Raw genomic sequence first — 72,089 nt, forward strand, 5'->3', positions numbered from 1 at the left:
CTTTAGATGAAAATTTATTCTTTTTTTATTGTTGTTTTAAAACTAAAGAAGGAATCAAGCAGGCGAATACAAAATTAAGTACAAACATGGAATTAGTTTTGGTAATTACTGAAAATAATTTTGTTATTTATAGTTAAGGGAGTATGAAAAAACAACTTGTCATAGTTGTTGAATATGCTAAGAAGTATGGCGCTGCTTTTATGGCATTTGACCTTGAGACTCAGAATTTTCTGAGGTAGCATAAGGTCTCCAATGTGTAAAGAAGACAGCATATTCTTCTTCATGGCTTTTTCTGATGTTAGGGAGTTAGATCCTATGAAGAATGAAGTCATATCCCTGCTTAAGCTGATGAAGAATTTGTCACACAAGTTCAACAAAGGTTTCTTGTGTACCCACTGTGTGCTTGGAAGACGTCTATGAACAAAACAGACTCTTGCCTTGCTAGTAGAGGGAGACAGCAAACATGAAAACTACACAGTAGATTAGAAATAATGGGGGAGGAAGGAGAGCCAGGTGCACTGGGGTAAAGTGGAGTGGGGCAGGTTATAGGATTGTGCTGGTAGTTGGGGACGGTCTCACTGAGAAGAGAGATGGGAGCAGAGACTTGGAGGAAGGGAGGAAGTTTGCCATGTAGGTAGCTGGAGAACATTCCCACAAAGGGACCAGCTAAGACAAGGCCCTGCGTGGATATGTCCCTAGCCTGTTGCAGTGGAGACATGGAGACTGTAGGAGGAGAAGGAGAAGGGAGCAGAGGCTGCCCTTGGCGTGGGGTGTACCTTGAGTGAGGCTGCTATCTTCCGAAGGAGAAAGCCTGAACTGCCAATATGCCAGCACTGGGGAACGAGAACTTCAGACCTGCAGGGGCCCTGGGCAGGACTCCCGGCAGCCCCCACAGAGCGGGATTTGTGGGGCTTGAGTGATTTCATGTAGACAGGGAATTAATGGGGAATCCTAGGTTAGCATATTGGGAGCTGTCCATGTAATTCCAAGGCTCTTGGTTGACCAATAGCAACAGAACACAAAGACACAAAATTGACATACAGCAGTATTGCATAGATCGGTCCAAGACAGGGACTAAAGATGATATTAAAGAAGGTGAAAGTCATGCACCAAGAAAGCTACAAAAGGCCCAGAGTATTTCCTGGCTACCTTTTCTTTTCTTTTTTTTTTTTCCCTGTGTCTGAAAACCATGAGTGGATGGTAACCAATTAGAAAGAAGTGGATCTTACACTTGTCTGCTCGGGCTGCCATAACAAAATACTACAGACTGGGAGGATCACGCGGCAGACGTTCATTTTCCCGCAGTTCTGAAGGCTGCAAGTCCAAGATCAAGGTGTCGGTGGGTTTAGTTTCTGCTAAGACCCTTCTCCGTGGCTTGTAGATACCATCTCCTCATTGTGTCCTCATGTGGTCTTTCCTCTGAGTGGTAGCATCGTTAGTGTCTCTTCCTCTTCTTACAAGGACACCAGTCATACGGATTAGGGCCCCATCCTCATGACTTTGCTTAACCATAATTATCCCTTAAAGGCCCTATCCCCCAGTAGTCACATTTGGGGTTAGGGCTTCACAGTATAAATTTGGGGGGTACACAATTCAGTCCCTAACTGTCATATTTCCTTGTGTTCTTTTAGGCATTTAATGCCATAACATTTTGGAGTTAAATGGGTTATTAGAAGTACGCAAATTTAATTTTCTCTTAAAGTCAAAATCCCTGGCAAACAGTTATTAATTGACTGGGGAACTGAATTTTTCTGGTTGGCAAGTCTGAAACATAGGATTAATAATGAACATCAGATCAAAGTACAGGAAGAGGAGCCGGGGGGCTGTTTAGGCAAGAATATTAAAATTCCAAGACAAAATTTACCTGTAGTAATGAAGGGATGAAGCAACAATAGAAGCAGAAATGACAACACGTTAAAAGCAGGGCCCAGAAAGGTAAGCATAGCCCCGAGTTTGGGGCCAGGATCTCGGGGGCTGTCTAAAGCCTATACCCTGGCTTCCCACCCGTAGGAAGTGTGTGGGGTAATTCAGTAGTTGAGGGGTGGGTCAGGAACTGAATGAGCAGAGTCATAGGATATGGACAATTTCATGACTCTGGGGAAGGCGACCACATATTTTTCTCTTCCAGACATGGACATTTCTTAGAGTGACAAGGTTGCTCATAGTAACTGCGCCAAGACAACAGGTGCATACCAGGAAACCAGGATGTAGGGTCACTCTGATATTTATGGCGTTATTGCCAGGGACAGCTCAGTGAATAAGCCTGGTTGTGGGCCCTGGGGACGTATCATCCTCCTGACCTCTGAGAAGTAAGATTCTTCGCGGAATTCCACCATCCTTCTCCTGGGCCAAGCTGGGGCTCAGAGGGGGCGGAAGTTAATGAGACACACCCTTGAAAGGTCAGTCTCTGTATTACTCTGGCAGCCCCAGACAGGCCATCAGTACCCATTCCCCTCCTCCAAGTTCCACACACTGAGTTTTAATTCTTCCCAAGCTTTCAGGTGTATATTTGAACCGTTCAGTAATCAAAATTCAGTCTTACTATCGATTCATGTAGAACTGAAACTTGTCAGCAAATTCTGTGCCTTGAAAGTAGATTATACAAAGTGTCATTCCTCACAAGCCATAAAAGAGAACCCGGAAAACAGAACTGGAAGACTATCATATTAAATGTTTAACTTTTATAGTTTTAATTTTTATTAAAATTTTATTTTTAATTTTTTAAAAATAATCTCTGCACCCAACAGGGGGCTCGAATTCATGACCCAGAGATCAAGAGTCACACGCTCGGCTGACTGAGACCCCCTAGGCACCCCTCCTGTTAACTATTAATAATCAGCACAAGAGTAACAAAAGCCACAGGCTCATCCCACAGGTGTTGAAATAGCTTCCTTGGCAGGGGATAACAGAGGTAAAACTCAACCGGGAGCAACTGTCAGAGGAAGGGAGGCCAAAGGTCATAGTGTTAGAAAATGTTATCAGCAACTGAAAACCTGGGAAAAGGGAGGCTGCTTCAGAGGAGTTCCTTCTGTCCCCATCCCTCCCCATCATGTATACATTTTTTCTTCTAACCTTGCTGTTACAGCTTGAGTTTTGTTTATATATTTATCCTCTTCCACAAATGCCCTAGGGTAGGAGCACCTTCCGAGTCCCAGCAGCTGAATCGTTATTGATCTCATTCAAACATTTCCCTCCTCTGTAGATAACTCAGCCATGGCCATGGGGTATAATCCTGGCCCATGAAGTATTCCCAGTCAGCTAGGATGCTTCACTAACTATTAAAAGAGGCTTTGTGGAAACATATCCTCTCTTTTATTGTCTCTGGAAGTTCTGTGATTGTGAAACCTGGAGCAGCTGCATCCATCTTGTGACCATGAGGAGAGCTAGTGGAGGAAAAACAAGTGGCTGAGGATGGCAGCCAATGTAGAAAGGTAAGAAGTAGACACCTGAATGAATTATTGAGTTGCTGAGCTGTGCAACAGTGGTACAACCTTTCCTGTGGACTTTATTTCTTGAAACACAGCAATATAGTTGCTTTACAATTTGTGTCTGATACACTTCTAAAAGTTTGTGTAGGTCTATTTCTGCTCGTTTTTGTTTTTGAAGATTTTATTTATTCATCTGATACAGAGATAGGGAAAGAGAAAGAGCACCAGCTGTAGGAGAGAGGCAGAGGGAGAAACAGGCTCCCTGTTGAGCAGGGAGCCCAGTGAAGGGCTCCATCCCAGGACCCAGAGATCATGACCTGAGCCAAAGGCAGACGCTTAACCATTTGAGCCACCCAGGCACCCCTGCTCTTTCTTTTTTTGCTGGCTTTTTCTCATGGAGCCTTGTTTCCTGATTTGCCATTTATCTTTATGCAGAGGCCATGGCCCTAGAAAAATATCTAGGGCTTCTGGGAGGCCAGGATAGAGGTGCTTCCTCCACAAAGGATTTGCTTTTGCCTCTGCCAGATGTCCAGGGGGGTCTACCAGTCAGTATTTAAACCAAATACCTGGCTTGAAATTACAGAAAGAAACTAGGCCTGCAAATCTGCTCAAGGCAATGAGGGTGGGCTGCAGTCCAGATCCCTCTAGGCAGGACCATTCTTTTTCTCTTTCTTCTTTTTCTTCTAGTTGTAATCAGTGGCCAGCAACTTTCTGCGAGATCCCCCAAGGATCTTGGGGGAAAGGGAAGGTTTGTTTCTGGTTCACACTTACCTTGACAGGGGACCTTTCGGAGTATCAGCCTATAGGAGGCACTTCAATCAGACTCCTGCCTGGGCATTGATTTCTCCCTCAGAGAAGGAAGGCCTCAAAACACAAATCTGAGAAGTCCGTGTTGTGCTTAATGCAGCAAAGGTCCTGGGGCAGAGTGACTGAGGATTCCCTTCCCTTTCTGGATTCAGACTTTCTCTCCACTTTGGTCTGAGCATTTGCTGCCAACTTACGAGTTCTCTCCTTTTTCAGCCAATGTCCTTCATATTACATCCAGCAAAATGCTGTTTTCACCGAGAGGGTTACTCTCCTTCGGCAGGTATTTTTATGTGAGAAAATACATTCATTACTGTTGAAGTCACTTGTGTCTGGAGTTTTTGCAACTTTCAGGCAACTGAGTCAGCTGTTGATACCCTGTCCCATTCTGGAGAGAATTCTGTCAGGGCGTCTGAAAGAAGTCCGAAGCCTTTAATAGTAGGATCTGCAATGCACTGATTCAGTAAGGACTTCATAGTTATTCTGGGAAAATCTATATAAGAGGAAAAAAAATGATTTATAAAGCAGATGTTGCACAAATATTACAGCAAAAAAGAAAATTAACATTTACTGAGGGCTGGTAGCTATTCGGCTCTGTAGCTTTTAATCTCCTCTGAACTGAAACTCTGTCCGCTTGTATTAAACAATGAGATTCTGTTACCTAAGATGTCCGGATAATGTGACAGAATAGAGAGGGACAGCAAAGGGACAGGGGAGGGAAGGAGGAGTAGGGGGACGGGAAAGGGAGAGGAAACAAGGTGAGAGAAGGCAGAGAGAGAGAGAGATCTGTTCTATCTTGTTTCCACCTGGAACAAATTCACAAAAAATAGCTCGCTCCACGTTTTCTGCTGTTTTGGGCCAGTCAACGCATGTTGTGAAATGAATACTGAGCTCTTGCGAATTTTCCTCACCGGGACAGAGTCATATGACTAACTCCGCCAAATTTACACAGAGTGCAGTTTATATTTGGCTTTGTTTTTAAGCCGGAAACTTTAAATTGTATTTACAGCCAGTGTGGTGTGGTGACTGCCAAATCAGGTTTAGCTAGACAGGGTGTCTTGGAGAGAATTTTGGGAAGCCGGAATCTTGGGTCCACCTTGATTTTCATGTTCCTTCTGGGTCGTGAGAGAATCTCAACTTCTCTGAGCCTCTTTGCCCCCAGCTTTTAAATAAGGGTTTTGCTGAGATGGTCTTTAAGATTCCTCCAGATTCTGACATGCTGCTTTGTGAATGCAGATCTATTTAAGATTGTGAAGCCTGGCTTTGATGGCAAATCACTGAATTGATTCCTATAATGCTCTCCTCATCCTTGTTGTATTTTCCTTATAACCATCTCAGTCCTCCTGGCTCATCGCCCTCTTGGGGCGCCTTGCTGCAGAGGGTGCCGTGGGGTACAGCCCAGACCCCGCAGGACCCAGCCTTGTTCTCTCAGCAGCTGATCCAGACCTTGCCTGGGAAATCAGTGCCTCAGATGAGGGGAACTGCCTCACCCGTCAGGATGTCCCTATCCCCGAGGACAACTCACAACTGACATATCCAAAAAATGGCCTGGAGGGTGTGTATAGTTTGTTCAGTGGCCCTAACAAAATACTACAAGCTGGGAGGCTTAAACAACAGACATTTATTTTCTCACAGTTTTGAGGCTGGAAATCCAAGATCAAGGTGCCAGTGGGGTTGGTTTCTTCTGAGACCTATGTTTATGGCTTGTAGATGGATGTCTTCTCCCCGTGTCCTCACATGGCCTTTTCTCTAATTGCCCATCCCTGGAGTCTCTTTCTCTGCCCCCCCCTTTTTTTAAGTATTTATTGAGCCCCTACTTTGTGCTGAGAACTGTGCCAGGCCTTAGGGATGCAACAGTGTGGGAAATGGAGAGATGAGGGCCAGGCTCTCACATAGCTTCTGTTCTAGTTGTTGTTTTATAACAGGCAAGAGCCCCTGGCTCTGGGGAGGGCTAAACAGGCCAGGTTCAGCCAGGCACTGCTGACAAAATACAAGGGCAGAGGCTAGTGGTGGTGACACAAGGAGGGAATTTAGTTCAGTGAGGCCAACACTGGGAAGACAGTGGACTAGCATCTCAAAGACTGTCTCCAAAGTGCTGAAAATGCTTCCAGGTTTCTGTAAAGAAAGGGTGGTACAAAAGTCAGTGGGTGTGCGCAGGCGGCCAGTAAAGTTGGGTCAGTCGTTGTCCTGGAGTTAATCACACAGGGTCTTGCTGGCTCAGGGCAGCCCTTACTGCTTGAGGGGGCGCTTCAGTTCCCGTCACAAGATGCTTTACCCGTTGTGTCTTTTGCCTGAGTTGAGATAAACTGGAAAGGAGAACTTAGTTAGAAAATACAGATTGGTCAGAATGGAGAGAGTTAAAGTCCTCCTTTCAGTTTTGTGAGGAATTTCTTTTATTAATCGGAGTATAATTTTTTATTTTAATTAAGTAGGCCCACCCACGTGATGCCTGAACTCATGACCCGGAGCCAGCCAGGCATCCTACAGAGTATAACTGACATACAGTATCCTATTAATTTCAGGTGAATATCATAGTGATTTGATATTTTTATACATTATAATATGAATCCCCACAATAAGTCTAGCTACCATATATCACCATACAAAGTATCACAATGTTATTGTTCTCTATGCTGTACGTTATATCCCCATGACTTATTTATTTTAAAACTGGAAGTTTGTACCTCTTAATCTGCTTCACCTATTTTGCCTGCCTCCAACCACTACCCCTTCTGTAGTCAATAGTCTGTTACTTGTATCTACAAATCGGCTTCTATTTTGTTTTGTTTATTCATTTGTTTTGTTTTTTAGACTCCATATATAAGCAAAACCATATGGTATTTGTCTTTCTCTGTCTGGCTTTTTTGACTTAGCATAATACCCTCTGGGTCCATCCATGTTGTTGCAAATAGAAAGATTTCATTTATTTTAATGGGTAAGATATATATCTATATATCTATATCTATATCTATCTGTCTGTCTATATATATCACATCTTCTTTTTCCATTTACCTGTTGATAGACACTTAGGTTGCTTCCAAATCTTGGCTACAAGTCTTGTAAATAATGCTGCAGTGGGGATAGGTGTGCATAGATCTCTTCAAACTGGTGTTTTTGGCTTTTTTAGATGAATACCCAGAAGTGAAATTGCTGGCAGTTCTATATTTAATTTTTTGAGGAATCTCCATACTGTTTTCCACAGCGGCTGTACCAGTTTGAACTCCCACCAATAGTGCACAACAGTTTCCTTTTCTCCTCATGCTCACCAACACTTGTTATTTTTTGTCTTTTTGATATTAGCTCACCTGACAAATATAAGGCAATACCTCATTGTGGTTTTATATAAATATATTTATATATATAAATATATATATGTGTATTTTTTTAAAGATTTCATTTATTTATTTGACAGACAGAGATCACAAGCAGGCAGAGAGGCAGGCAGAAGCAGGTTCCCTGCTGGGTAGAGAGCCCGATGCGGGGCTCAATCCCAGGACCCTGAGATCATGACCTGAGCAGAAGGCAGAGACTCAACCCACTGAGCCACCCAGGCACCCCCTCATTGTGGTTTTGATGTGCATTTCCCTGATAATTAGTAATGTTGAACATCTTTTCATGTGCCTGTTGGTGATCTGTATGTTTTCTTTGGAAAAAAGGTCTATTCAAATTTGCTGCCCATTTTATAATCAGGTTTTTTGCTTTTTTGATATTAAGTTGTTGTATCTGGTTTTTTTTTTGGTCAGAATTATTTAATTTATGGCAATTTTGAAAATTCAAATCCAAAGATGTTTGCCTTAGTTTTATTTGATTTTAAAATTGATAGTATTTTTAATTGGTTGCCATAATTTAATTCTTTTTTTTTCTAAGATTTTATTTATTTATTTGACAGACAGAGATCACAAGTAGGCAGAGAGACAGGCAGAGAAAGGGGGAGGGAAGGAGGCTCCCTGCTGAGCAGAGAGCCCGATGCGGGGCTTGATCCCAGGACCCTGAGATCATGACCTGAGCCAAAGGCAGAGGCTTTAACCCACTGAGCCACCCAGTTGCCCCAATAATTTAATTCTAATACGGCAGAGTGGCTTGTTAGTTATTAGACATCTTTTCACCTAGGTGCTTGTTCAGTCTCTTATTAGTTACTCGGTTACTTGGCTGAAGAGAAATGTCACAATAATTGGCCATAAATTTCTCAGCTTAGTGTTTTTGTTTTTTTTTATTTTAATTCTGATATGGTTAACATACAGTGTTATGTTAGTTTCAGGTGTTCAATATAGTGATTCAACAACTCAACATTACTCAGTGCTCATCATGGTAAGAGTTATATAAGTTTTTAAAATATATTCTGAACATTAACCTTTTATCAGATGTGTGCCTTTTCAATTTGTTGATGGTTTCCTTTGTTGTGCAAAACTTTTTAGTTTGATGGAATGTTATTCATTTATTTTAGCTTTTGTTGCTCTTGTCTGAGGAGACTGGTCCAAGAAAATATTGCTAAGATGGATGTCAAAGAACTTATTTTTCTTCTGGAGTTTTATGGTTTCAGGTCTTACGTCAAGTTTTTAATCCACTTTGAATTTATTTTTGCATATTGTGCAAGATACTGGTCCAGTTTCATTATTTTGCATGTCCAGTTTTCCCCATAACATTCATCGAAAAGACTGCCTTTCTCCACTGTGTATTTTTGCCTCTTGTTATAGATTAATTGATTATATATATATATATATATATATATATATATATATATATATATTTATATCTGGGCACTCTGTTCTATTTCACTGACCTGTATGTCTGTTTTCATGCCAGAACCATATAGTTTTGATTGTTACAGCTTTGTAGTATAGTTTGAAATCAGGGAGAATGATACCTCCAGCTTTGTTCTTTTTCAAGATTGTTTTGGCTCACTTGGGGTCTTTTGTGTTTCTGTACAAATTTTAGGATTCTTTGTTCTAGTTCTGTGAAAAATGCCATTGGAATTTTGATTGAGGATTGCATGGAATCTGTAGATTTCTTTGGGTAGTATGGACATGTTAACAATACTAATTCTTTCAATCCATGAGTGTGGAATATCTTTCCATTTATTTGTGTCATTCTCAATTTCTTTCATCAGTGTCTTATAGTTTTCATAGTACAGGTCTTTCATCTTGGTTACGTTTATTCCTAGGTATTTTGTTCTTTTTGATGCAATAGTAAATGGGATTATTGCCTTGATTTTTCTTTCTGATAGCTCATTATAAGTATATAGAAAAACGACTATTTCTCTATGTTAATTTTGCATCTTGTGATTTTATTGAATTCATTTATTAGTTCTAACAGCTTTTTGGTGAGGTCCTTAGGGTTTTCTGTGGATAATATTATGCATCTGCAAATAATGACAGTTTTACTACTTCTTTTCTGATTTGAATGATTTCTATTTCTTCTTCTTGCCTAATTGGTGTGGCTAGAACTTCCGGTACTATGTTAAATAAAAGTGGTGAGAGTGGAAACCCTTGTTTGTTCCTGATTTTAGAGGAAAAGATTTCAGTTTTTTACTGTTGAGTATGATGTTAGCTGTGGGCTTGTCACATAAAGCCTTCATTATGTTGAGGTATGTTCCTTCTGTGTATACTTTGTTGAGAGTTTTTATCATAAATGGATGTTGAATTTTGTCAAATGCTTTTTCTGCATCTATTGAGGTGATCATATTGTTTTTATCTTTCATTTTGTTAATGTATCATGTTGATTGATTTGCAGATGTTGAACCATTCTTGCTTCCCTGGGACAAATCCTAATTGATCATGGTGTATGATTCTCTTAATGTATTGTTAAATTTGGTTAATATTTTGTTGAGGATTTTTGCATCTCTGTTTATCAACAGTTTGGCCTTTAATTTTTTTTTTTTTCTGTGTGCTGTCTGTCTGCTCTTGATATGAGGGTAATGCTGGCCTTATAAAATGAGTTTCAAAATGTCCGTTCCTCTTCAATTTTTTTGGAATAATTTGAGAAAGATAGGTGTTAACTCTTCTTTAAATGTTTGGTAGAATTAATCTGTGAAGCTGTGTGGTCCTGGACTGTTGTTTTAGGGGAATTTAAAAATTAAAATGAATTCAATTTTATTACTTACAACCGGTCTCTTTAAATTTTCTATTTCTTCATGACTCAGTCTTGGAAGGTTGTATTTTCCAGGAATTTATCCCTTCTAGGTCTTCTAATTTTTTGGTATGCATTATTCATAATAGTCTCTTATGATCCTTTGTATTTCTGTGGTTTCAGTTATAACTTCTTCTAACTTCTGGTTTTATTTGGCCTCTCTCTCTTTTTATGAGTCTGGGCAGAGGTTTATCAATTTTGTTTATCTTTTTAAGAACCAGTTTTTAGATTCATTGATCTTGTCTATTGTTGGGCTTTCTTTTTTTGTTTTTGGTTTCTATTTCATTTATTTCCATTCTTATCTTTATTATTTCCTTCCTTCTACTAACTCTGGGCTTTATTTGTTCTTCTTGTAGTTCCTTTAGGTGCAAAGTTAAATTGTTTATTTGGATTTTTCTTGTTTTTTTGAGGTAGGCCTGTACCACTTTGAACTTTACTCTTAGAACTGCTTTTGTCATGTCCCATAGATTTTGGAAAATTGTGTTTCCATTTTAATTTGTCTCAAGTTATTTTTTGATTTCCTGTTTGATTTCTTTATTTACCCATTGATTGTTTAGTAGCATGTTGCTCAGTTTCCACATATTTGTGTTTTTCCACAAAATTAATTTCTTCTTAAAATTAATTTCTGGTTCCATGCCACTATGGTCAGGAAAGATGCTTGATATGATTTTAATCTTCCTGAATTTGTTGAGATTGTTTTGTGGCCTAACAAGTGATCTTTAAGTAAAGCTTTCTCAAAATGCATAGAGTTCTAGATTTAACAGAACTTACTGCTGGAGGGGCTTCAGTGGAGGTAAATAGTTTCACTAGGTGGTCTCTGAGGTCCCTTTTATAGGACTTGCCTGGACTAATACATTGTTACCTGACATAGTCAAAGGGTGCAGGGGCTCAAATAAAAGTGAAAGTTACACATCATGTGCTTGATTTTGCTGTTCTTAGGCCACAGTTAGCTCCTTGCCACAGCTCCCAGAGATCCAATACAGTTTCACTTTCTCTCTGCCTACCCTTGTACAAACCAAGAAAGGATTTCAGGTCATCAAAATCATAGCAATGAAAAATTACCAGGGAGTGAATTTAATCGAGACTGTACTCTTTATTGAACATCTGTTCTAAGTAGAGCACTCTACCATGGGGAATAGGAAAGAAGTAAAGGAAAAAAAAAAATCTGGCTCTAAAGTTGCTACGAAGCAGATGGAGAAGTGATATGCAGAAGTTATATTCAGATTGAAACTTACCATGGGAGAGTGTCCGGGAAGGAGGCCATTGATCACATTAGGGAGGACCTGGTGATGGAGGCCTTGCTCCCAGAAATCAGGGAAAATCTAGGTCCTGCTACCAAGGGTCACCCCAGCCATGGGAATCTATTTATCTCTGTTTATCTGGTCATTAAATGCAGCATACCTTTCAACAGGCACCAGTTAAAGATTTATGCTTAATTGTCCTTACTCTGCAAAATAGTGACCTTGGAGGCAGATGCAGGGGACTAAATCTTCAGTTGCCCAGGACCACGGTTTCCCAGACTGATCTTGGTACAACCAGCAGTTTGAGAACCTCTTGCAAATTATCTGAAGAGTCTTTTGAACTCTTTGGAAACAGCTATGGAGTAAACATAACCATTATGTTTGTAATATTAATACAAAAAGAGTAACTAACATTTCTCAGTTGTTCTGTTCATACTGGCAGCTGCTATTGTTCACAGAACCTATAGCCTCAACAAGAAGTTAGTATATTTATGTCTGTCCTGTTTCCTCTAGGAGTCCTATATATGTACCTAAGAAAAAAATCACATTGAGCCAAATACGTAACCTACGTAATAGGCACAGGAAACTCAAAGATTTAGAGGAAAACCTTTTCAGAATGCGGGCGAATGCAGCAGAATTTCACTATTAGAGGCATCCCCTGTCTTCTGTCACCTCACACTGGAGCCCCAGCAGAACAGTGTGCATTTTCCTCCACTTTTGCTGGGATTATCTGCAGGAAGATGTCACGAAGAATGAAGGATCCTACAGACCTTGGTACTAAGTCCAGTGAAAGACTGCAGGGAGCCTTGACATGAATTCTGAGATTGCTCTGAAGCCAGTGCTCTGGAACTCTCTCAGGACCAGGCTGCCAGGACCCACTACCATATTCTCTGATTTTGGTGAAGGTTCAAGGCTTTGGGACATGGGGAGGTTCTAGATGTCCACTGGGGGCTTCTAATGGGGACCAGGGCAGATTTGGGCAGAGTTGGGATATATGCTTAGAAATCAATATAAAAACATAAGGAGATTCCACAGAAATTAAATTGCCTTCTCTCAAGGATTTTCTGAAGCAACTCCAATCCTGATTCAAAGTCTGGGGATTCAAAGTCTGAACTAGATTTGTCCTGAAACTCCAAGACTGGCTGGTGGGTCAGGTATTACCAGGTTCAGGGCCCTCCTTGGGCATGCAGTACTTATTTAGAGCCTTTTAATCCATGTGCACTACTAGAGCACTCCCTAGGGGTAGTATTTGGATCTTTGCTTAACTGTACTTACCTCAGACCCTTGACAGTTTAATACTCAGTTGAAGATAATTTCATACAGTTCTTTTTCATGATTTACATTCATCTGTAAGTCTTCTTTTATTAGGAATTATTTTCTTTTAATTTTTTGTGGGGGAGAAGTAAACTTTTTTTTTTTAAACTTCTAGAGGAAACTGAACCCTTTTCTGCATTTTGCAGTAAGTTCTATGAGGAAGAATGCATACAATCTATTCATCTAATGATGTGTCTTGAAAATACATTGCATTCCTATGTCAGATTTTCTTCCAAATACTACTCCCAACCAGCATCTGCTTGATTTTTGTAGACGTAAATAGACATGTATGTAGATACACATGAGACCAGACTAATATGCACATAGAAAGATATAGTTATTGAGGTGCCTGGGTGGCTCAGTCGGTTAAGCATCTGCCTTGGTTCAGGTCATGATCCCAGGGTCTTGGGCTCAAGTACCATGTCAGGCTCTCTGCCCGGCAAGAGCCTGGTTCTTCCTCTCTCTGCTTGTGCTCTATCTCACTATCTCCGTTTGTCTCTCTCTTTCAAATAAATAAAATCTTAAAAAAGAAAGATAGAGTTATTAAATACATGTTTATATATGTGAATGTTGTAGTATTAATTTTATTTATGTGGATGTATATATGTACATGAGTGAGGATACATAAAAGTTTGCGAGCTATACGTAATCATAAAACTTGAGTATGGGAACACACATGTCAATTTTGTCCAAGACCAAAAAAAAAATGTGTTTGTGACAGAATATGGAAATCTTTTAATGATGAATTTAAAATGCTTAGCTTGCTCAATTTCTATTTTAAGCTACATTTGAGGAAATGGACTGCTCTTTGTGTGAGCTCCCTGGGACAAATGCTTTCCTGGGATGCACTTCTTCCCCTAGACCTTGAGATTATTTTTAACCATTCTAGAATATGGAGCTCTAGCCTGTTTGAGAGAAGCTGTTTTGCACTTCCCAAAGCCTTCTGCACTCTGTTCTTCAGGTAAAGGGGGAGAGGTGACAGAGAAAATCCTGATATGCCACGGCAGAAGCCTGGGAGCTCTGGCAGCTGGAGGCTCTCCTTGCTGGGGGCGGGGTGTCTTTGCAGGCCAAATAGAGGAGCAGATGGAAAAGGGCTGGAACCTGGCAGTGGCCCCCACCTCTTTGTGCAGCCAGGCATCCCCCTGACCCTTCTCAAGGTGTGGATACAGGTCCTGGGCAGCAGGAGGCTGGGGAGGGTGGGAAGGTGATCCAAATTTAGTAAGCTAGTTTAGATATGAACTAAAATCTGCATGTATCAGACAAAAATATTGCACTTTGCCACACGGTATCACTCTTACATTTCAAACACACAAAAGAATTTTGTGCATGGTTATGTAAAACAACATCCTAGTAAGTAAGTTGTTTTTTCATTTGTATCATCACAATCCTGTCATTGCTTATTTTGAATCTGCGGTTGGAACACAGTAGTATGCTGTATTACAGGGTTGGAGACCAGAAATGAGTCCAAAGTGAACTTGAGTGAGGCCATACCCTTTTCAAGGTATCGTCCAAAGGGCTGCTTGTAGATGAATCCATGTAAGTCAGAATAATTAGGGATTCTCCACATTAACTTCCTTATAGAATACATTGTTACGGAAGGCTTAGTAATTGAGGTGTGCTTGTGGGAAGCTTCTTTATATCAGTAAAATTCACCGATAACCACAGCAGTTGTTTGTGCTCTCCCACGGAAAGATTTTTTACAGAGGTGAACCGTGTGTAGAAATGTCAGTGCGTGTTGATGTAAAAAGCAGACTGATCTATAGTTTGTTTTATTGATTAACATTTTTGTCCCTACAGTGATGCATCGCCTTATGACCAGGAGCTGGCTGTGGCTCCTGTGCCCCCTTGGTAATGGAAAAGAAAGGGCGTCTGAACGTGAAAGATTCGGAATCCAGGACCCACAGAGCATGAAGTAACTTGTTCCAGGTCAGCCAGCTAGTACTGGCAGAGCCAGGATCTGAATCCTCTGTGCCCATCTGGAAGTCTCCACGCCCATGCCCTTGAGAAACTGGCCAATACTGTTGTGGTTCACTTTGCTTGTCTATAAAATGAGCACAATGGCATCCTCTACTTGACCTCACAGAGCTCTCATGAAGATTTCCTATGGGCGGAGCCTGGGGTATCTGTACAAATATTAATTTGCACGACTAACCCCTGAGTTGTGGTTTGCTGTCGAAGAGCCTGGCTGTGAAGCTCCCCCTACCTTTTTTCTCTCCCCATCACTGTACCCTGCTTCCTAGTCTGCTCCCTAAACACAGAATGGGCATTTCCACAGGTTCTAGCTCTGATTCTTGGCTTCTCTCACTCTCTCCATTTCTGCTTTTTTTTTTTTTTTTTTTAAAGATTTCATTTATTTATTTGACAGAGAGAGATCACAAGTAGGTAGAGAGGCAGGCAGGGGGAGGGGGGAAGCAGGCTCCCTGCTGAGCAGAGAACCCAATGCAGCACTTGATCCCAGGGCCCTGAGACCATGACCTGAGCTGAAGGCAGAGACTTAACCCACTGAGCCACCCAGGTGCCCCCTGCCTTTTTCCTTCTTCTCTCTCTTATCTACTTTCTGTTTTGCACTTTTACTAATTAGCCCAACAACAGTTTCCAAATCCACCCTCTCCAATGCCGTGCCAACATTTCCAACATTTCCAACAACCCTCTGCCCCATAACATCCTCTTCCCTGTATCCACTTTTACAGCTAATGCCTTGTCTTCCAGTAGCCCCAACACAGGCCTCAGCCATAGGCCCCAAAGATGACTCTTATCTTATCCTCCTTGATACCCAAACAGAAATGAGCCAGAGAGGGCAGAGGGCATGGGCGTGGAGACTTCCAGATGGGCACAGAGGATTCAGATCCTGGCTCTGCCAGTACTAGCTGGCTGACCTGGAACAAGTTACTTCATGCTCTGTGGATCCTGGATTCCTTAAGGGCACTTTGACCGACCTGAAATGCAAATGCAAGAGCCCATCATTTGTTATTTGCATAATGTTCTTTCCCTTTCAGGGGCTTGGAATATTTTTAATTACAGTATTTAATTATGGTAAAACACATACCCCATTAAGTTTATCATCTTAACCACGACAGGTATACAGTTGAGTGGTAATAAGTCCATCCACATTGTTGTCCAAGCATTACCACCACCCATTTGGCAAAACTGAAACTCTGTACCCAGTTAAACAATAATTCCTAATTTCTCCTGTCCTCCCCCAGTCCCTGGAAACCCCCATTCTACTTTCTGTCTCTGAATTTGACTACTCCAGGGACCTATATGAGCAGAATCCTATAGTATCTGTCCTCTTGTGTCTGGCTTATTTCATTGAGCAGAATGCCCTTAAGGTTCCTCTGTGGTGCCACACGGATCAGAATTGCCTAACTCTTACAAGCTGAATAAAAATTCCAGTCTGCCTGTGTGTATGTGATATTTTGTTTATTCATTCGTCTGCCCATGGGTACTTGGGTAGCTTCCTCCTCTTGGCTGTTGCAAATAATGCTATGAACATGGGTGTACAGATATCTCTTAAGAGACCCTGCTTTCAGTTCCTCAGGTCTGTACCCAGAAGTGGGATTGCTGGATCATATGGTGATTTTATGTTCCACTTTTTGAGGAACCGTCATACTGTTTTCCGTAGCACTTGTGCTATTTGACGTGTTCCAATTTCTCTGCATTCTCGTCAACACTTACTTTCTCAGTTTTGGTGTAAAGTTTTTTAAAAGATAAGGAATTAACTAGGTAGTAGCCCATGTTTCTCTAAACTTATAGGAGGATCACCTCCTCAGAACCATCTGGAATGTCTGTAAAAATGGAGACTCCTCACCCCACTCAGACAGAATGGGCCCTCTGAATGCGACCTTTTTAAGCGAGCTGCTGTGTAAGCTGCCACCTACATTCATAGGAATGTCTCCTGCAGGCGAGGTGGTGGGCTAGCTGACGAGACTTTGAGGAGATCTGAGAGGGAGAGCACCGTCCAGCCCCCTGAAAAACCCCAGCATGTGGGACAACTCAAGCTAGACCCGGCAAGATCATCTCCTCAAGAGGATTCAAATGACCACCCAAGTTAAAGAATTACAGTCATTCATACTGTTTCCGCACCCCCCCCCCCCCGCAATGTTTTGGTCTGCTCAGTCATCATCCACTAAAAAAATCAAATTAAGGTCTGGAAACGGGACATTTTTAGCTAAGGAAATGCTCTTGATCAAAAACCAGATTTCAACTGGGGATCCTCGATGAAGTACCTATTATCAGCTTCCTACAGATCTCCTCAGAGCCATTCTCAGGCATTAGGGAAGCAATCTTCACGAGGGCCACTTCCCTGGCTGTAATGCCTACTGTGATATGAGTCATGCCTTTTGTCTTGTGCCTGGAATTTGGGGATGTTTACGAAAAGTTGTTGTAAATACGAGTCATAATTCCTCTTTTCACAAGATTCTTTATTTCAGAAAAATGAGTAGCTCATCACGTACAAACGTCATATCGCTTCCAGTCCTATTGTCACCTGGAAGTAGTCTCTCAGTTTTACTAGGGATTATTTAAAGGCTTTTGAGAACAGTATGTCATGGAAATCTTCCAGAGAACACAGTTTCTGGGTTGCCACCTACTGAAATACACATGTGCACCAACGGTACCAACTTCAGCTTCTGAAGGCAGAAAATGGAGTCTTGCATTTAGAAGCAAATGACAGTGAAACAAAAATATCTTTTTAAACTGAGGCTCCTTGAGTTTGAGTATAACATCTACTTCTCTTGCCTCATTTAAATTCCCAAAGCAGGGGGCACCTGGGTGGCTCAGTGGGTTAAAGCCTCTGCCTTCAGCTCAGGTCACGATCTCAGAGTCCTGGGATTGAGCCCCGAATCAGGCTCTCTGCTTAAGCAGGGAGCCTGCTTCCTCCTCTCTCTCTGCCTGCCTCTCTGCCTACTTGTGATCTCAGTCTGTCAAATAAATAAATAAAAATCTTAAAAAAAAAAAATCCCAAAGCAGGTGGAGGTGTAATGGATATGGACATTATGATAGCATTTTCCATAGCACAACAAAACCTTATTTTCAAACGAAACTGCTCTGACACCAAGTATTAATATTTTAAAGTAAAATGTGACAGCTCATAACTGTTTTAAAAAGGAGACTAGGTCACTTGAGCTTTCTTCCCCAGTGGCGTCTCTCGGCATTCAGACATGGACACAAGACCAGACCAGATGGGTACAGTGAAGCAGGACACAGTCCAGACTGCCCAGCTAGTCGCAAGCAAAACAAACAAAGCAATTAAAAAAAAAAAAAAGACAACATTCCATTGAATCCCTGTAAATAGAAATACATGTTAGGTATGTACTCTGTCACTGATCCTTGTTTGTACTTGGCAAATGGTGGTGGATGGAAGAATAAAGTTAGACATAAGACGGTCAGATGTGTGTGCCTAATGAATCGTCTGGGAGAGGTAATTTTATGTATATGGAGCCAAGCGTTGGGAAAAAAGTTATACTTTTAGTTTCTACAGGGACATCCTGAAATGGAACTGTCTGTGGTAGGTATAGTTCCATTCATGCAAGTAGAAGCCTTTTTTTTTTTTTTTTTAATTTGATTACAGTTCACACGTAACCTTACATTGGTTTCAGGCATACAACATAGAGATTCATCCACTGTATACATTATACTATGTTGGTAAGTATCTTCACCCTCACCCCACCATATAATGCTCTTACAATATCATTAACTAGATTCCTTGTGCTGAACCTTTTATCCTGGTGACTTACTCCTTCCATACTGGAAGCCTTCATCTGCACTCTCCCCATCACCCATTTTGCCCCTCTCCCTCTGGCAACTGTTTGTTTTCTGTATTTATAGGTCTGCTTCTGCTTTTCATTTGTTTATTTGTTTTTTTAGATTCCACATATAAGGGAAATCATATGGCATTTGTCTTTCACTGTTTTTTAAAAGGCTCTGAGGCAGGAGAATTATTAGCTGGGTGTTTGGTGTTAATTTGACTGTTTGACAGCAAGATGGGAAGGGAGGCAGGGCTAGAAAAAGTTGACCCCTCTTCCTTCTTCTGTTCGATAGAGAGCTTCTTTCAGGAGTGGCTTAAAACTCTGGAGAACAAAGCTTCACAAACCTCAGAGCGCTTACATATCACCTGGGGAATTGTTAAAAGGCAGGTTGCCATTTAGCATGTCTGGGGCGGAGCCTGGGACTCTATTTGGATGAAATTCAGAGGTGAGGCTGATTCCGCACGGGGCGGGGCAGAGGGGGGCGGAGCGGCGTGTAGTCCGAGTTAGAGCAGGAGAGGCAAACTGGTGCTTTGCGTTCCCTCCTAGCCTGAGAGCAGAAAGCCCTACGCTGGGGCAGGACGAGGGCCCTACCTAATAACCTCACCCTCTCAGCCGTCCACCTGTTTGCTCTGTTATCAGTCAAGCTGAATCCTTGTTTTGAGATTTAAAAATGTGCTTTATGCTTTCTAGTGGGATTATAGAAAGCAGTGGGACGGGCATAGATGGTGGGTAACTCAACAGCTTCGTCTAAGACAACAGTGTTCCCAACAGAGAAATCCAGGCCTTACAGGTAACAACCTCCTCTGGGGGGTGGGAGGGGGGGGGGTCGGCAGCACAATGAACACGCCCCTCTCATGATGAGCTCTCATTTTTCTTCCCATATTCGTGGCCTGCCAGGAATTTTGTATTTCACAAAAGGTGTTAGTTACATTTTTTAAAAAAAAAGATTTTATTTATTTATTTGATAGACAGAGATGACAAGTAGGCAGAGAGGCAGGCAGAGAGACAGGAGGAAGCAGGCTCTCCACAGAGCCGAGAGCCCAATGCGGGGCTCTATCCCAGGACCCTGGGATCATGACCTGAGCCGAAGGCAGAGGCTTTAACCCACTGAGCCACCCAGGCGCCCCAGGTGTTAGTTACATTTTATCAGGAATGAAAGTTCATTTTGCCCTCGTATTCTGGCATCGATATCACCAGGGATTTTGGAAATTCAGTGAGTCAAAGATCAAGGTCAAAGTCATAAAGTCCTGGGTGGAGAGGTTGCTGCCACGTGCCAAATTCTGCCAGAGTAGAGTTTTTTTTTTTTTTTTTTTTTTTAAAGATTTTATTTATTTATTTGACAGAGAGAAATCACAAGTAGATGGAGAGGCAGGCAGAGAGAGAGAGAGGGAAGCAGGCTCTCTGCTGAGCAGAGAGCCCGATGCGGGACTCGATCCCAGGACTCTGAGATCATGACCTGAGCCGAAGGCAGCGGCTTAACCCACTGAGCCACCCAGGCGCCCCAGAGTAGAGTTTTTGCCCTTTACCTGATTGCTTTCATTAAGACTCCTGTTTTTGCGGTTTTTTTTTTAATTTTTAATTTTTTAAAGAATCATATTTTATTCAGTGTCAGAGGATTGCTTGCAAAATAGATTCAGATGTCTCCTCTACCTAACATCCGTATATGCCCCTCCCTCTGAGACCGCCGGTCCACGGGCATCTGGCAACTTCAGGATTCAGTTGCAAGTTCTTCAGCAATGGGTTTCTGTTGTTCTTGTCTCTCTATTCACTGACAACTACCAGCTCCACTGGGTTTATTCCCTGTATAGAAACCACTCTATGGAAACATTACCTATTATCCTCTCAAATTACTCTTTACACGGGCCTTTAGTTTGAGATCCACAAAGGGGGCCGGCCCTTTCTGATAATCAAAAGGTCCTGATTCTGACATCAAATTGCCCTTACTCAACCTCATAATCATTTGGGCTGTGCCTAATTAAACAGTCCAGTTCTCTCCTTTTCTGGGCACCTGCTAACTTTGTAATTTGTCATCTCTTTTAAAGTTAGGTATCTCATGTGACTTCTGTTGGCCACTCATGTGGGTGGGTCTTGTATGCTATTCCAGGAGGCAACCTTAAGAGCTCATCCACAGTTCTCTTCCCATCCCTCTAGTATCATGGAAGCATTTCCCTGGGGTGGGGTGGGGTGGGGGGGTTTCCCAGCAGCCAGCAGCCGGGCACCCTGGATGGTGCCAATAAGAAGAATGCCCTCATCACCACATCTTGTAATCCACACTGCACATGTAGTATGAACTACAATAAACCTTTGTTGTGTTAAGCCATTGAGAGTTGTGTGTGTGTGTGTGTGTGTGTGTGTGTGTGTGTGTGTGTTGTGGTTGGGGGGATTGCTCCTACAGCCTAACCTATTTTCTGCTGACTGGTCCACTGGCATTCAGCTGATGGTGTAATCCATCATCCACAAGCCCAAAACTGCTAGGAAAACAACTTTTGGGTCTGTTTGGTATGGTCTTCATTTTCTGTTGTGAGGTAGGGGGTGGGAAGGAGGGGCAAGTTCTTTCAAGTAGAAGGAAACTGTTGTTATAACCACCACTAGGAATCACTTCCTCATCGCAAACGGCTGGCTCCTAGTTCAGTTAAGAGCTGAAATTAGTTCTCGTACATTGTAAGGACTTCAAACATATTTATTAACAAAATTAACTTTAAATGTCTATAATGCATTCCTGTTCATGCTTCCATCACCTCTCTCAAGGTCACACCTGTACTGGGTGCAGCGGTTAAACAGATGCGGTAAACCATAGGGTCACATACAGTCTTCTTTAGAAGGAGGATTAACTCAAGTGCACTGAAGTAAGCATTTTTTTTCTTTCTTCTTCTTCTTCTTCTTTTTTTTTTTTTTTTTTTTGGTGGGGGAGGAATTAAGTAGTACAACTTGGTTATTTTATTGTTTCTGTCCCATTTAGTAATTAATTTTGGATCCTTGTGGTCGGCACAGAATCTCAGGTCCTGCTTTGCTGCCTCCTTGTCGTGGCCTTCCGCATCTTCGACTCCGTGATCAACCAATCCCGCTCCAAAATCTTCCACTCACCATGTCCCATCTGCTGACATCATCAGTAGCTGATAATGTAAAATCTAGTCATCTTGTGGCCCTTCCCTACCACATTTTTCTCTAGTCCTTCCTGGGTTTGAAATGAATGTGCATAAAGAAAACTTTCTTCCTCTTGCTTTCAATTGTTGACTTACTTCTGTAGGGTGCCGTTCAGAAACCAAATCGCGGACACTGAAACCGATTTCTTGTTCTACATGAGCAGTAGTGTTAGGAAGTGACTGAGATTTTGGCTTTGGAGCTCAGATCTCCTGGGTCTGAATTCCAGTGCGGCACTTAACTCGCTATGAGGTCCTGGGTCTCTCTGGGCCCCCATGTCCCATCTGTAATATGGGCTTACAACAGTGTATCTTTCCTTGGCTACTGTGAGTATCCAGTGAGTTATTACCTGGAAAATACTTGGAAGAGTGCTTCTTACTTAGCAAATACTTAGAAGTGTCAGCATCCTCAGCAGCCCAAAAAGGAGGCAACGTAGCCCAGCCGAGTGTCAGACCGTGGAGCAGACTGCCTCTGTGGCCTTCCGACTTCTCTGTGTGTCCACTTCCTCAGCTATCAAGTGCAGCTAATGTTAGTACCTGCCTTACAGGAGGACTTCTGTGAGGCAAAAATGAGATAGTATGTGTGAAGGTTGTAGCTGCTAGTGCTGGGACCTCCAAAATGCTCAGTAAAGACTAGTTTACTACTATTATTGTGATTATTTAAAAAAATTTCTTTTTAAGGGGTGTCTGGATGGCTCAGGTGTTAAGCATCTGCCTTCAGCTCAGATCATAATCCCAGGGTCCTGGGGTTGACCCCTGCATTGGGCTCCCTGCTCAGCGGGAAGCCTGCTTCTTCCTCTCCCACACCCTCTGCCTGTGTTCCCTCGGGGTCTCTCCCTCTCTCAAAAACAGAACAAAACAAGCAAACAAAAAAACTTAAAAAATGTGTTTTGAATTCTCAGCTTTAGAAACAAATTTACCACCTCCTTCCCAGAATCCTATGCTTGCCTCTCCTTTCTGTGGCATTTACCTAATCACTTGAAAGATTGAATTCCTGGTGTTGCCTAATTTTTCTTTGATGGGGTCGTTGCTTTGATCCAGGGGGATGCAGTGTTTATGCTGGCTGTCAACAAGGCAACGCCCAGGGATTATTTTTTAGAATGATCTAATGTCATTTCCCAGAAATTCTCCAAGAAACAAACATTTTTTCTGGGGGCCAAATAAATTTGAGGCTTGCCTTAGTTCTTTAATACATGTTATAACCCATCTTTCAGATACCCACATTTTCCTGCATGCCCTGACCCTCTGCCAGAAGGGGCATGCCTCTGATACCTAAGATGAGAATTTTTTGGGTTAAATTCAGTACTTTTTTTTTGGTCTGAGATGTATTTTACAGTGGAAGTTTAAAAGAATTACCTTGTTTCTTAAATTTACAGTGACTAGTTTTTCCTATCTTATATATATTTATTCAGTTCTATTTCCTACTTGCTTTTCTAATTATCAAAAGAATAGTACAAGGCTTGGGGTGCCTGGGTGGCTCAGTGAGTTAAGCCTCTGCCTTGGGCTCAGGTCATGGTCTCAGGGTCCTGAGATCAAGCCTCATATCGGGCTCTCTGCTCAGCAGGGAGCCTGCTTCCCCCACTCTGCCTGCTGCTCTGCCTACTTGTGATCTCTCTCTCTCTATTCAATAAATAAATAAAATCTGCTTCTTAAAAAAAAAAAAGAATAGTACAAGTCTTCTTTTGTGAGACCTCCAAATGTTTCAGGATTCAGCAGACATTATTAACTGTTCTTCACACTTCTGAGAAACTCCACATTTATCTCAGTTCTCTATGGAAAAGGTCCCTAAAAATAACTATAGGTATGGAAATAGACTTACTACAAGGAAAATAGCGTCTCTTTTTATCTCTTAACTATTACAAATGTAAAATCAGATTTCTTGGTTTAAGGCAAGTACTAACATTGCTTCTCTAAAAATACCGTCTATTCAGTTTATTCAGAAATGATGCTGAATCTCATATATTCAGAAACAAACACCCTGCATGGAAACGTGTTTGCTCCCTTGTTCTCATCGGCTTTTCCACTTTTGGGACGTCTGAGCCATTGCCTGGCTGTCCTCATATGCCCTGAGTTTATAAGAGAGTCATATCAGTTTGTAAGTTTATAAGCCATGCAGATGGACCCTCTGAGCATTCACGGCCTCACCTGTGACTAAAGAGGGCCCTTTGGCCATACCAGCAATGTATCTGAAGCTTTGGGCAAATATAAACAACACTAAGAAATCCCTGATGTGTTCCCTGCATGACATTGCCTCTGTCCCAGGCCTGGCAGGATTGACCAGAAGGGGCCTGGGAAGAGGAGGTATCAGCCAAGCTGGGTTTATACCCGATAAGAATAGGAGAAGCATGCTGGGGCTTCAGGGGACAGACAAAGCTGGAGAAGCTGGAGAAGGGGTATCTAAGGAGCATGAAGGGTAAAATATGGAGAAAGAGAGACCTCCGAGTGATCTACAACCAGGGGAAGAGTGGAACTGGTTAATTGCCATGGGAAGTCTGCTTTAGCGGAACATGAGTGGGGGAAGTAATCTTTAAAAGGGAAGCAGAGTGTGTGTACATATATATATGTACACATATATATGTGTACACTCATGTGTGTGTATATGTGTGTGTATATATATATATATATATATATATGCAGCTAGCATATTTTAACTAAGTAAGCTGATATTTGGGAAGATGGACTAAGACTACGTGTAAAACAAGTCGCATCCTATCTTGGAGGCATACTCCCCCCCCCCCCCCCCCCGCCCTCCCCGCCACGCCCGGCTTGCCCAGCCCCCCGCCCAAAGGGTTGCTGTTCAAGCAGCCTCCACCAGGGGACACCTGTGGTCCACGCAAAATCGCTGCCCTCTGGCCGGGGTGCTTCGGTGCGTCTAGGAGCCAGTTGGAGTCCTATGAGAATGGCTTAATTTCCAGGGCTCAGTCCCCCAGTGTGTGTCTTTTTTTTTTTTTTTTAAGATTTTATTTATTTATTTGACAGAGAGAGATCACAAGTAGGCAGAGAGGCAGGCAGAGAGAGGGGAGGAAGCAGGCTCCCCGCCGAACAGAGAGCCCGATGCGGGACTCGATCCCAGGACCCTGGGACCAGGACCCCAGCCGAGAACAGAGGCTTTAACCCACTGAGCCACCCAGGCGCCCCTCCCCCAGTGCGTGTCTTAACTGGATGTCCCGCCCCAGGCCCCGAGGGAGGCATCCCTGCGGAGTGCGTAGGGCCCAGTTCGGCTGTCGGCGGGAGCGTGGAGCCCGGCCCCGAGCGGCGCACGTGCTGCAGTGAGTGCCTTCAGCTACCGGCCCGCTTTCGGGCATCTGCGGCCGGCTCTCCCACCTCCTTCAGGCCGCCCTTCTCTCCCCTCGCCCTTCCTTCAAAGTTGCCCCTCCCCTTCCTTTGTGCCGATAACATCTAGAAGGGGGCCAGCTCTCCTTCAGCTTTTCGCTGACTAGCTGATCCTCCACACGGTGGCAAGGAGAGGTTATTTACTTTTTCTCAGGAAACCTCAGCATCTAGGTGGGAAAGGACCGGTTTCCTGGAAGAGCGCTTCCAGAAAGATCGCCCCCCCCCCTCTAGGAAATGTCACAAACTTTTTAATCTAGGTACTTCCTGTTTCCTCAGTTTAAAGGACTCCTTCCCCGGGCCACAGCCTTGTAAAAGAACTTCAAAGGCTCGGCCTTCCAGGTTTAGGCTCCTCGGCTTTTTTCTTTGAACTCTTCTTGGTTTAGTTTGGGCATTTAGCTATCCTACAGAATGCTCTGTGGCGATGAAAGGAACGTGTTTGTTAAATTCTCTTCGACCAGTTTCTGTCAATGCTCTCGCAGGTATCCCACCCAACTTACATACTGTGTTATTCTTGGGGGTTGGAGCCTCTGAGGAGGACACATGCCTCCTTCAGATGTCATCGCGAGGCAGAAGGTAGGCAGTGGATGATATTGGCCCCTTTAAGTGTAAATATTTAGATTTCTTTATTTAAATTTGCAAAAATGTATAGTCATGAAAGCGTTACTTGCAAATTTATGATCATTTGTATTTCTCCGTGGTTCAGCCTCAGATGTCCGTGTAGTTATTCTCCTGGAGAGGCATAAATGATAAGGTTAGGCAAGACTCTGAAGATTGGAAACTTATTTCATAGACACAAATGTTTTGTTTGTTTGTTTGTTTGTTTGTTTAAGCCTCTCTTTTGTAGAGCTAATACACGTTCTCGGAAGGAACATGTCAAGGAGTTATCCATCCTTGAAACCTTTAGTCTATTAGAGATTGGAACGATCTTAAGGAACCCTTTCCTTAGACCCTAGAAAGATGAGCTATAAGAACTTGGGCAAATGACCCCCTCAGAGTACCTTTTCCCTTGTGGGAGGTTGGAATGGGAAACTGTTTCACAAGTAGTTTGAAGATCAAAATCCAGAGGAGATGAAAAAAAAAAAAAAAGTTAATGCCCCTGGAATTTAAATAAAAGACTTAATACCATTTAAAAAAATTCAAAGGAGATGATAAATGAGGACATGTTTTATCAAACTCACATGCATGGAACAAATGTCGCTATTGAGGGAGGCAGAGGAAAGAAGGCTTCAGGAGAGGAGAATGAAGACGGGTGGAGGGATGGGACAAACGTCTGGAAGCAGGAGCACGTCCCGTCTCAAGAAAGGGGAAAGAGAACTGAAGAGGCCCTGAGACACACGACCTTCCTTCACAACGTTGTACCGTGTGTGGCTCTGAGGGGCCACGTCATGGGATAAGAGGTGTTGTTCCCTAGTGAAAATATGGTGGGATTTTATGTCAGAAGAGCTGGCTCTGCCAGTTGATAGCCTTGAAGACTTGGAGGGAAATTTCTCAAGCTCTGGATCCCTGATCCGTTAAGGATGAATGATGATAAGTGTTATGGTCAGTATTAAATGGGAGTCATAGAAAAATTGACTTTGTAAATTCTAAAGGGCTATGGTGATTGCCATAGCTGTTGTGGTACAGTGATGATTACCTCTGAAATGAGGCAGTGGCCCCAAGCCATACCAGTAGCCACTGTATTCTTCACTACCGTGGACTCCTGGTTCAAAAAAATGCATTTCACTTAAGAACATCCTCGATGAAGCAGTAAAAATTGAATTTATTAAACATCAACCCTTGACTACATGTCTTTTTAGTATTTTTTGTGCTGAAATGGAAATGCACTGAAAGCACTTCTGCTGTACACTGACATATGATGGATGAGTGCTTCGGTTGTTTGCCATGTGAACTCCACTAGCTGCTTTGTTTTTCCTGTGGGGCACCAGTTTTATTTAAAGAATGCTTAGCAGTCAAATTGAATACCTGAGTATTTCGTATTCTTGAGAAGGAATGACATGACCCTGTCATTTCAAAGCACACAAGTGACAGGACTTGCAGTATGAATGGTGTTGCGATGAACACCTATCTTTCAAAAATCTTATTTTCAATTTTTTTGGATATATACTTAGAAATGAAGTGCTGGATCCCATGGTAATTCTATTTTTAATTTCTTGAGGAGCCACAGAACAGTGGCACCATTTACATTCCTGCCAGAGTACATGAGTGTCCTAGTGTCTTCACATTCTTGCCAACACTTGTCTTCCATTTATTCTTTTGATAGTAGCCATCCTAATGGGTATGAGATAATATCTCATTGTGGTTTTGATTTGCATTTCCCTGATGATTAGTGATGTTCAATATTTTTTTCATATGCTTGTTGGGCACTTGTATATCATCTTTGGAGAAATATCTACTCAAGTCCTTTGCACATTTTAAAATTTTGATTTTTTGTTTTTCTACTGTTGAGTTGTAGGAGTTCTTTATGTATTCTAGTTGTTAACCTCTTATCAGGCATATGGTTTGCAAATATTTTCTCCCACTCTACAGGTTGTCTTTCCACTCTATTGATTATTAATTGTTACCTTGGACACACAGAAGTTTTAAAGTTTGATGTAGTCTTATTTACCTATTTTTTGCTTTTATTGCCTATGCTTTTGGTTTCATATCCAAGTCCAATGTCATGAGGTTTTCCTTCTATGTTTTCTTCTAGGTATTTTATAGTTTCAGGGCTTACATTTAGCTCTTTAATCAATCTTGAGTTAATTTTTGCAGATGGTATAAGATAAGGATTCAACAACTTCTTTTCTTTCTTTCTTTCTTTTTTTCTTTTTTTTTTTTGCATGAGAGTGTCCAGTTTTCTCAATACATTTAGCTGAAGATACTATCCTTTCCCCATCATTTAAGATCAGATATGTGAGGGTTTGTTTCTGGGCTCTCTCTATTCTATTCCATTGGTCTATAGGTCTGTCTTTATGTCAATACCATACTCTCTTGATTACCATATCTTTGTAATATTTTGAAATCAGGAAGTGTGAGGCCTCCTGCTCTTTTTCTCCCTCAAGATTGTTTTTGCTATTTGAGGTCCTTTGAGATTCCATATGAATTTTAGGAAATTTTTTTCTGCTTCTGCAAAAAATACCATTTAGATTTTGATGAGGATTGCAGTGAGATATATATTGTTTTGGGTAGCACAGACATTATAACAATAAGAAGTTGTCCAATCCATGAACATGGAATGTCCTTCCATTTATTTGTGTCTTTAAAATTTTCTTTTTACATTGAAATTTTCATTATTTTGTTTTTAGTTTTTAGTGTACAAGTCTTTTACCTCCTTGGTTAAATTACTCCTAAATAATGAATGGATAAGGAAGATGTGGTCCATATATACTATGGAGTATTATGTCTCCATCAGAAAGGATGAACACACAACTTTTGTGTCAACATGGACGGGACTGGAAGAGATTATGCTGAGTGAAATAAGTCAAGCAGAGAGACTCAAGTATCATATGGTTTTGCTTATTTGTGGAGCATATGAAATAACATGGAGGGCATGGGGAGATGGAGAGGAGAAGGGAGTTGGGGGAAATTGGAGGGGAAGACAAACCATGAGAGACTGTGGACTCTGAAAAACAATCTGAGGGTTTTGGAGAGGTAGGGGGTGGGAGGTTGGGTGAGCCTGGTGGCTGGTATTATGGAGGGCATGTATTGCATGGAGCACTGGTTGTGGGGCATAAACAATGAATTCTGGAACACTGAAAAGAAATTTAAAAAATAAATAAAAATTTTTTAAAAATAAAAAAAATAATAAAATCCTAAAAAAATTACTCCTAAATATTTAATTTTTGATGCTATTGTAAATGGGATGTTTTCTTAATTTCCTTTTCACTTGTTCATTAGTGTATACAAATTAATAGAAATGCAACTGATTTATGAATATTGATTTGGTATCCTACAACTGTGCTGAATCTGTTTATTAGTTTTACAGGTGTGTGTGTGTGTGTGTGAGTGTGTGTGTGCATGTGTGTAATCTTTAGGGTTTCCTAAGGTCATATTATCTGCAAACACAGATGATTCACTTCTTTCTTTCTAATTTAGGTGATTTTACTTCTTTTTCTTGTCTAATTGCTCTGGCAAGGACATCTAGTATTGTGTTGTATAGAAGTGGCAAGAATGCACATCCTTGCTTTTTTCCTTATCTTAGAGAGAAAGCTTTCAGTTTTTCACCATTGAGTATGACATTATCTATGGGATTTTTATAGAGTGGCCTTTATTATGTTGGGGTAATTTCCTCTTTTCCTAGTTTATTGAGTGTTTTTATGATGAAAGGCTATTGAATTTTGCTATATGATTTTTCTGCACTGATTAAGGTGATTGTGTGGTTTTTGTCCTTCATTCTGTTAATGTGTGTTACAGTGATTGATTTTACTATCCTTGATTCCAGGAATAAATACCATTTGGTCATAGTATATGATCTTTTGAATGTGTGTTGAATATGCTTTTTGAGTATTTTGTTGAGGATTTTTGCATCAATATCTATCATAGATATTGATCCATAGTTTACTTTTATAGTAATATCTTTGTCAGATCTTGTTATGATTGTAATTCTGGCCTCATAAAATTAGTTTTGAAAGTGTCCTCTCCTTTTCCATTTTTTTGGAAGAGTTTGAAAAGGATTGGTTTTAACTTTTCTTTAAATGTTTGACAGAATTCTCCAGTGAAGCCATCTTGTCCTGGGCCAATGTGATTTTTTAATTATAGAAAAAATATGTTTACATTTGAAGGATCTCTTATTACTAGTGAATCCAAATTTTTCCAATTGACCTATTTATGATGTTTCAAAATCAAGTAAAAGTATCATTCAAAGTGCAAGACAGATCAATTAATTTTAACACAACAGAGAATGAAAATTTTACTGATATAGATTCAAACTCTACACTGCAACTAATCATTTGTCATAATTTCTTGTAGTATCACCAAAAGTTATATGAAAAGATGGTTAAAATACTTATATTTTTATAATTATATATTTGTGTGTTTAGATTTTCTTCATATACTTCAACCTAAACTACATATCACAACAGATTGTGACAACATAAAATTGTGATGAAGAAGGCATCTTTTTGAATTCTTGGGGGAGCCGGTATACATGACCTCTTAAAAGTCTTCCATTCCAATCCTTAAATTCTAATATCTCAATTTTTAAAAAATAATCTTCATGTCCAGCATAGAGCTCAGTGCAGGGCTTGAACCCACAACCTTGAGATCAAGACCTCAACTGAGATTAAGAGTTGGATGCTCAACCAACTGAGCCAACCAGGCACCCTAAAGACCTCAACTTTTTAATTATTAAATTAAAAAATTTTATTTAAATTCAATTTAGTTAACATACAGTATATTATTAGTTTCAGGGATAGAATTTAGTTATTCATCAACTGCACATAACACCCAGTGCTCATTACATCAAGTGCCCTTAATGCCCATCACCCAGTAACCCTATCTCCCACTCACCTCCCTTCTAGTAACTCTCAATTTGTTTCCTATAGTTAAGAGTATCTTATGGTGTTTGCCTCTCTGTTTTTATATTTTTCCTCCCCTCCCTCTATGTTCATCTGTTTTGTTTCTTAAATTCTACATATGAGTGAAATCATATGGTATTTCTTTCTCTGACTGACTTATTTTGCTTAGCATCATACTCTCTAGTTCCAACCACCTCATTGCAATTAGCAAGATTTTATTCTTTTTTATGGCTGAGTAATATTACAGTGTGTGTGTGTGTGTGTGTGTGTGTGCGCGCGCGCACGCCCCACATCCTCTTTATCCATTTATCTGTTGATGGACATCTGGGCTCTTTCCATAGTTTGGCTATTGTGGACCTCGCTGCTATAGACATTGGGGTGCATGTGCCCCCTTGAATCACTATTTTTGTATCCTTTGGATAGATAAATAGTACAATTGACGTGTCATAGGGTAGCTCTATTTTTAACTTTTTGAGGAATCTCCATGACCTCAACTTTTTTAAAGTAAGATTTTTAGAAGTCTTGCCTTGGGACATCTGGGTGGTTCAATGGGTTAAGCCTCTGCCTTTGGCTCAGGTCATGATCTCAGAGTCCCGGGATCAAGTCCTGCACTGGGCTCTCTGCTTGGCAGGGAGCCTGCTTCTTCCTCTCTCTCTCTCTGCCTGCCTCTCTGCCTACTTGGTCTCTCTCTTCAAATAAATAAATAAAATCTTTGAAAAAAAAAAAAAAAGTCTTGCCTTAAAAAAGGTGCCAAATACAAACCAAAAATTTGTTCTCAACCTCTGTAAAACAACATGGCTATATGTATGTGTGTGCCTGCCCTTTCATTTCTTGGCCCTGTTAATGTTATTACTAGGAATATAGTCTGCAGAAATAAATCTAAGGAAAACTAAAATACAAAGAAGACAGTTTACACAAATATGTTTATCATAGCTTAATTTATGCCAGTGAAATTTGGAGCAGCCTAAGTAAGCAGTGCGTAGCAAATGTTAAGCAAACAATGATACATCAATATAATAAAGTTCTGTGTAACCATTAATGTCACAAGTATATAGATTACAGTCAGTAAAAAATGAACCCATTCATAATGTATAGTATAAATCATTGATTATAGCTGTATAAAAATTCAGGTTTCAATATTGACCAGAAATAGAAGCATTTTAGATACATAGATTGTTTTTCTGTAAGATGGTTGTATGCACCTTGATACTTATAAATGATAGACGGTCACTGAAGAATATTCAGTTCTGGATACCAGAAAGCCAGTTCTGGATACAAATAGGCCAGGATGAGCCATTTTAAGTGCAAGGAAGTCTCTTTGGGTATTTTCATCCCTTCTCTGGCCTCCTATCTTCTCATAGTCTGGTCAGGGAAAGAGAGAAGTATATAGGGCAGTGCAGTTGCACGAGTACCATAGGCAAAGGAATTGACTGGGAGTCCATGAGAAGAACCAACCAGCCAGGGATGTTTGGTTGACTTAGCGATATGTCATACCACATCTGGTCTCCTTGGTTATTGCTGCATTGGCAGGACTTAGAATTTTGCAATCCAATCCAATCAGATTTACCACACATTTATTGAGTAGCCACGTACTTCACTAGATCTTGTGGGACCAAAGGCTGACTGAGCCATGGACTTTACTCATAAATTTGCTCTCAATCTAGAAGAATGTAATCATGTAGATTAAATTCTACATATGAGTGAAATCCTATGGTATTTGTCTTTCTCTGACTGACTTATTTTGCTTAGCATCATACCCTAATCTACATGAGCCATGGGATTCTACATGAGCCATGAAGTGGATGGGCAGTGATCTTTGAGATAATTGAAGATAAAACATATTGTTAACCCTTACTAATCAATAAGTTTCCTGACTTGGGGGGCAGTTGTTAACTACAACTGCTCACTGGTGGCCTGACACCTTTATGTCACTGATCCATTCTGTCCCAGAGTACTGTGGATTGCAGGGTTGGGAGACTCAGAAGGAAGGAAAAGAGACCAAAGCAAAACAAAGTAGCAACAACACAAACAGGGTAACTTAGTCATAAATTAAATGCCTTTTTGGAAAAAGACATGAATGCAAATAATTCTCCTTCTGAAGGTTAATGTGTTGATTTGTCTCAAAATTGTTTTCTCTTCCTGTAACAAAATAAAGTTAGGGCCAGATGAAACTATCGTCAGGGTCATTTCCAGGAGCCTAAGAATAGATATAAAAGAGTGGAAGTACGTGGGGCAAGCAGAGAGGTCTAAATTTAAGGCTCTTTTTCATTTGTTCTCTTTCTTGTCTGCCTCACTGGATAACCGTGAGGTTACGTAAAATGGGTTTGTGAATTGTAGAGTTAAACAAAAATGTAAGATGGCTGTTGCTTTATTGTTAGTACAGAATATTCTATAGACCTGGATTTTGCAATAAATGAGAATTACATGTCCTATGTAATTTATGATTTCAGTGGTGATTTCATATAGAAAAAACTCTCTGGTTCTAATAATAAAATGCAAAGGTTTAAGTTATTTTTTTTTCTTCAGTCACTGGCAGAAGCACAAAATTTTCCATATGGTTTGGTCTCATAATTGGCAAAATTAATACTTGTCCAAGATGTAAATTAATTTTCGGAGACAAAAAACTTCCTTTCCTCTTAGCACACAATTAATTCTATCCTTTGGGGTCAGGGAGAGACCAAGCTCAGCCTATAGCTCATCTCATAGCCACTGTTTTTTTTTTTTTCTTTCTTTCTTTCTTTCTTTCTTTCTTTCTTTCTTTCTTTCTTTCTTTCTTTCTTTCTTAATTTGAGAGAGAGTGGGCAAGAGAGAGAGCACAAACAGGAGGAGGGGCAGAGGGAGAGGAAGAAGCAGACCCCGGGCTGAGCAGGGAGCCCCACAGGGGCTCAATCCCCAGGATCCTGGGATTGTGACCTGAGCCTGAAGGCAGATGTGTAACCAACAGAGCCACCCAGGTGCCCCTCACCGCCACTGTTTTCAAACATCATTTTCCCTGAGACTCTACATATATTATTACACAAAGTAGCTCAAACCAAGGGAAAAAAGTCTTTCAGTGAGATGTTTGGACTCTCCCCAAAATGCTGATTAATCCCAGGTCATGATATTTGGAGGAAGCAGTTTCAAGTTTTCTGGGTGAAAAGCAGAACAAACTTGTGAGCAAGTGCCTACACAATTTTCAGCCCAGGCTGGTTCAATTTGCCAGAGGGCGTTGATAGCATTTCTCGTATTTAGTTTGAAACACAAGGGACAGCTGCCCTTTGGAAGTCCTTCAGCTTCACTGGTCAGACATCTGAAATCCACGTACAGCAGGGAAGGTGAGGGCAAGAGGAGGTGGAGTGTGGATGGAGTGAATCAGCAACACTCCTCTGAAGTCCTTGGCAGCCAGAAAACCTGGCAGTAAGTCCCGACCGGGGACGTCGTAGAGCGAGAAGCAGCTCCCATATGAGCTCTGAGACAGAGTAGGGAGGGTAGCTTTCTCCTCAAGACAGTTCAAATAAATTACCTTTCCTAGAGGGGCGCCTGGGTGACTCAGTCAGCTGAACATCCAGCTTTTGATTTCGGCTCAGGCCATGATCTTAGGGACCTGGGATGGAGCCTGGAGTTGGGCTCTGTGCTCAATGTGGTTCTGCTTGAGATTCTCTCCTTTCCTCTCCCTCTGGCCCGACCCTCCCCCAACCTGTGTTCTCTCTTACTCTCTCAAATAAATAAATAAAATCTTTTAAAAAACTACATGTCCAAGAGACTGACCATATCATTCCAATTGCAATGTGCATGTCTCCTAAAGGTGTATAAGGCAGTGTTCCTCAAAGGATAGCTCCTAGATGCAAATATTAGGGGTACCATCAGCCATCAGCTGATACGCTTGGTTAAAAATGTAGACTTAGATTTGGAAGTGGGCTGGGGCTCAGGCTTGTGCTTTTTTTTTTTTTTTTTTTTTAGATTTTATTTACTTATTTGACAGAGAGAGAGATATCACAAGTAGGCAGAAAGAGAGGGAGAGGCAGGTTCCCTGCTGAACAGAGAGCCCAATGTGGGGCTCGATCCCAGGACCCTGAGATCATGGCCTGAGCCGAAGGCAGAGGCCTAACCCACTGAGCCAACCAGGCACCCAGGCTTGTGCATTTTAAACAAGGATTCAGAATGCTTCTTATTGCATAAAGATTTCGTTGCCTTGCAGATGGATATCTTAGAAGTCAGGACAGGTAGGTGGGGGCAAAAATTTAGGGGCTGATAGCTTGTTAGTGTTCCCCAAATTATATTATACTGGTTAGTTACCCATCGAACCTTGAGAAGAAAACATATTTTGGGGTGGTAGAGAGTTGCACTATATTTCTCATTCTCCTTTCTCCTCTTGGTCTCGATGTGATTCTTGAGTTTCCAGTGAAACATTCCTAGCATGGAGTCATATGGATACCACCAGCTCCCCATCTCCCCTACCAGGAAATGGTAGGGAAAATTTTCATTTTCTTTGCTGCATAACAAATTACCACAAACTTAGCCACTTATTTATTTATTTTTAAAGATTTATTTATTTATTTGAGAGAGATTGAGAGAGCTCATGAGCAGAGGGAGAGGGAGAGAGAGAATCTCTAGCAGACTCCCCACTGATTGCTGAACCTGAGGCTGGGCTCGATCTCACGACCCTGAGATGACCTGAACTGAAATAAAAAATTGGATGCCTAACCACCTGAACCACCCAGGTGCCCCATAATTAATACTCATTTATTATCTCACCTTCTTCATGGGTCAGGAGTCCACACATGTTTTAGTGGGGTCTTCTTTCCCCCAAGGTTGTAATCAAGGAATCAACCAGGCATTGTTCTCATTGGGAGCTCAAAATTGTATTCCAGGCTTTCATGGCCATTGGTAGAATTCACTTCCTCTTGGTTATAGAGTTGAGGGCCCTGGTTTCTTACTCGCATTTGGTTGGAGGCCACCTTCAGTTGCTAGATGTCCTTGTAGTTCCTTGTCATCTGGTTTTCTCCATAGATGGTCCACAACATGGCTGTTTGTGTCTTAGAGGCCAGGAGACTCTCTGCAGCTCTGATGGAGTCTTACATAACATAGTCAAATCAAGGCAGTGATGTCCCATCAACTTGGCCATATTGGCCAGTCTATTATTAGTTTACTAGGGTTTCCATAATAAAATATCACAGACTAGGTGGCTTAAATAACAAAAATTAATTTCCTCCCCATGGATTTTGAAATCCAAGATCAAGGTGTCAGCAGGGTTGGTTTCTTCTGCAGCCTCTTTCCTTGGCTGGTAGATAGTCATTCTCTTAAGGCATTTTCACAACCTCTTTTCTTTTTCTGTGTCTGCGTCCAAATTTCTCCTTCTTTAAGGACACTAGTCATATTGGATTAAGGCCCACCAACATGACTTCATTTAACCTTAAATACCTCTTTAGAGGCCCCCTCTCCAAATACAGTCACATTCTAAGGTTCTAGGGCTTAGAATGTCAACATATGAATTTGGGGTGGGGAGGGAGATACAATTCAGCCTATAACATAGTGGGATACACACACAAAAAAGAAGAAAGAAAGAAAGAAAGAAAGAAAGAAAGAAAGAAAGAAAGAAAGAAAGAAAGATTGATTCTATGATAAATGCTAGAGCAAGGGAAATACAAGATGCTGTGGGGAAGTTCCTGGGACAGTAATCAGGTGTGGGTGCAGACAGGGAAGGCTGCCTGCAGGAGCCAAAACCTCGGCTTGGACAGGAAGCATGGAAAAGACATAGAGGGAAGGGGCAGAGTATCCAGGCAGAAGGAATCACATGCTGTCAGTTAGGAATGATTTTTGTTTCAAGGAGGAGGGGCTGATTAAGACTGACTTGAAGCAGCGGAAGCTGATTTCTTGTCACATCACAGGGCATTGGCATAGTTAGCAGCTGGCGCTGGTTCTGCATCTTGAGGATCTCTGCACATCTCTGCCATTCTCTTGGCATTTCCTCACAATTGCAAGATCACTGTGGCCACCCGAGTGTCATTTCTGTGTTAGAAGGCACAACAAATGGGAAAGTATCATTAGCAATGTCTATCCTTTCCATCAGGAAAGCAGAAGCCTTCCTAGAGGCTCCCCGCAGACGATGGCTCATTATCCATGAGTCAGACAGGGTCACACATGACCACCTCTGGCTGCCAAGAAGGCTGGGTGAAGGTGTTTTCTACTCTGGCTTTTGTAGTGGAAATGGAAGAGAGAGACTGCGAGGGGATGCATCAGCCGATCAGGGTGGCTGTAAGCATACAAAACTCGCAGGTGGGGGCACATGGCTTGTTCATAGAATTCACAGATTCATGGAGGTTGGTAGAGTTGGAGGGTGCACTGCAGTGGGCAAATGGCAAGAGCTGCAGTTGGAGGAGGTGGGGGAGTCATGAAGGACAGATCAGTAAGTTCGGATTTTACCTTGGAGATATTGGAGGATGTCTCAGTTATCTAGCTCTGTGTAACAAAGCACCCTAAATTCAGTGGCTTAAAACAATGACCGTTTTGTTATGTGCAGAGATTCTGTGAGTCAGCAGTTCTGACAGGAACAGTGGCTGCAAGCTCCTTCTACTCTAATTTTGGGGCATCCCTTCGGCTGCATTCCATGGGTTACAGGCAAGTCCCGCAGACCAGCCCAGTTCTAGGTGGAGAGGAAGTCACTTCTACCACTTGATGAGGGAGAGGGTGATATTACTAATGATCATGTGGGATGGAAGATACCGTAACCGTCTTTGGAAAATACAGTCTTCCCTGGGGGATCATTGAAAGCTTTTAAGCAAGCAGAGTAATAGGATCAGACTCTTGATTTGGAAAGATCGTTCTGGCCATAGTGATAGAATTAGTTGAAATAAGCTAAGACTAGAACCAGAGAGATTGGTAGGAGGTTGTCCTGAATGAAGATGATAGTGTGGAATCTGGGCAGATTGGAAAGATATTTCACAGGTGCAATTACCAAGAGTTAGGACTGACTGTATGAGAGATTTGAAGGTGAGGGAGACATCAAGGTTCAGGCTTAAATAATTGGTCCCATTAACTGACATAGGAACACAGGAACAGGATAGTTTTGGGGGAAGACAATGGGCTCATTTTTGGATGCTTACATTTAGGGTTTCTTTGAGACACCCAAGATCCAAGCCGAATTTTCTAATAGTTGGTTATATGGGTTTAGTTTTCAGGAGAAAGTTCTGATCTAAAGATATTGATTTAAAAATTATCAATGTGTAGTTGGTAATGGAGATCTTGGTGGGTGGGGAATGAGAAAGAATGTGTGGAATGAGAAAAAATGGGGCTCAACAGAATTCTGGGGAGAACCAAAATTTCAGGTCCAGGCAAAGAAGCTTGGAAACAAGGGTGAGGAATGGCCAGAGAGGTAGGAGGGTGTTAAGGATTTTGAGCTGAGATTATTCTGGACTTTCTGCATGAGGGAAAAATGCCATTGCAAGTGTCCTTATAAGATAAAGGCAGAGGGAGATTATATATATGCAGAGAAGATGATGTGAAGATGGGGGAAGAGAAGGGAGTGATGTGGCCACAAACCAAGGAAAGCGTGGAGCCACCAGAAGCTGAAAGAGGCCAGGAATAGATTCTTCCCTAGGGCCCAGAGGGAGCGTGACCCTGATGAACCTTGATTTCAGATTTCTGACTTCCAGACAGTGAGAGAATAAATCTCTGTTGTTTAAAGTCACCTGGTTTGTGGTAATTTGTTACACCAGATCTAGGAGACTAACTCAGAAAAGTCAGGAAAGCATGATATCATGGAAGCCAAGGAAGAAAGGATTTCAAGAGGATGAGTGGTCGACATTCAACAAGAATTTATTAAGCACATTCTATGTAGTAAGTTCTGTCCAAGATTCTGGAGATGCTGTCCTCATGGAGCTCACATTTGGTCTCCTAACCACAAATAAGCAGTGTTCGCTACTGCAAAGATGTCAGCTAAAAAAGCTTGAACATTGTTGAAGTGGACATTTGCTTTTTATTTTTGCCACCCAGTATCCTTTCGTTTTATTTATAAATAAATATTTATAGTTTTATTATAGAACTTTCATTTTCTTTTAGACAACTTCCTTCACCATTGTGTGCATTCTGGGTAGTCTCCTGGGACTTTGGATCTCAAAGCAGAGATACAAGAATGGGAAATGTGTCCAAAGTTCCTTCACTTCAAAAGTGGGGCTCTGACCAGGCTGTTGAATAGTTGTTGCTACCAACCTGCTAGGGCTGTCCTGGTTTCTGCATTTCTTTTGACCGTGGTCATGCAGATTCTTGATGATTCCTGCTCTATTTCTTTCTTTATGATTCCTTGTTGGCCTAAGGCAGTTAGAGTTCTCTTACTTGAACATAAAGACTTGTAATTGATATACACATCTGCTGACTTTCAGCCAGATTATGAGTATAGTATCAGAGGAGGAGTACAGACAAGTGACAAAGGGAAATATGGTAAAATGGCTGGAGGAGGGTGTGGCTCAGGAGAGGTTTCCTTTCTCTTTATTTTCAGATACTGAGATTTATGTGTTGCTGGAGGTAGAAGCTGAAGATACAGCACAGAGAGGGGGTGACTGATAGATATGTGTCTGTGAGGAAAGAAGAGATGGGATTTTGAACAAGAGATGGTCTTCTCTACTGTAACTGAGGGAAGGAGGTGGATATGATTGGAACTAAGTCTGTGGGAGTGATGCAGAAAGTTTATGAGATTCCTTTCCATTATCTTTTATTTTCTTTGAAAAGTGAGAGCCCAGATCATCACCCAAGAGTGAAGAGGACAGTGGTGGAGTTAGTGCTTTGAGGAAATAAGAGGGAGATTGAGGTAGTCAGCGTGGAAGAGGAGAAGGAGAATCAACAATCAACAGAGAATCAAGAATCAACAATCGAAAGCAACTTGGCAGAATTAGCTGGAAAGGCTGTGAGCCCTGTTTGGGTCAGACACCACAGTCTGCAAGGTTGTGTGGTTTTCTTCCTCAGCGCTTAAGAGCATCAAGAAGACCAATAGTTGGGAGTGATGCAGGGCTTGGGTTTTATCAGGTGGCTGTGATGGAGAGACGATGATGTGAGCCTGTTGAGAATGCCAAGAGATGTTTGACAGGGTGAAATGTTGGGTCTAAGCTAGGAAGGGAGTGTTGACAGGAGAGGTAGATAGGGGTGAGGGAGAAGGGTGAAGGGGCTAGAGGGCCAGACAAAGGGAAAGAACTGATGCTGAGAAAATAACTGGGTCATCCAGCCAGGAGGATGAGGGTGTGGTCATAACATGGATGCTGGAGCTAGGATTCTAGGGGACGGGTAGGTCCAGGCGATGGGAAGGTCCAGGTCATGGCCGAGGGAAGGAGTGGAAAGGCCAACGAGGAGAAGGTTGCTGCTGATAGGAGGTCAAGACAATAGAAGACTTAGGTTTTTGTGGTCATTCTAAAAGATGTTTCATTTCCTCAGCCTAGAAGCAGAAAGGAAGACTGAGCCAGAACGCGGAGTCTTCAATAAATGATGGAGCAAGACAGGAAGTTTGGAAGATGACAGCAATGTGGAAAGAAAGTGTACAGTAGGTAGGGATTTGTTTCATCATGTTCGGGTGCACGAAACATGGCTTTTTTGTTTTATGACACACCAAATCTGGCTCCAAGTCCCCACTTCCTGGTTGGTGGCATAGCCGATGTTGGTAATTACTGGGACTCATGGAACCCTCCTGTATTGAGTTGTCTGACAGAATTCCAGGATTTACATGGTCTCAGAGGTGTAGATTACTGGCTCTCATTATCCCAGATTGTGCTTCCATTGTACAATGTGGATGTCCAGTCCAGCTGGCTGCTCAGGTGGGCTGGAGTGGTGCCCATGGTACCCACTGGGCCTCCCCACTGGTGACTGTATAACCATGGAAGACATTCACTGGTGACCCCGAGCCTTGTGGATTTACACTCCAGCCTCCACATCCATTCACCTTGATGGGGGTCCAGCCACAACAGGACGCATGGAAGCAGGGCTCAGGATTCCAGCCCTCATGGAAATCATCACATCTGCTTTACAGGTTACAGAGCACTCCCAAGAGCTCTTGTCTGTGGAGGTTATGGCGGTCAATATTTACTATGCCAGAAAAGAAAACTGAGAAAGTTTCAAAATTTTTATTAATTTATTAAAAAATATTAACAAGCCCATTATATATTCAAATAAGTAACAGGTTTTTTTGTGCATAAAATTAATATTTTCCAAAGGCAAAAAAGCTTACTAAAAAGAATTTTTTTTACCTTTTTGTAAATCACCTTAATATCTAGATTCTGATATCTGTCTCTGCTTTTGTGTTGTGATTTCCCGCAGGAGGTAGCCTCTGGACTGCTCCATGTACATTGTTGATCAAGAGCTTGAAAGTGAAAAAGAACATCATATTATTATGAAAATAGATTTGACCTCCTGGAACCACTTGAAAGGGTCAAAATAATTATTTTTTCTAAGGGACAGCATTTTGAGAGACTCTTTCCTTAGAGGATCTTCTTGGTATTACAGGGTCATGCCCTCACTTCCTGCAAACTTAGGGCTCCTCCAAAGACCTGTTGTTGCTTCTCTGGGTCAAGGGTAAAGTCAAGTTTCCAAGACTCGGAGACATGATTGCTTTCTGAGAACAGGTTGAAATAAACACTTCTTGTTCTTTTTTAGTGAAACACCCACAGAACTCATGGCAGTTTCTTAGATTAAGCCACTACAGAAGAATGGCAGGTGTTATTGGTTGAGGGTAGATGGGGAATGGTTTGAAAGCAACCGACAGAGAGGGGAAGAGGTGGTAAATGAGCCCCTTGCGAGGGCTCAGGACACATCCATGTCCCCACTAAAGCTGGGCAGTTTGAATCCTATTAGACTCCACGCTGGTTTTCTCCTTGCATAATCTTTTCCAGAAATTTCTCCTTCACAGTCATAATGTGGACTGATAAATGGACTCACTAGCCTCTCTCCTTTATCCGTTTTTCCAGACTAGCATCTCTTTCTATCCACTTGAACTCTTGCTAGCTGTGTGGCCTTGAGCACCTCTCTAAACCCCACTTTCCCCAACTTGCAAAATGGGAGGTTGTGGTGGTATCCATCCCAGAAGACTGTGCAGGCACATAAGAAAATGCATGCAAATTCCCCAGCATAGTTCAAGTCTGGGACACGACAGACATTCACTTCACATTAGTCATTATCAATGGGCATCTCTGGTGAGGCCTCTGCGAGGCCTAAGAGCTCATTGAGGCTTCTTCTTTAATACAGGGCTTTTACTCTCTATCCTCTCGATAGTCCTTTAAAGGCCTCCGCCATGCTACTGATTCCCATTTTGTGTGTATCATATCAGGGGCTGGGAAGCCTGTGAGCATCTCCTTACTGTGCCTGCATCTTCTGTATTTATCTAATTATCTTTGTCTGCAAGCACCAGCCATCACCATCCCATCCGCATGTCTCTTTGCTTTCTTTCTGTTTCTCTTCATTCATTTTAAACCACGACTGGCTTTAGGCCCATAGTAAAATCACCATGGGTTACAAAGCAAGTTCAGAAACACAAAGCCATTTCTATACGGATCATTTCTGCTGAACCACTTTCACCCTGGCTTGTTGGGATTGGGGGAGGGTGCTTGTGGCCACAACGGCTGCAGTTCTGCCCCCCCTTCCCCAACCCCCCACCCGGGGGCCCAGTTCCTCCAAGGCGCAATGAGCTGGACCACCCACTCAGTCCCAAGGTCTGCTCCATCCTTTGCCCAGCTGCTCAGATCTGAGGCTAATCTGGCGGAAAACAGGACCTGCATTTAGTTAGTGAGGACCAGCTCTTAAATGCTCTCTCACGGACCCTTCAATACTCTGTCCTCCCTTTCTTTCATGAATTCATGTTTATAAAGAAACAGACTATCTTAAAAAAATCCTTTTCTTTGGTTTCATATCCCAAGCTACTTGTCAAAGTATGTTGACAAAGTTGTCAAAACAACAGGATTATTTAGGGAATGGTGTGTCAGTCATGTATCTAACATCTTTTTCTTGAGAGCGTCCCATGTAATGGACACAATTCTCCGTTCTGGAGCTCTGGCAGTGAGCAGCGCAGACACAGTCCCTTCTCTGATGGGAGAGGATGAAGGGCAGAAATCACAAAGGGAAACCAAGCAGAAAGTAGCCCAGAGGCCAGCAGTGCTATGTGGAGATCTTGGTTGGTTGCCACAGAAACCGACTTTGTTTTAACGGAAGGCAAAAAGAAGGATTTTATTGGGAACGCATGGTATACTCAAAGAATGAAAGGAGAGGCTGAAGAACCAGGGTTTGGGAGCTCCCAAACCAGAATCACTTGGAGGATCTTGGACACCATAAGTGTCTTTCCGCATCCCCACTCAAGACAGTCGGCTCTGGTCAAAATGCCAGAGAGAAAGTGGCTGTCTGGTCCAGCGTGAGTCACATGCCCACGTCTTGGTCAGGGGAGGGAGGGCCATCTGGCTTGACTGTCCTTCCAGGGTTCTCTCCAATGATGACATGGTAACTCCCCCAAGGGAAACTGGGGTGCTGTTGCAGAAGTAGGAGAGATGGGGGCACCTGGGTGGCTCAGTGGGTTAAGGCCTCTGCCTTCGGCTCAGGTCATGATTCCAGGGTCCTGGGATCGAGCCCCACATTAGGCTCTCTGCTCAGCCGGGAGCCTGCTTCCCTCTCTCTCTCTGCCTGCTTCTCTGTCTGCTTGTGATCTCCATCTGTCAAATAAAAAAAAATAATAAAAATTAAAAAAAAAAAAAAAGAAGTAGGAGAGATGGACACGTGCAGACAAAAAGAAGAGACACCCCTTGTTGTAAAGCAGTTTACCTAGCTGAGGCCTGGGGTTTTAGCTCGTGCCGGGGTTCCAAAAACAGATGTACTTTCGGTTTGCATTACTTAGATCCGCCTAGGTTTCAAAGGTTCACCAACCCCACAGTCCCCGTAGTGGTGAAAATGGGACTGAGAATTTAGGATTTTGAGAAGGATACTGACAATTAAGATTTTATTAAGGGCAATCAGGATGGCAAAGGATCTGGAAAAACTGATCTATGAAGAATACTTAAAGAAGCTTCTGTAACAATCTGGAGCCCCTATAAAAGATGTGAGTTGTCTCACCCTTGTGATGTGTTCTAAATGAGTTGAATAATATTCCCTCTTTAATGGTACTTTGTTATAAAATCTTAGTCTATTGGGAGTGCATACCGGCACAGCCACTCTGGAAAACGGTATGGAGGTGCCTCAAAAGTTAGAAATTGAGCTACCCTATGACCCAGCAATTGTACTACTAGATATTTACCCAGAGGAGACAAAAATATGGATTTGAAGGGGCACCTGCACTCTGATGTTTACAGCAGCATTATCGACAATAGCCAAACTATAGAAAGAGCCCAAGTGTCCATCGACTGAGGAGTGGATAAAGAAGACACAGTAAGTCAGTCAGAGAAAAACAAATACCATATGATTATACTCATATGTGGAATTTAAGAAACGAAACAGATGAACTGAGAGGAAAGAAAAAAAAAAAAAGAAAGGGAGGCAAACCGTAAGATTCTTAACTACAGAGAACAAATTGAGGGTTGATGGGGGGGCGGGCTGGGGCGGGCTGGGCATTAAGGAGGATACTTGTCCTACACCTGAAACTAATATTTCACTATACATTAACTAGAATTTTTTTTATTCATTTGAGAGAGAGAGAGAGAGAGAGAGAGAGAGCAAGCACAAACAGTGGGGAGAGGCAGAGGTAGAAGCAGACTCCCCTCTGAGTGGGGGGTTGACATGAGACTCGTCCCAGGATCCTGAGATCATGACTTGAGATGAAGGCAGACTCTTAGCCATCTGAGCCACCCAGGTGGCCCTACATTAACTAAAATTTAGATAAAACTCTGAACATAAAAAAGCAACAAAACAAAAAAATCTTAGTCTATCAAAGAAAAACTTTAAAATAGGTGTAATCTGTTACTCCTGCAGATTAAATGAATTTATCCCTCTATTAAATGAATTTGAGCCAGACCACCTTTGGGGTCTCTTCCATTTTTAAAATTCCACATGCTACAAATCTCATCATCTTTACTGATCTGTTATGAGATAGCTACCTTGTAAATAATTATATTATTAATATGATACCTTTATTTGGCAGAATTTATTCTATAATATTTTTGTTTATTCCAAGAGGGTTAAATTAAACATCATCTTTCTTTAAGTAGAGAAGAATAGACGAAATTTCTTCCCTTTTAAAGATTAGGAAACAAGAAACAGCGGTTCAAAGATAAGGGTGTGGTACATTTCATTTTGTATAGTTACACTGAAGAGTATTATTCTTACCCCTTTTATAATAATCATACATCAAACACTATTAGATAACCATGTTGTGAGGATTATTGTCAAATAGGAAATTTTACATTTATCCAAAATATGTTTATGACATAAAGTTTATTTGATTACTTAGTTGTGTCAAGATTTTAAAAATAGTTAAGATAAAGTGTGAGCATAGGAACCCAATAATGAAATCTAAGATCTCTCGTTCAAGAGTAAGAAGCAATTACTATTTGCAATTTAATTAGGAAAACACAATTAAAGGAATAAAGAGTGTCTATTCTCCTGCCGAATATTAACTATCACCACAAAGGGAACCCTCGTGTGAAATGTAGTTGTGGCTAATTAGCTCAAGTATATGGGGCTGGAACAAGTGCCCTGCTCAGGGCTAGACAATGACCTCCCCAGGGCCCAGAAATCAGTGATCATTTAGAAAGCAAACACTTAGAATCACAAAACCTAGGTTATGCCTGTCTCTTGCAATATTTCACAACACATAATGCACTCCCTGTATTTTCTCTTGACATTAGATTTGTAGTTGCTTGGAAACATCATATGCTTGGGCTTGCTGATGAAGGATTGTTGAGCCACCTGGGTGGCTCAGTGTGTTAAAGCCTCTTCCTTCGGCTCAGGTCATGATCCCAGAGTCCTGGGATTGAGCCCCGCATTGAGCTCTCTGCTTGGTGGGGAGCCTGCTCCCCTCCAACCCCCCACTTGCCTCTCTGCCTACTTGTGATCTCTGTCTGTCAAATAAATAAATAAAATCTTAAAAATAAAAAAAAGAATTGTTCATATGTTAACCCTGAACTGAATCCAAGGCCAAGCTGACCATTCTCTGCAAACAGGCTGAGGAAGCTCCCCAAGATGCTGTGGGCCATGAGTAGAGTTCTTGGGGGCAGCAAGTCTAGCCTCTTGACTCTGGGATAGAAATGAAAAGCTCAGGTATAGGACAGCTTGATGTCGGAAAAGAGCCCAAGAATAAAAGTCAAGAGTTCTGGGTTCTGGTCTCTAGATTTGACTCTGCCACTACAGAGTTGTGTGACTTTAAGTAAGATTCTTTACTTCTCTGGGCTATTTTTATTTCGCCTGTAAATGGAATGAAGCAGTCGCTCTCCAAGGACGTCGTACAGATGTCAAGATTTGGCGATGGGAAAATACAAATGTAAAACACAAAGTCGGCATTGTTCTTTCCGAGCAACTCTGCACACAGGTACAGGGATCTTCTTTCCCATCCCATCTGCTGATCTGACAGGTACACCCGCAGGACCTGCCCTGGTTGCTCTTTGGTCTTTACTTTTGTCTCATGGGTAGGCGTTGCTGCCAGCAGACAGTGGGTTGTCAAGACATTTATTCTCATTTCAATATTTGAGTGTTTATGCACATGGGAGGCACTGTGCCGGCAGCTGGAGATACAGTCGTGGACCAAAAATCCCACAGAAATCCTGCTCCTGGGGACATTACAGTCGGACAATATATAATACATCAGGTATTGATGACTGTGCTCTAAGGAAAAATAAAGTCGGTTAAGCGATCAGATCCAGCTGGGAAGGGGATTGCTCTTTTAGCTGGGAAGCCTTCCCTGATAAGGTGACATCTGAATTGAATTCTGCATGAAGTGGGGAGGGTGTCCCCAGTCTGGGGCAAGAACAGTCTGCGGGGGAGGGGAGAGTGGAAGTTAAGGACAAAGGTTTCTGAGAGGCAGCTTGGGGTGTTCAAGAAACATCAAGGAGACCAGTGGGGCTGGCATGAAGAGGCCAAGAGATTGAGCAGTGGTGGTGGTTTCTGTTCTGACGGTGGAAGGATCATGGGGGAGCTGTTGCCCCTTTGCTGGAAAGCACACAGGTAACAGCACACTGTGGATTTAGGGGTTCCTAGGTGGTTAGCATTGGCTGGACTCAGAGAGTGGATGGTGCCCCAGGCCAGGGCAGTCCACAGGGCCACACACTCCAAAGGGGCCCCCACTTGGCTTTAAGGCTCCCTGGTAGTCATCTTGAAATGCTAAATAGTTTTACCTTTGTGTTTGTGGTCTTTGAGCAAAGTCCCACGGGCCAATGGTACCTGTGCCAGGGGCTTAGAGCCTCTGTTCATGTGGGGTTCTACCTCTTGCTGCCTTTTGCCCCTAGGCTGCGTGCTGGGTCACCCAGCTATCCTCACCTGGGGTCCAGTCCGGTGGTAGAAGGAAGGGCCAGTAGGGGTCAGACCGCACCCTCTGCCTGTCACAGGTTGGGGTAAGGGCGGGAAGATCCCCAGGCCTGAGGGAGCTCATATTAAATAACTAAACACATGACAGGTAGAGAGACTACAGAAGAAAGACAAGCTTTCTTCTTGGTGTTTGAACAAAGGATCCCTATTTTCATTTTGCAGTGACCCCTGGTGCCCTCCTTGGTCAGGAACAGTGTCATCCCGCTAGGCTAGGACCTTGTTTTAAAACCCAGTGAACATCTTGCCGCGTTCCTGTGGGTCCTGCTGCCCTCTCCTGGGCAAACTAGGCATTACCTCTACCTCAAAATCTTGAAGAAAATGCTTCCAATCCAGAAATTCAATACCCCTTCGAAACTACAATTGAAATAGTCATTGATATTCTCCCTCCAGGCTTTTGAAAGCTGTTGTAGGTTTGAATAGCCAGTTCCTAAGTAAGATGCTTGTAGGTAGGTGAGTTTCGTTTGGAAAGGAGCTATCACAAAACCTTAATTTCCTGGTGTGTGATGTGAAGTACAGCAGAAACCGCATTTTGAACCGTGGGTGATTCTCTTTTATTGTGCTATCACGTAATATTACTTAATGTGTATGAAATGTTCCTTACAATTAAAAAATATTGGAATGGACCTACGCATTAATAGTACTATTTTTCAGAATTTAAAGGACCAAATCACTCCAATTTCCAAGTTTGGCATATCTGGCAATTTTTCATTTCATTGGCTATAGGGAGAATTACCTAGGGAATATTTCTTTAATGTTTGCAATACACCAAGAATTTAATATTTAGCCATTAAATCACCGCTTCTAAGATAGACTGTCTTTTTGGCAATGATGGTACCAAAACCGTAAGAAAGAACGCTGTTAAAATTGGTGGACCCCTGTTGTCTTCAGTAATTTTACTGTGTGTGTGTGGCGGGGGGAGATGTATGTGGAGCATAAATGCATGGTGGTCACCTTCTGTGTCCTGTGTGTAAGGCTGGGTGTCCTCAACACAACTGAGGGCCTTCCATACAACACTGTAGCACAAATTCCATCTGACTCCTCTCATTTAAAGTTCGCTGCAACTTTGCAAGAGAGGCATTCGACTTCCCACAGAAAACTGAGCATCCCTGGGGTTCAATAACCTACCCAAGATTATTAACCTAGTAACTGACAGTTTGGACTCCGTGCCAGATCTGTCTGACTCCAAAGCCCCGTGTTCATTGCTATGCAACGTGGCTGCCTAAGAAATGACTCTAATCCTGATTGATTTTGCAGTAGACTACCAGGAAGGATGTAACGACTGTGTAATGCAATGGCATGTTACAAGTTATGGATAGCAAAATTACAGCCCTGAGGAATAAAGTGACCAGCCGCAAGCTGGGTGCGCAGGAGAACTGGACTTAGACCCCGAGTCCTCTTAGCCCTAGTTCAGTGCTCTTTGTCTTATCACATTGCTGGAATAACTTTGTTTAGAAACTGGGGATAATATATTTTATTCCCACTTTCCTATCTCTTAGGTGGTGGTATTTGGGCCCTCTAGGAACTACCTAGAATGAGAGATACAAAATGACCTGGTACAAGATTTTGAATGAATTAAATCTGGGTCGTGGCCTAACTGAGAAAGGAAACAGACAAGAAGCTAATCAAACAGGCAGCCCACTGTCTTGTTCGTGTCACGCCGTACAATCTTCCAGTCTGTTGATCAGTCAACCAACATTTACTAGTAAAAATTTTGGGGAAGACGTTGAATTATTTTGGTTAGTAAGGAACAGCGATGTGGATTATTAGAACATTGTGGTGAATTTAAATTGTCTAGAGGGATTGAACAGCAAATGAAAGCTTAATTTCAGCGTGGTTAAGCACAGAGTAATTGGAGTCATTAAATTGGTATGCTAATTTAATTAAAAATTTAAGGCAAAAACAAATGTGTTAGCTGAAAGGGTGACTGTGTTATAATCTTAATGAGTTTTCAATTTGAACATTTTTTCCAACTCAAAATAGGATTAATTTTAGACTCTCAGATACATTCCATTGGACTCAAGGGAAAAAAAAATAAGAAGATCTAGGAATGATTAATATACCTCACTGGAATTAGTGATAGATTACATCTGGAATTAAATAGATTACAGAATTATGTATCTATCTTTTAAGTTTTAGAAGAACAGAAAATGGAATTGATTATTTATTAAATCTCGGAATTGGGAAAGACTGTTTAGGTTCAAAAGTAGTATAAGCCAGCAGAGGAAAAGATGTACAAATTTAATTAAAAATGAGAGTTTCCTTATGTAAAATAAAGAAACACCATCAAAATACCAAACACAGGGGGAATAGTTATAGTGTTAAACTAGTAATTATATAAAGTTAATTATAACTGTATATAAAGATTACATAAGGTAATAATTACAGAAAATTGATAAGAGATTCTCTGACATCCCAATAAATAGATGTGTCAGTCAGCTGTTACTGCAATAACACCACATAACAAATCCCCTTAAAACTCAGCGGCTAATGATACATTTATTCTCACATAAGTCTGCTAGCCTAAGTCAGACTCTGGTTTGACTGGTTTAGGTTGGATGACGCTAGGTGACTCTGCTTCAGGGTGCAAGTTTGTGGGGTTTGGCTCCAGGATGCCGTAGGGGTACAGGTCTATTCCAAGTGTCTGTCATCACTCTAAGATCAATGATTTCTCAGGACGGGTTCTGATGATGATGATGATAAAAGTGCAAGATTATTAGCCAGTCTGAGCAAGCACAGTTAAAACCTTTTGAAACTGAGTCCTTGTTTTGTTGTTGTTGTTGTTGTTGTGGTTTACATCTTCTGTTTTTATTAACACCAAGCCCCCTTTTAAGTTTTATGTTTCATCCTGTATTTTTTTTATTTTTATTTTTGGAAGTTTATTTATTTTAGTTTTTTAGTTATCTCTACACCCAACATGGGACTCACACTCATGATCCTGAGATCAAGAGTTGCATGCTCTCCCAACTCAGCCATAAAGCCTTTTGCTTATGTTATGTCCGCTAACACTGTGTTGGGCAAAGCAAGTCATATGGCCAAGCACAACATCGTTGGGGTAGGGAATGGTATTCTATCCACAGTGAGAGAGAAAATAAAATTAATCTAAATGATCACAATGGGAAAAGGCAATGAACTGGTAAACCATGAAATAGGAAACCTGCAATTAACAAAATACCAGAAGATGATCAACCTCTTGAGTAACATAAAAACAGAAATTAAAACTGCATTGAAATAGCACTTTTTATTTATTAACAAGAAAAATATTAAATAAATCCAATTACTCGATAGTAAAAATTCTTCCCAACAAGAGCAACATGAGATCCAGATGATTTTAAAGATGAGTTCAACTAAATTATCCAGAAACAGATCATTCTATCTGATGTAAATTCTTCCAGAGGATGGGAAGAGTGGAAACAGTCTTAATGTATTCAATGACATCAAAATAAGAAAAGAACACTAGAATGAAGGGAAATTATAGTTCTCATTTTTAAGCATAGATGTAAAAATCCTAAATAAAATATTCTAAACAGAATCTAACAATGTATAAGAAAGATAGCCCACCATAATAAATACCCAAATAGCATGGTTTAATAAGAGAGGTTTTTATGTGAGGCTCATCTAGGCTAGTGGGACAGCACTGATGCAACATGACCTGATGCAACATGACCTAGAGATCTACGGTCCTTCTACTTCGTTGTCAGGTCCTTCAGAGAGCCATGTACTCATCTGAATGATCAAAGCTGGGCCACTCCCACATCACTGTTGTGGTCAGTACAATGTGAAGAAAAGCTGAGTCTGGGATAAGCAATGTTTCTTTAAGCAGGAGCTACCTGGAAGCTGCACCATTACTCTGGAATGAATAGACTCGTTGGACAGCTCTATGCCCAGGAAGAGGAGGAGGCAATGTTTTGGAGGCAATGGGTGACATGCCACGTGAAGAATAACTCTAGCAAAATGTGTTTGAGATCCATATTCAGAATATTGTAAGAGCTTACTGGAAGACGTTCAAGAACACCCAAGAAAATGGAATGATGTGTTTTTGGAGGGGAGTACTCAAGATCATAAAGTTGCTTCTTATTCTCTCCAGATCCTCAAGAGACTCATAATGCTTTAGAAATCCACGTAGCATTAACTGGATTGCAACCATTTTTATTTTACTGCTGTTTTAGCCATTCCAAATATAACTGCCCTGGGGGAATTTCTCTTGAGTCTAGGGACAGAAATTACTATTTTTGTCCCATTTGTATCATTTAAGCAGTCTCAGATTGGACGACAGACAGACTCTCAGGGAAAACACAAGAAGAGAAGGTGCGTAGTTGGAGCAAAACCCAGTCAACCCAGTTGTGCCCTGTCTTTTAGGCTATTACCTGCAGGAGTGTAAAGTCTAATCAGATTTTTAGAAGGAAGCGAGAAGTCTTTGAACTCTTGGATGTTACAGCCAAGTATGAATCAAGGCAAGTTTCGAGAATGGTGGCCAACTAGGGGATCTATACCGACGGGAGGTGGTGTTGATAAGTGTTTATAAACTGTAGTCAGGGATGAATGAACCATGCTAATAAGGAAGAGAAAGATGGACAGTTAAGGCCAACTTCGGGAGACTGTTAGAAGACTGAGAAGTCTGCCTCTAGTCTCCAGCTCTCTTTCCTGTGCTCTGAGTGAAAGCTTTTCCAGAGCCAGGCTGGAATTGCAGAACAGGTGGCAGAGGGATGAGGAACAGCCGGGAGGTCCAGAGCCTCTTGTGCGACGACCCGGAGTGATGGGAAGCCTGCCCGTAGGCTCTGTGTGGTCCACTGGCTTAGGAGCCAGAGGCCATATTCAGAATGGGAGGTAGGGTTTCCTGTCCCTGATGGGGCAGGGTCTGCACGCACAGCCTATGCCTAACGCAGCATCAGGCCCCAATGCCTAGCAGACCTTAGGTCACCTGGCCAGGGAAGGAGGCAGGGAGGATCCCCTTGAATCTTGATGCAGTGGGTGCTCTTGTTATGAAAACCATCCCTTTGCTTCTTCCATTCATTGGTTACATTAAAAAAAGGTGGCAAAATATACATAACATAGAATTTGCCATCATAACCATTTTCAAGTGTACAGTTTTATGGCACGAAGTACATTCACTTTGTTATCCGACCATCACTACCATCCACCTCCGGAATTCTTTTCATCTTGCAAAACTGAAACTCTGTCCCCGCTAAAGAACAACCCTCGCTTCCCCACTCCAGCCCCGGGCCGCCACCTTTCTACTCAATGTCCCCGTGAGTCTGACTATTCCAGGTGCCTCCTGTAAGAGGCATACGGTATTTGTCCTTATAATCTTTGTCCTTTTGTGACCAATTTCTTTTACTTACAATATTTTCCAGTTTTTCCCATGCTATGACATATATCAGAAACTCCTTCCTTTTTAAAAGCCTGGATACTACTCTATGCTATGTATGTACTACATTTTGTTTATTCATTTGTCAATTCAGCCTTGGGGTTTTGTTGTTTGTTTGTTTGTTTGTTTGTTTGTTTTTACCTTTTTGCTTCTTTGAATCTTGTTGCTATGAACAGGGGTGTACAAATACCTCTTCTAGTCTCTGCTTTCAATTCTTTGGGTATATCCCTGGAAGGAGCATTGCTGAATCATATGGTAAATCATATGGTAATTCATTTTTTTTATTTTGAGGAACTACCATACTATTTTCTAGAGCAGCTGCTGCATTTTACATTCTCACCAACAGTGCCCAAGGTTCCAATTTTCCCACATCCTAGCCCCTGCTTACATTTTATATGACAGAGTACACCACTGCAACATATCTGCTTCATTTTGAAGAGTACCATCATAGCTGCTTTATTATTTTTTCTTTCCTTCGCTCAAGCATTTATCCTATGTCAATTTCTTCTTATTGAAAATTCAGGACTCAGCATACTTATGGTTTGGGGGGATGGGTGCAGGGATCAATCAGGCCACTAAGAATAAGCCTTAATATTTATACTCATCATAAATTATATTGCTATTATATTGCACTTTGCCAAATATAAAATGATTTCGTACTCATAATCTCTTTGATTCCTGGGCTGTAAGGGGATTGTGCATGTGTTGTTATTCCCCGTTTTAGATGGAGAAATGGGCGCCTGGAAACTAAGTGACCTGCTTAGGTTGCATAGTCAACATTGGACTGGATACAACACCTTCAGATTTTTGACACATTCAGTGCTTTTCCCATCACAGTGTGGAAATTCTCTAGCTCCCTCCATAGATGCATTCACAGAGATAAGTTGGATTTTCCCCCTTCCAGATATATGGGAGGACTGGCTCAGACATTTAAAATTGCTGTGAAATACAGAATTGATATTTGCTGTGGACCTCCATGGATCCTCTTGGTCTCACCATTTGCTCCAGCTGCTATTGCAGTAACCAACTTCACGAGGCTTAGACCAGCTCTACTTCAATACAACCAGACACCACCTCACCTTGGTTCTGCCCTGGGCATTTCTTGTTTTCCTCCCTGAAGGAACAGCTCACATTATGGCCTGGGTACCCATAGGAACATTGCATCTGTCACACATGTGTACTCTGGAAGAGCGGGTGAGTTAAAACTCATGGGACCACCTTTGGCCAAAAGGAAATGAAGCCAACAAATCAATGGAAGCCAATCAATCAACCAGTCAGTCAATAAAGTCCTTCTTCCAGGAGGACATTTCTGAGATACATTCCATAAAAGGTTCTTTAGAAAGATTTGGCAAGACCTAATACCATTCACCTTTTGGCCAACTCAGTAATGCATTCATTATTAGTTTCCTCTCCTTTCATGTTCTACAGTTCTCCTCCATATAACTCATTCTTAGAATCACTTACCCAGTAAACTCTCTGGACGCTAGCTTCCCTCCCCGCCTTCCCCAGGCTCTGCTTTCAGGGTATTCCATGCAATTCTAGAAATGAGCAGATCCTTAGGATGGGATTTGGGCTGGGTTACTATTTCATAAGAGAGCAGTAAGGACTCCATTGCTAGTCTAAATTGAGAATGACAATCCTGGCATGCCGTAGAATCAACACAATTAGGGTTCTGTCCTGCAGTGGATAAGCATGGGCTATGTGTTTAGCAGTTTGGAGCAAAAATAACTATGAACAGAACTATGGCAGAGTGACAGAGGAAACTAAAGGCATAGCCTCAACTGGCCTCTCATGTCAGGTAGACCCTGCTGAGAAACAAGTGGGGTCTTAGGTCACAGATAGAGATATTTGCATGGGCAAGATTGTCTTTTGAATGTCCAGACTTCCTGGAACCATCTGGATTGGTAGAAGCAGCCCCCTCACTCTTGCTGGAGGACAGAAGTTTCTGCTTACTTGATTGCCAGTAAAAGTTTCACCTAGGGCAAAGGCCTCACAGAACTATGCTGGGCTTCTTAAGATCCACTCACACCATCTCTCTGCTGCCCCAGGCTGGTTTCCAAAGTCAGCTCTCAGCTCAGCCGGAACAGAAAAATAGCTTACACACACAGACTCACACACACACTCACACACACAAACATTTATTTTGTGGTTTTTCACAGTGGTACATGTGCTAAATGATTGGTTTATGGGTGGTAGTACGTGATCACTAGCCAGAGCGCATTGGTTCAGGAACCACATGGTAAAAGTAGAACTAGACCCTCTTACCAACACTCCCCATGACCCACTCATCATTCATGCTTCCTGTGAAACCTTGAACTTTGCAGGATTAGAGGCCCTGATTCACTGCAATGGTGTCACTGTACTTGAAGCTACAACTACCATCTTGTCACTTTGAGATTCCCATGGCAATAGACCAGCAGTCAAGGGAAGGAGATGCTGATCATGGTTATCAAGAGGAACTAGAACTGTTGCTGCCCAGTAGGGGCACAAGGGAGTATGCCTGGGAGGCAGGAGATTGACTGGGCATCCTTTGGTGCATCTATGCCCAGCAATAACAGCAAGTGGGCAACTTGAGCAGTCATGGCTTCACATAGGCAGAGCAAATTAAGGGTCAGGCCCTTTAGGGAGGAAGGTCAGGGTTACCCTACCATCTGAGCAACCTAGCCTGGTCAAAGTCTGAGCAGGGGGAAAGAAAATCTGGACTAGGAATTGGAAGACAAAGATGCTAATTATCAGTGACCTTCTAGGAAATGGGTGCAACAGAAGAGACCACAGATTGTTCCACTAACTGACTTGTATTAACTCTTCATAGAGATTACTACCAGCCACCACCATGAAGGGAATGCTGTGATCGACTGGACTTAGTGGAAAGCATTTGAGATATGAGTGGTGCCACGAGACGTAGCTCAGATGCATTCTGTAACACCCCAGAAAGATTGAACAGAAGTCCTCTGGGGCAGTGACTAGCTCTGTAATGAGTCTCTTAAAATTCAATATTTGTGGGTGGCTCAGTTGTGAAGTGTCTGCCTTTGGCTTAGGTCATGATCCCAGGGTCCTGGGATTGAGTCCTGCATGGGGCTCCCTGCTCAGTGGGAAGCCTGCTTTTCCCTCTCCCACTCGCCCTGCTTGTGTTCCCTCTCTTGCTGTCTCTCTGTCAAAAAAAATAAATAAAGCCTTTAAAAAAATTCAGTATTTGTGTATATTGTGAAATGATCACCACAATAAGTCTCCCAACGTCCATCGCCACATAGTTACACAACTTATTTTTCTTGTGATGAGAACTTTTAAGATCTACTCTCTTAGAAGCTTCCAAATATGCAATGCAGTATTAATGACTGTAGTCACCGCGTTATGCATTACATGCCCAGGACTAATTTATTTTATGACTGGAAGTTTGTAACTTTTGATCCCTTTCCTCATTTCCCCTGCCCCACCACCATCTACCCCTGGCAACCACAATCTGTTCTATGAGCAATTCTGTTGGTGGTGGTATTTTTGATATTGTCTAATAATGAGCTTTAATGTTGGTTTTCTTCCTTCCTTGGTCTCTTTGTTGTTGCCCCCTGCCATCACTTCTCAAATAAACGACCTGCGCATAAGACTCTCATGTCCTGTGTTTAGGAGAATCTGGGCCATAATAATATAACTCAGTGCACAGTTAAGCTCATAAGAGAGTAAGAGAAATAGACCAGGGACTCAGGGAAAAAGACAGACTGAAGCCAGAATGGTAAGCACCTACTCAGTGAGAAGCAAGTGAGTAGGCTGTCTGAAAACTAGGGTTTGGACTCCTTTGGAACGGGTAGGGTAGGTTTTTTTCAGACAGGAGGAGATGCTGGAGCTAAGACCACTTGCATAAAGCCTCTGAGGGCTACCTCATTGTAAAAAGACCCAGAAGGGTCTTTTTCTTTCTTGTAAAAGAAATCCAGAAGGAAAGCAAATACAATTTCTAAATAAAAAATTATCAAATATAGGAGGAAATCACCCATAATCAGTGAGAATGAGCAGAAGAAGCAAATAATATTATTAGGCCCCTGAGGACTTCAGGTCTTGGAATAATCAAATGTAAAAAAATATTGACATATTCTTAACAGGTTTACTAAAAATAAGCAGAGAATTGAGGGGCGCCTGGGTGGCTCAGTGGGTTAAGCCGCTGCCTTCGGCTCAGGTCATGATCTCAGGGTCCTGGGATCGAGTCCCACATCGGGCTCTCTGCTCAGCAGGGAGCCTGGTTCCTCCTCTCTCTCTCTGCCTGCCTCTCTGCCTACTTGTGATCTCCCTCTGTCAAATAAATAAATAAAATATTTAAAAAAAAAATAAGCAGAGAATTGAAAATATGAGAAAAGAATAAAAGATTATAAAATAAACACACACATTTAAAAAAGAACTGACTAGGATTTGAAGAAATGTAAACAGAAACATTAAGAAATGAAAAAGAATCAAAGAGACCACTAAGAAAATTTTAAAGAATGAAACTAATGAACAGACACTACTGCTGAGAAATTGGCAAACTGGAGTAGAGGTGTGAGGGAATTGTAAAGAATTAACAAGAGACAGCAGAGAGGAAAAGAAATGGGTAGTAAGAAAAACAGACTAAAAGACGCTAGAATAAGAAAGTATAACATGCTTTCAGTTGGAATTCCAGAAGGACAGAATAGGGAAAATCATATTAGAAGATAGTATTGTGGAATTTTCCAAAATTAGTAAAAGACAAGAATTCTTACATGCAGGAGATACAGTGAATCACAAACAAGAGGAATAATACAAAAGCAACACCTAGACATGAAGAAGCAACAGAACAACGAAGACGATGGGAAGACGTTAAAGGTAGATGGAGAGAAGATAGGTCATGTTCAAAGGAGTAACAACTGGAGGGGTAGCCGGTTTCCCTACAGCAGCAAGAGAAGCCCAGAGAGAAGGTAATTGTTAACCTAGAATCCTAGACATGGATAACAACTGCGCAATGATGGAAATGAGATGAAGATGTCTTTAGGAAACCAGACTGCGAAGTGTTTATTGCCAGTAAGCATTCACAAAGGAATTCTTGGTGATGTACTCCAGAAAGAAGGAAATTGATCCCAGAAGGAAGATCTGAGATTAGAGAAGGACTGGTAAGCAAACTCTTAACTATAAAATAATTATAATATTGTCTAATTTGCATCGTAAAAAGTCCACTGAAATATTGCATGATATCATATGGGCAGAGAATAAATGGAGTTTAAGTGCTCAAAAGTCCTTTATTGTTCAGGAGAAGCACAGAGATGTAAAAAATTAGAATTTCCAGGGGAGCCTGGGTGGCTCAGTGGGTTAAAGCGTCTATCTTCGGCTCAGGTCATGATCCCAGGGTCCTGGGATCGAGCCCCGCATTGGGCTCTCTGCTCAGCGGGGAGCCTGCTTCTCTTCCTCTCTATCTGCCTGCTTCTCTGCCTACTTGTGATCTCTGTCTGTCAAATAAATAAATAAAATCTTAAAAAAATTAGAATTTCCAGTTAGCTATACATGTTATAAATTTAAGGATAATTACTGGAAGAAAACAAATAGAGTATATAATTTCTGTAACAGGAAATATAAACCAGTGCAAAATTTCCCTCTATCAATCTAAGGAGGCAGAAAAAAAAAAAGATGAAAGAAAAAAAAGAAAAGAAAAGAAAAGCAAGATCAATGCAAAGCACAAATTTTTGGCAGAAATAGTTTCAATTATATAAATAATGATATAATTGCATAATAATTATTTAAATGAGGTGTATTTACAAATAAAAAGAAAGATGTTGTCAGATTGACTAGAAATAACCAGAAATTGCAAATTTATAGGAAACACAGCCAACACAACACAGAAAGGTTTAAAAGACAGAAAAAGATATATGGCTATTATTAATCCAGAGGAAGCGACTATAGCAATATTTGCATCAGAAGACTATTTATATCAGAAAAAATATATTTTAAGGTAAAAAGTATTAGGGAGAAAGAAAGCCATTACATACTGTTAAAATCTATGATTTACTGGGGCTGTCTAATGCTTTGAAACTTGTTTGCCCCTAATAACATAGCTTTAGCATATGTAAAGCAGCAGCTGATGGGATTGTAGAAGGAAATGGACAAATTCACCATCATAGCAGGGGATTTTAACACTCCCCTTCAGTGATCGAGAGCTCTTGGAGATGCAGAGCTCTTGGAGACAAAATATTGGAAAAATATATAAAATATCTGGACCCAAAATTTAAGAGCTTGACCCAGTGAACACACATAGAACCCTGAACCTAAAAATTAGAAACTAGGCATTTTTCTGAAGAACATCAAGTCTTTATGGAAAGGTTACAAATCAGGTCTACATCAATTCCAAAGAGGCAGTATCAAAGAGAACATGTTTTCTGACCACAATGCAAGTCAGTTAGAAATGAATAAGAAAAAGATATCTAGAAAAACCTCATATATTTGGAAAGTAAAAAGACACTTCTTGATAATTCAGGGTCAAGAAAGCAATGCAAGTGGAAATTGAGAACTTACAACTTGATCTCAGAAGCAGCGCATAGAAAAATGTGCGGGGAATTTATTTGAAAAAGAAAAGACTGAAAATATCAACGAATGAAGCTTTCAGCTTGAGAAGCTAGGCAAAGAGCAAGAGAATAAACCCAGAGAACACAGAGCAGAGGAAGTAGTAATCATCAGAGCAGAAATGAATACAATTTTTAAAATAAAATCCAGTAGAATCAACAAAGTCAAAAGGTGTCTTGAAAAAGACAAACGGAGGCCGAGCTTGGGCAGAGTGAACTAAGAAGAAAAGGCACACTGACACAACATTGGAAACAAAATGGATGCAACTACAGAAGTAGCAAGTGTTTAAAATTAATAAGAAAGTTAGCTAACTGACCTTATGTCAGTTGTGGAGAATACAGAGATGGTTGGTCCCCGATCGCCTTCCGTGAGGGGCCTGTTGCATCAGCTGCTGGGGCTGCCATGATTGCCTGCCTCCTGCTGGTTCCGTGGGAGCCTGCACAGAGCCCTCTGGTCCAAAAGCCCACCTTCTCCAGTGACTGACACAAGTGGGGACATGAAGGTCCGGCCAGGTAGCCTACTCTCGGACAGCTCTGACCCTGTCATTTATGCAGCGGCGTGCTCTTTAATGTTTAACACTCGGCTTCTTGGAAACCCAGATCTGTTTGCTGATTTCTGTGCTGTGAATGTCCCCCTCAATGATTTCAAGCTCCACTAAATGCAAAGTTGGAAAGAGAGCCCACTATCACAGCCCAGTGTGGCCACTCTACAGATAGGCTAGCTGTAAGTAAACTCAGGAGCGGTATACAGGTGGCAAAGTCATGGAAGTGATGAGCATTTATTAACTCTACTTTTAATATTGTATATATAAAATTGTAAGTTTAGATAATTTTTTATCTTTTAATATAGATAGAGCATGAATGGGGGGTGGGAGTGGGAGGCAGCAGAGGGAGAGGGACAAGCCAACTTCCCACTGAGCACGGAGCCTGGTGTGGGATTGATCTCATGATCCCAGCCAAAATCAGGTGACTCAGCCACCCAGGTGCTCCTGTAAGTTTATATAATTTCATTTCTTTTCTTTTTTCCTTTCCTTTCCTTTCTTTTCTTTTCTCTTCTCTTCCTTTTCTTTTCCTTTCTTCCTTTCTTCTTTCTTTCTTTCTTTTTTTTTTAGAGGAGAGACAAAGGCGCGGGCAGAGTGGGAAGGGGCAGAAGGAGGAGAGAGAGAATCCCAAGCAGGCTCCAGGCTCAGCACAGAGCCCGCTGCGGGGCTGGATCTCAGGTCTCTGAGATCATGACCTGAGCTGAAATTAAGTCAGAGGCTTAAACAACTGAGCCATTCAAGCACCCCTATAATTTAATCTCTTATAGTGGCTGTGTGTAATAACTGGTTCCAGAATTCCTAGAAATGGACCAGTTCGTGCTCAGGAGCTCCGGAGCTCTCCCAGGGTCTGGCGGAGGCTGTGTTGGGCTTGAGTCATAATCTGATTACTCTCCTGTCCAATCCTGGATCCCTTTCCTTTTTATAGGCACTGACCCCTAATAATGTCCTGTCATATGGCAGACTGGTTACCGTGGTCATGTTCCCCTCCATGTGTTAAAACCCAACCCCGAACGTAATTGTATTTGGAGGTGGAGCCCCTGGGAGATGGTTAGGTCATGAGGGTAGAACTCCGGACCGCATACAGAGTGACGAGCTAGAGCCTGCGTGTACTAGCTTGCAAGCTCAAATGGTTCCATTGTTAGGAATTCTGGGAGACCTTATGAAACAGACTCCAGGGAGCTCCCTTATCCTCCTGTCCTGTGAAGTGACAGCAGAAGGACAGCTCTCTAGAAAGCAGACCCTCACCAGACATCCAATCTGTTGTCACCTTGGTCTTGAGCTCCCTAGCCTCCAGAACTGTGAGGAAGAAATGCGTGTTGTATGTAAGCTACCCAGTGTCTAGTATTTTTGTAATAATAGCCTGGACGGACTAAGACACCTGGATCTGGTGAAGTGTCATTCATGATTTGCAGACACGACTCTACCCCTTTTCTGTGTTTTCCCACTGGCATTTTTGTCATTTGGAATTGCACAAGGCAGTTGCCTTTAGTCTAACCTACATGCTCCCCAGTCTGGTAAGGCAGTGGGAAAGTACTCCTGAGACCCGCTAGAGCAGACATTTATGACGCCCTGTCCCACATCTCCTTGGCCACCCTGACCCACAGTTCTGATGGCCCCAGTTATGAACTGGGACTCAAGGTGACAGTGTCCCACCTCCAAGATGCTGCCACGAGTCACTCTGTATTTCTGCCTCAGAGCCGCTGCTAACATCCTGGGTGCCTGGTCATGTGTGAGAGTTAAAGCCCCCAAAACAGTTCCAATTCACAAAGAACAGGAGCCGGATGGTAGATGCTCAGCCCCATGTCTTTAGAGTGACTGTTCCTGGAGAACTGTGCAAGCTTCTCGGAGATTTCATTGATATTGAGCATTGTTGTATATAGCAGTGGCCTTGAAGAGACACCTTCAAATTGACTCTTCATACTTCCCTGTCTCAGTGTTTCAGTGTTGACACTCCTGCTTCCTTGGCTCACTTACCAAAACAATCTCCCTGCATCCAAGTCCTTCTGTCAGGTTCTTCTTTGGGGGAGGAGCAGAAAAAACCTATACTAAGATAGCTGCTGATGATATTTTTTCCTCAAAAGAACTGTCTATTCTTCTGCTCACAGATTTTTTTGTTTTAAAGATTTATTTATTTGAGAGAGAGAGAGAGAGCGCGCGAGCGAGCTCGACAGCGTGCACATGTGTTGGGAAAGGGTGGAGGGAGAGGGAGAAGGAGAGAAGCAGTCTCTCCACTGAGCAGGGAGCCCCACACAGGGCTCGATCCCAGGACCCGGAGATCATGACCTGAGCTGAAACCAAGAGTCAGCCAGCCAACTGAGCCACGCAGGCGCCCCTTCATAGTTCCTCAATGTAAGCATAATCAGATATTAAAACGGGACTTATTTGGAGTAAACTGCTGGGAACTGTCCCAGTTTGGGACCTCTGAGCGGGCAGATGCCAAGAAGGAGTAGACGTGCAAACAGATGTTGAGAAAATACCTGTCTAGGGTTGTGCAGGATGGAGGAGGAGGTTGGCATATAAGTGAGGACAGCTTTCAGACTGTCATGCAAGGCTGGAGATGCAGGAGAGAGAGAAGGGGGAAAGATTAGGTGGGAGGAGCTTCAGAGTGTTGTGCTATCCTGAGAGAGGCAGGGTGATGGGGATTCTGGAACAGAAGCTACGCATTAGATCAGTCTTCCATTGGCCTGGTGCTGGTGTTCCCACCGTGCTCAGCCAAGTGTCAAGGGCATTGTATGACCTTGGCGTGAGCGCTCTGGTAGATCAAAAGGTGTAATAGCCGAAGGCTGTCAGCTATACTCTGAAGATAGGAGTGTCATGCCTCCATGGCCGACACAGATTGGGGGAGGGGCAGAGAGAGAGAGGAACAAGCTGACTCCTCACTGAGCAGGGAGTCCCACGTGGGGCTCCATCCCAGGACCTGGAGATCATGAGGAACTTTTAAAGGCAGATGCTTAATTGACTGAGCCTCGCAGGCAACTTCCACATTTTAAATAGAGGCATCGGACCATCCTTGTAGGATTTACTGAGTATAGGTTCTGTTGTTTTTGGTCCAAATATAAGGAAAGGGGACAGTGATCCAGGCGAAAGTTGGCAACGAGAATTACAGGTTGCTGTTGGGGACGAGGCGGAAGTACTCAGCCACTTGATGCAAAAAAGGGTATGCTCCTGGAGAACTAATTGGAGAACTTAGTGTGTTTCATTTGGGGGTCGGGACCATGCCTGAACCCAGAGATGGCTGCTTGAATCATACCTTTGAATCTTCACAGAGAGAGACTCATCAGAGCTTACCACCAGAGAAAGAGGGGGGTGTACTGCAGGGCAGTGATCTGTGCTTCTAGTCTGATGGGCAAAAAAATGCCAGATGTTTTCTGTGGGTCAGCATGGGCATGGTGGAAACTAGCTAGCTAGGTCAGCCTGACGAGCACAGGGACTAGAAGACATAGAAGGTCTGGGTGAGGTGGGCCACCAGAGCAAAAGCTGACCTGGAGGGTTTCCCTATCATGCCGTCCTGGTGGAACCAGCCTTCACAGAGCTGGCTGGAAGGATGTAGAACAAAGAAGATGTTACCTTCCCAATGCAGGCTTCTCAGCTTGGGTCATGCCCAGCTGGTGGTTGCTGGGAGAGGAAGGAGGAAGGTTTAAGTGAGTGAGACTAAGTTTTGATTTGGATTGGACTGGACTTTTTAATACTGGTGAATCAGTATGTTTAATAACACCTAACAGTGACAAGAAAAGCTATGAAAACGGTCCTAGATTCTTCCAGAGGGAAAGGGAGATCTGATAGAATAATTTCAAAAGACTGGAAAAAAGGTGCGAGTTCATGATTTTCCCTCACCAAGTAGTTCTGCTTGTTTAAGAGTTAACTTGTATAAAACACTGCTTAGCATGGTAGTTTGGAAAAAGACCTTCTCTTACCGCCTAAATAGTACGAGGGCCAGCATCACCGTTTCATTTTCATAGTGGTAAATGTTTATTCCATTGCGGTTTATTCCACTCCCTCCACAGAGGGAGAAGTTCTCTGATCTCGATCGCCTTTTCAAATCTTCTAGGTGCACTACTTAGGGAAACGGGGATCATTTCAGGGTCTTTGGAACATCAATGTGTTTATTCAAGTTCTCTTGAACCCCAGGAACAGTGTCAGGCACAGAAAAACCTGATTCTAGAAGCAAACGCCTGCTTTTTCTGCAGCCATTTCTAAAGATGAACTTCGGGCTTCTTGTGAATCAGGACTCCTACTGCCCTCCAGGTTTTCCCCACTGCTGACCCCAAATTCCCCCAGCTGCACAGAATTCGAAGATCCTCCCTCTTCTGTCCTAAAAGAAAACCAGCAGATCCCGTTCTTCGAAGCCCCCTGCCCCGCAGCCCCCGACCCCTCTGTCACACTCCTTCTTTCCCTGGGGGCTGCCGACGCTTTGGGACTGCGTCGGGCCCAGGGGCCTGCCCGGAGCTGGAGCGGGACGGCGCGCGCACGGAGGCCCCGCGGCCGGCAGAGGGCGCTGCGGCTGCGCTCGGCGGGGCGCCGGGCCGGGAGGAGGTGCCCGGGCCCCGGCGTGTGCGTCTCAGGGCGGCCGGGAGAGGGTGCGCGCTTCTGCCGCCCCGCACCGCCCTCCAGCGCGGGCCCGCTCGCCGCCCGGCGGCTGTCACCGCGGACCGCACCTTGCGAGCGAGGCACCCGGCTTGCGCGCCGCGCTCCGAGGCTCGGGCTTCGCCGCCGCCCGCCCCGTCGCTCGTCTTTGTCCGGGCAAGGCGGCCCGAGGAGCGGCAGCCGCGGCGGCCGAGCCGGGGCGCGCCCGGGCGGGCTGTCGGCGGGCCCCGGCCGCGGGCGCCGGTGGCCTCGGAGCGCCCGGAGCGGGGGCGGCGGCCTGGGCGGTGCCTGCGCGAGGTGAGTGCGGGGGCGCGGAGCGGGCGCTGCGGGCGCGGCGGCGGGCGTGGGCGGCCGGGGTGACGGCGCCGGCGGGCGCGCGGCAGGTGCGGAGGCGTCCCTGGCTGCGCCGCCTCCGCGGGCTCCTCTTGGCAAGTTTGTCGGGCGTCCCCTCCCTTTTCGGACCTCCGTGGCCGGTCCGGGCAGTCCAGACCTGTCGGTCAGTAGAAAACTCGAGCTGGAGGAGGAGGCGGCGGCGGCGGCGGCGGAGGAAGCGTGTGGGAACCGGGTCCCGAATGAGAGTCCCATTCAGGGCAGTGGCGGCTCCTTGGACATCTTGCTTGGCTCTTTCCCAGCCAGGTGAGCGAATCCTCTCCCGCGCGGTCCAGCGGGGGTCGGGCTGGGTCGGCAAGCCTGTCTTCTGGATCGCGCCGGCAGGCAGGTGCACGGAGTTAGGGAGCGGTTGCAGCCGGGCTCAGGGCAAGCGCAGTATTTTTTCGGCTTTTCTGTCCTCCTAGCACTTCTTCTTTCCTGCCCACACACCTGCTTGGGCGGAGGGATAGCGGCTCATGGGGCGCCTTCGCCGCTGCCAGGTTAAACATCCTCTGTTTCAGGAGGGGTGGTAGGTTAGTTGAGTCGAGTCCTTCCCCCCCACCTCCAGCTTGGGATAATTTGTTCTGTGTCTTCGTCTTAATTTAGTATGAATGTGTTATTTCCTCTGAGCTTTATGATGGTAAAGCAGTGAAGCGGTTTGCTACATCCATTTTTTTTTTCTTTCTTTCTTCTTCTTCTTCTTCTTCTTTTTTTTTTTTCCCCCATTCTGAGCCTGTGCACAGAAGGAATTTCAGGCACACAAGTGATGTTACTACCATTCTATTTTAAATACAAACATGGAAAGAAGTACTCTTGGCAGGGTACCAAAGACGCCTGTACTCTCTGTTATGTAAGTGCTTTAAAAAATATTTGCTCATTGGTAAAGTTATAAAAGTGATTACCAGAGCAGGAGACCAGACCAGGAGAAGGGTTGAAAATAAGTCAGAACTGTATTTTCAGACCAAAACTTTGCTTGAAGAGAAGCACGATCTTAGCTTGAGGTACTCTTAAGATAATATAGGGCCTTTTCGCTGAACTTAATCGACAGAATTGCCAAACATTAAAAAGTAAAATAGATTTTGTAAAGGCTATTAAGAAACTTGGTGAAAAATTTTGACTACTGATTGATAAAGATGAAAAAAAAAAAAAGATCCCACGGATATCCTTTATGGCTTTCAAACTATTGAATGATTTTTCTTTTAGTATCTGATGGAAACTTAGTAATTGTAAGCTCTCAGTTTTTAAAGACCCCCCCCCTCAATAAAATCTCTACTCGTATTTATGGCTTTTTTTTTTTCAGGGAAGAAGAAGATAAAAGTAGAAAACATCAGAAATTCTGATGTCTAGGCACCCCTCTCTTGTGCCTCCACCTCTTATTCCTTTCTGTTTTCAACTTATATATCATGGTTTGGGTTGATGCTGAGGCATATGTAATGTTCGCTCTCTTGGTGATTCTCCTGTGCAGCCGGGGCTGAGATCCATGGGGTAGCACTGTCTCTTTTAATTTGTCGCTTTGTAGCCCAGCGCGTGGCTACAGGGATGTAAGGTAAATTAAAAAAAAAAAAAAAGTGGTTGAAAATTGGGGGAGAGGAAAATGGTCTTGGAAAGAATTATAGCATGTACGCTTTTGTGTTTTATCCAAATGTCTTCCTTGATGATTTTTTTAAACATGCAGAAATCATTGTTTTTTGTCAGGGACCTATAATTTCATGTAAAATACATAAAGAAATCCTAGGTGGGACATTTCCTTGCGCCAAGGTAAGAGTGAAGTTGAGAAGTAGTGTCAAGGTATTCCTTCTGTGTGCACGAAAAGATAATCAGGTCTTACTAAAACAAAACAAAACAAAACAACTAATTAAAAACTTAATGTAGACTAGTAAATGAAGTGCAAAAAGCTTTTTATTGTTTTTAAGGTTGGTAATAGACCTGGCTGCTGACTCAGTGCTTTCTGTCTACCTTATGTAATTCCAAATACTCAGTTCTTATGGATGGTTTATGAAGGCTTATGTAAGAACTACGACTATGCTTTTCCTACTCTGTGAAACTCCCTGTTTTGGCTATTACATAATTGACACAGTACTAGATTGTTAGAGCCCAAATAGGGGAAGGATGCACAACCCCAACCCAGCCCATGTACTTTTATAATGAATTGCTGCTGCCAAATTAGTGGGAACGGCAGGGATGGAGGTTTGTGAAAGAGAGATAAGAATAGCATCTAGAGGACTGATGTAATAGAATGCTGTTATGCTTAGCGGTTTTCTAGAGATTTTAATGCTGCGGTATAAACCACTGTAGTCTTTTATTTCTCCCAGTAGAGGCGGATTTACCAGAAAGCTAATGAATCTTAAGCTTCAGGGCCCCTCATGCAGGCTTCTTCTGAGCCCCTTGGGAAGGCTACAAGCAATGTGTTCACACGGTCATACCTAATTTTATATTTGCATTTTGGATGCTTTTTAAATAAGAACGACACTCTCCCCGCCCCCCTACCTCCCATCATATAAATGTAATGCTCTGCAAACTCAGAATCTGTTCTGGCTCTCAATTATGTTTGAATGTTAAGTTAACTTATAAAAATGCTTTTTCTTATTTTAACCATCTACAGTCTTATACAAAGACAAAAACCGAAATCTGGTCAATATTGTAGTTGACCTGCTAAAAAAGAGAGAAGTGCTATCACCCAGGGCTGGGGGCTGGTTACCTGGAGAACCAAACCTTTGCCTCATGGTTTTGCACAAATGGGGCTTTTTTGGATCTGGGTGTGAGTTGGAAGAGGAGAAAAGCTGGGACAGGAGTGGGGAAGGGAGGAAGTGGGTTAAAGCCTTTCCACGTCTCAGAGGCAGGCTGCCAAGGGGAAAGAGTAAGAAATTACCACAAGAAGCTTCATTAATAAAATGTTAATAGGAAGAGATAACATCATCTCCATTAGGAGATCTTTTTGTAAACTCCTCAGGATCTGTCGCTAATATGAATTTTAAATAGGGAGCAAACTCAGGGGTGGAGAATATTCTGTGGGAAACAAGTGCATGTCAGGAGAACTCACATGCACTGTTGACTTGCCCCATTAGCAACCTGATTATGTCCACTGCTGGAATGTTTGAAAGGGACTTGTTGAGAAGAGGGGAGGATTGTCCCTTTTTCTCTGACATGATTTCGACTTCCTCTGTGAATTCAGATGCCTTCATGTCTTGTCTTTTTTTTTTTTTTCAAAGATTTTATTTATTTATTTGACTGAGAGACATCACAAGTAGGCAGAGAGGCAGGCAGAGAGAGAGGGGGAAGCAGGCTCCCTGCTGAGCAGAGAGTCCGATGTGGGGCTAGATGTGGGGCTTGATGTGGGGCTCAATCCCAGGACCCTGGGATCACGACCTGAGCCGAAAGCAGAGGCTTTAACCCACTGAGCCACCCAGGTGCCCCTTTGTCTTGTCTTTTTGATCCCTTTTGCACCAACCCTTAAACCCCATCCATCCATTCCTCACTCCCCTGCACAAAGACGCTCTCCTTGACTAAACTTTAGTGAGGCTCCTTTGAGGACCCCTCTTGACCCCAGCGTTGGCCTGTAAGAACTGCAACTTGTAGCCCACTCCTCCCACACCCTATCCCATACACACACTAAGACACCTGAAAAACTCCCAACATGGCTTCTAGCAGCCTAAGACATGTCCCTGGGATGACCCATCCCCCCCTTGAGTTGCTGTTTGAAAAAACCCAAGGCTGCCAAAAGAATTTACTCTTTGTACCAGCCAACACTTGAATGTGGGCCCTTGACTTCCCTTTCATTGAGTATTTATAGGAAAAACACAACCGTAATCCTTTCTCTGTCCCTTTGAGATGTAGATGTATCTCCTACAAATCAGGAGTGTCTTTCTCAAAGACCTAAAAGCCATTCCTTTGAATTGTAATCATTAGGGAGAATAGGGCCTCTGTCTCCCAGTCTCTATGGGAGCCTAACTTTGACAAGTGCCAGTTAGCAGGTGCAGATGGCCTAATTGCCTTGACACTGACTCCTTGACTACCCTGCTTTTTGACTCTGCTTATGTATTCTGCTTGTTCCCCTTTATTCCCCCATTCTTCTTTTAAAACACCCAGTCACCTCTACCTGGATGGAAGGTAAGCTCAGTTCTGTACTGAAGTCTCTTTCCCCCTTTGCAGTATATGCTGAATAAAATCTGCCTTTACTGCCCTTAGTGTCCAGCTTTGTTTTTCTTTTCTTTACTTTTTTAAAAAAAGATTTTATTTATTTGACAGAGAGAGAGAGAGAGAGAGAGAATACAAGAAGGGGGAGCAGCGGGCAGAGGGAGAGGGAGATGCAGATTTCCCACAGAGCAGGGAGCCCAATGTGGGTCTCGATCCCAGGACCCTGGGATCATGACCTGAGCCGAAGGCAGATGACTAACCGACTGAGCCACTCAGGTGCCCCACAGCTTTGTTTTTCTATAATAGCATCTACCACATGGTCTAGAGTGTCTGTATGGGTCTGGTGCTATTCTAGGCATTAGGTATTACAGAGCAGTGAACAAAACAGATGAAAACTGTGCCCCCGAGGAATTCACAGTGTAATGGGTAAATTTAAATAAATATTCAGTGTATCAGGTAGGGATAGTGCTTCAGAGTAAAGTAAATCATGAAAGGACTATAGGGCAGGGAATTGCTGTGGTTGAGGAGGGTGGTCAGGGAAGGCGTCTCTGAGAAGGGATATAGAGTGGAGCCCTGAAGGAGATGGAAGAATGAGCCATATGGCCATATGAGGGGGAGCGTTTTGCTCTTTGGGGAGCAGCTTGTATATGGCCCTCAGACCAAAACTCCCCTGGCACATGGGAGGAGCAGCAGGGAGGTCTGGTGTTGCAGACAGCTGTGGGGGACTCTACTGCTGATGGCCAGTGCCTCCCCATAACAGCAGCCCATCTCTATAATTATGTTGTGGTGGTGTCTTGGGCCTACCCTTGGACACTCATCTTCAGCAGCCCAAGGCTGTGTCAGGAGAGTGGCGGTGTTGCTCTGGGGACTCTGGGCGGTGTGGTGGCTTGGCATTGGTTCTAACTGAGGGCCTCTCAGGGACTTGGAATCCAGCCTACACCATTACATGAACTGGGAGTTGGAGGGAGGTTGTTTGTCTTCATTGATGGTTCCCATTGGCTTGTTGCAGGAAAGGGACCAGCAGGAAAGTTGCATTTCTGCCTAGGCTCCCTGCAGTTCCCCAGGAGCAAGTAGAACTGTCCTGAATAAGGATATTGACAAAGGGAACCACATTACTCTTTCTTGGGGAATGTGGGGATGCTGAGAACCTAGAGCAGCTTCTGAGGTGAAACTGAGCTGGAGAGAACCCTGTGGCCTAAAGGCAGCTCGGGTTAGGTTTTGAGGAGGGGAAATTGCTCTTTGGCTGATGAGGCTCTTGTATGCCCAGATGACTGCCTGATAGCTAGTAACCAAAACACATTGTGTACACACAGTCATTAAAGCTGTCAGTGGTGTATGTGATTAGGACCAAGCCAGTATTAATGACGGGTTGATATTGATTGATTTGGGGAACTTTGACTCACCCCCAGAAATGAAACGCCAACATGGTGTATTAGCGTCTCTAAAGACCATAATAAGGTAAATAAATTTGTCCAGAAATAGGCTAGTATTGATATAGTGATTTTAAAAGCTTTACAAAAGCACAGTGGGAAAAATGGAGCATGGAGTCATGGATTACAAGAAATAACAAAACGGCAGAAGCAAATAATGAACACTTAATAGGGAAGTTAAATTTCCACACTTAACCAGAGTATTACAGCAGAGTACTAATCTAAAAACCTAATATGAACACTATCTCTTAAATGCCAGTGTAGGGGAAGTAATCTCAAATCATTCAGAATTAATTATTTTGTATTATGTTGTTTGAAATTACTCACTCAGAATAGCTTGTCAAGACAGGCAGTCTTTCTCCACAAACAATTGTCTTCTCAGGTTGGAAATGTTGCCACATATTAAGCCAAACATGTTTTTTGTCCCTAATGCTTATATCTCCATTAGTTATTTTCTGGGGATGCTAATTTGAGAACTGAAATTATATAAAGGAATACTTTGGTTGAAATTGGGATTTGTAAGCCTGATGCATTTTTATGTTAGTGTTGCATTAATATCTTATGAAATATGTATGGCAGATACACCAAACATTACTTATAAATTCTACAGACTCCAACAAGTATTTCTTTAAAAACAATTCACATTGTTTTAGTTTTACTGGTAACTACTAATGAGCTTTATATGGAGTGAGATAATATGCTTCTACTAAAAGATTTAAGAAAATAGTTTAATATAACTACTTTGTCCTCTACTCCTACTTTGCATTGAAATTTTTCTGCTAGATTTTGGGGTTATTATTTTGATGACAGCCCAGGATATTGCAATGGAATATAAAAGTGAATTAAAGCTAATATCTCAGTTTGGAGAATTTTTTTTTTAAAAGCAGAGATGTCTGAAAATTGCCTTTCTCTAAGTTTGGGACTAGAGAGAGGCTAGTCAGACACTTACCTCTGGTGCAAAATTTAAAGAGTTATCAAAAAACTGAGCAATAAAAAGAAATGATATTTTAATGCCATCAAAAAATAAAAATTAGGGGCACCTGGGTGGCTCAGTGGGTTAAGCCTCTGCCTTCAGCTCGGGTCATGATCTCAGGGTCCTGGGATCCGAGCCCTGCATAGGGCTCTCTGCTCAGCAGGGAGCCTGTTTCCCTCCCTCTCTCTGCCTGCCTCTCTGTCTACTTGTGATCTCTCTCTGTGTGTCAAATAAATAAATAAAATCTTTTTTAAAAAAATAAAATAAAAATTAGTGCAAAAATTTATTATAAAAATGCCAAATTTTTAAAGAGGCAAGATCAGTGTTATGGATTTTTCCTTTAATGTCAGTCTCCAGTATGGCATGGTACAGCACTGTTACTGATTATGTATTAATTTAAAATTTTGATATCTCGTTCATCTTGTATTTTTATTAAAAGAAATCTTTATCTTGGAGTCACATCTGGAATGTTAGAGTAAGGACTTTTTGTAAGTCTTCTCCTCCAAAATAGCAGTGAGAACAAAATTTCACTGAGGCAAATACTGTCAAAATAAACTATTTTAGAACTCTGGAATTGATTCAAAGAGTTACAAAAATTCCAGGAGCATTTATTCAAGAAAATAGACTGACTTTCAGAACAATGAACTTTGTAACATTTAAACTTACTCCCATTATCTCTTCCTAGCACAGTATCTTTGAAAACTAAAAGCTAGTGGAGGGGACAGCACAGGCTCTCAACTCTTCAGTAGCCCCATTATCAGAAAATTGTCATTATAGGACCTGTCTGGTAGCTATTGAAAACCTCCATTTTCAGAGCTTGTTTTTATTTTACTGGACTCAGAACTCATTCTGTGTGAACAGCCTTAGAGCATTTGTTACAAACAATTAGCAGCAATTGTTTAACATTGCAGGTGCCTGAGGCAACTGTACCAGTTGGGGTTGACAAGAGGTTGACCTCAAAAAGGAATAATTGGGATAGGAGATATCCATGGGATTTGAAAAACTTTGACATATCTTTTGGTATCTAGAAGGCCCCTGTATATGTGCAGGTTTATATATGTATAAACCTA

At 42.5% G+C, this 72,089-nt stretch overlaps 1 protein-coding gene and 2 long non-coding RNA genes across 5 annotated transcripts in view; all 3 read left to right on the plus strand.

The window, feature by feature from the left end:
• Nucleotides 1-9,701: 9,701 nt before the first annotated feature.
• On the plus strand, nt 9,702-41,041 carry LOC309848950. The gene is made up of 3 exons (XR_014303369.1): nt 9,702-9,816; nt 40,028-40,137; nt 40,904-41,041. It is a non-coding gene; the product is annotated as an uncharacterized lncRNA (long non-coding RNA).
• On the plus strand, nt 21,266-21,887 carry LOC309848951. The gene is made up of 3 exons (XR_014303370.1): nt 21,266-21,321; nt 21,409-21,506; nt 21,620-21,887. It is a non-coding gene; the product is annotated as an uncharacterized lncRNA (long non-coding RNA).
• Nucleotides 41,042-64,065: 23,024 nt separating the features above from the next.
• Nucleotides 64,066-72,089, plus strand: part of MTUS2 (microtubule associated scaffold protein 2) — a 574,434-nt gene continuing 566,410 nt past the window's right edge. For 2 of the 3 annotated variants that reach the window (XM_082700956.1, XM_082700954.1), the window contains exon 1: nt 64,066-64,410. The gene's annotated coding sequence lies outside the window, so the exon portion shown is untranslated. Of the gene's footprint in view, nt 64,411-64,435; nt 64,750-72,089 lie in introns of those variants that run through there. The other variant, XM_082700955.1, reaches the window with a different exon arrangement.

Source organism: Mustela nivalis, assembly GCF_964662115.1.
Source record: "Mustela nivalis genome assembly, chromosome: 15".
In the NCBI taxonomy this organism is placed as follows: domain Eukaryota; kingdom Metazoa; phylum Chordata; class Mammalia; order Carnivora; family Mustelidae; genus Mustela; species Mustela nivalis.